The sequence below is a fragment of the Chenopodium quinoa genome, unplaced genomic scaffold (genome assembly GCF_001683475.1).
Source record: "Chenopodium quinoa cultivar QQ74 unplaced genomic scaffold, ASM168347v1, whole genome shotgun sequence".
In the NCBI taxonomy this organism is placed as follows: Eukaryota; Viridiplantae; Streptophyta; class Magnoliopsida; order Caryophyllales; family Amaranthaceae; genus Chenopodium; species Chenopodium quinoa.
The window spans coordinates 12,148,989-12,221,077 of record NW_018742204.1 but is presented as its reverse complement, the minus strand read 5'-3'; the positions used below and the strand labels follow the sequence as shown (position 1 = coordinate 12,221,077).

At 35.9% G+C, this 72,089-nt stretch overlaps 3 protein-coding genes and 2 long non-coding RNA genes across 9 annotated transcripts; 1 reads left to right on the top strand and 4 right to left on the bottom strand.

Annotated features, from left to right (window-relative positions):
• Positions 1-14,566: 14,566 nt before the first annotated feature.
• LOC110718648 lies at positions 14,567-22,977 on the bottom strand. Of its 5 annotated transcripts, XR_002510943.1 has the most exons (9): positions 22,400-22,977; positions 22,162-22,211; positions 21,466-21,546; positions 20,482-20,715; positions 19,912-20,045; positions 18,889-19,836; positions 17,004-17,524; positions 16,809-16,906; positions 14,567-16,128 (listed from the first exon to the last, which is right to left on the bottom strand). It is a non-coding gene; the product is annotated as an uncharacterized LOC110718648 (long non-coding RNA). The 5 variants fall into 5 exon arrangements; XR_002510939.1 differs by having other exon boundaries at positions 17,004-19,836; XR_002510945.1 differs by having other exon boundaries at positions 17,438-19,836.
• Positions 22,978-57,710: 34,733 nt separating this feature from the next.
• LOC110726983 (protein FAR1-RELATED SEQUENCE 5-like) lies at positions 57,711-58,511 on the top strand. The gene has a single exon (XM_021906545.1). The coding sequence runs from the start codon at positions 57,711-57,713 to the stop codon at positions 58,509-58,511; it is 801 nt and encodes a 266-aa protein (XP_021762237.1).
• A 3,460-nt stretch (positions 58,512-61,971) lies between these two features.
• Positions 61,972-62,582, bottom strand: LOC110692939. Its single transcript, XR_002505546.1, has 3 exons — positions 62,569-62,582; positions 62,119-62,391; positions 61,972-61,998 (listed from the first exon to the last, which is right to left on the bottom strand). It is a non-coding gene; the product is annotated as an uncharacterized LOC110692939 (long non-coding RNA).
• Positions 62,583-62,832: 250 nt separating this feature from the next.
• Positions 62,833-64,037, bottom strand: LOC110726900. Its single transcript, XM_021906462.1, has 3 exons — positions 63,481-64,037; positions 63,074-63,100; positions 62,833-62,992 (listed from the first exon to the last, which is right to left on the bottom strand). The coding sequence occupies exons 1-3, from the start codon at positions 63,681-63,683 to the stop codon at positions 62,833-62,835; spliced, it is 390 nt and encodes a 129-aa protein (XP_021762154.1). The 5' UTR covers positions 63,684-64,037.
• A 993-nt stretch (positions 64,038-65,030) lies between these two features.
• Positions 65,031-67,355, bottom strand: LOC110692843 (protein MNN4-like). Its single transcript, XM_021869956.1, has 3 exons — positions 67,256-67,355; positions 66,297-66,612; positions 65,031-65,112 (listed from the first exon to the last, which is right to left on the bottom strand). The coding sequence occupies exons 1-3, from the start codon at positions 67,343-67,345 to the stop codon at positions 65,099-65,101; spliced, it is 420 nt and encodes a 139-aa protein (XP_021725648.1). The 5' UTR covers positions 67,346-67,355; the 3' UTR covers positions 65,031-65,098.
• Between the last annotated feature and the right edge of the window lie 4,734 nt (positions 67,356-72,089).

Below are 72,089 nucleotides of genomic sequence, written 5' to 3'. Positions count from 1 at the left end.
GGGTCTGATGTTTTCGTGGGTTTGGGTGGGAATTTTGGGATTTTCTTTTTTCTTTTCATTTTCTTTTATTTTATTTGATTGTAGTTTTGTTTTTATTGGTTTTTAGTTTAGTTAATTTATTTGTTTTATTTTGTTTTATTTCTTTTTAGTTTCTTTCTTTTATTTTATTTTTTATTTAACTTGTATTATAAATACCCCTTGGGGTTGTTTTCTCTTAACTTTCAATCAACATTTTATTTTAGGGAGATTATATTAGTTTAGCTTTTATTTTCTCTCTCTTAGGGTTAGTTTTAGGAGTAGTGTAGAGAGAGAAAGCTTGGATTTCCATGGAGTTTTTGGGGGGTTGAAGAAGCAACTTTGTGGAACTTCTTCTCATCTATTCAATGAGCATTTTCTAAATTTCTCTCATCTTTATTTCTTTGCTTAAATTCTTAGTTTTTGCTTTTTTTTGTTGATTTGAGTAGATTAATTAGTTTATTTATTTAATCTTGTTTTTATTCTTATTTAATCTTGTTTTCCATGTCTTTCTTCATTATGTTAGCTTATATTTTGTTCTAGGGAAATGGATGAAGGTTATGTTAATAAATTGAATGATTGATTGTGATTAGTATGGAATTTTTTCTTGATTATTGTGTATGGATGATGCTTTTATGGATTAGAATCTTTCTAGCTAATTGATTCTATGTTCTTAATTGTGCTTTCAATCGATTGTGCGAGAGTGAGTTGGTTGAGAGCCCTAATTTCTTCCATACCTTTGCTAGGCTAGTTGCACGAGAGTGAATTAGTTTAGTAGGATAATTAACATGCTTAATTGTGCGAGAGTGAGTTAAATGTGTTGATTGTTCCTAATCAAGGTCATTTTCATCTAATTGTATGATGTTATTGAATGTATTGATGTAATTGGATTCCACTTTTCCTAGTTTTAGTTATTTGTTCTTAGTTGTGTTTAGTTGAACCTCTCTCTATCTCACAAGCTTTCCTAGTAGTCTAATTAGCACAAATTGATACGCTTAGTCCTTTTGGGTTCGACCCTTTACTTGCCACTAACTAGTTTAGTGTAAGTTTAGGTTTTATAAATTGTTAATTTGATTAGGGGAGTAGTTTAACGACCTATCCTATCCGGATCAAATTTTGAATAGTGGCATTTATGCCACTCTTTTATCCTTTTTCTCTAAGGATTCTCCCCTCATTTGCGCTTGTTTGACCCTTTTTCTAAGCATTTTTACTTAGTTTTGCTTCCTCTTTCTTTTTCTCCCTTATCTTCTCTTCTCTTAGTCTTCTCGCTTTGTTTTTATTTTGATTTCCATGCTTTGGTTTTGTAGGTATTGTGTGTCGAAAGAAAGAGGATATCAAGAAGCCAAGCTGACTGTTGTGCGCGGGGTACTGTGTGGCTTCTGTGCGGGCGCGCAACCCTGTCAGAACTCGCACAGCCAGACTGAAGAAACAGAGCCTAACCAGAGAGTTTGCGCGACCTTACGCGCGACTTGTGTGCGGGCACACACACCTGATGCGCGGGCGCGCAGGACTAATGTGCGGGCGCGCTCATTTTCCCTGTACCCTCAAAGTTGCGGCTGCGCACTACGCTGAGAGGGCGCACAAACATTATGTACGGGCGCGCAGCTCATCTGTGCGGGCGCGCACGGCTGGGTTTTCGATTTGTTTGCGCCTTGTTGTCCAAGTCTCTTTCTTTTCGGGGGAGCCACATATATATGGACGGGACTCTTTGTAATAGAAAACACTTAGTACTAATTCCATAGAACATTAGCCTAATCTAGAGAGAGAAAATAGATTGTTATTCAAGCTTCCTTTATTGTATTCAACTTTGCTCAAGCTTTAATCTTCCATCAATCAAGCAAGTATCCAAGTTTTCATCTTTCTTCAATCCTTTCTTTAGTAATCTCTTCTCCTTTCCTTTAATATTATTTATTTGTTCTATTGTTACTTATTTTTGTCTATCTTATTAGTTTATCTAGTTATTATTGATTTCATATATTTCAATCATGTTTTATTTTGAGTTTCTTGTGTTTATTTCTAGTTTTGATATTATGTTTAATCTCCCTTCTCTAGGCTAAACTCTTAGCTGGGGGAAGGGGGTGGAAGATATGCATTGAATGGTGGATGAATGATGATAGTTGGATTGATTACATGCCTTAAATTGATGAAAGACATGATTTTTAATGGCTTGAGATTATTGTTGCACTTTATTTGATTGCCTTCTAGTTTAAATGCATGAAAATGATTTGAACTAGATTAAGATCACCTCTATTTTAATGATTGCATGAGAATGAGTTGTTAAAATGGAGTTTCATGTATTGTGCTTCTTTATTCTCTTGATTTTCTTGTGTCTAATAGGATGTATGAGAATGATCCTAATTAGCATAGACTTCTTTCATTGATTTTCCTAGACTATTGCATGAGAATGAATTGTTTAGGTAGAATCTTGTGTTCTTTGGCATGTTCATCATGATAACTATCATTGTTCCCCTCTTTCTAATCATGTTTGAAACCCCCGAATCCCTAGCGTCATTTTCTATTGATTTTAATCATCATTTTCTTGCTTACTTGTAGTTTTAGTGTTCTACTCAACAAAACCAACAAAACAATCCCCTTTTCACTCTTGCATTAGTGATATTTGATGTTGAATTAGCGTGCTTCCCTAGTGGTTCGACCCTTTACTTGCCACTAACTAGTTTAGTGTAGGTTTAGGCTTTATAAATGATTAATTTGGTTAGGGTGGTAGCTTAACGACCTATCTAATCCCTATCAATGTTCAAAAGCAAAATATCAAATATTCAGATATATAACAAAAATGTTCAAACATATAACACAACAACAAAAGTCATAAGCATTGTATCCCATGTTCAGATATATAACACAATTGTTTAAAATTCAAAAATATGTGTCAATAATAAATATCCAACTTATAAAAAAGAGCACAATATATGTACATTCATAAGGAATACTGTACATTTGTTCATATTTCAAAGGAAAATTTTTAAATTACCACCCAAAAATGTATCCATTTTCAAAATGTCTCAATTTAAATTACCACCCAAAAATGTATCCACTTTCAAAATTTTCCTATTTCAAATAATTTTCATAATTACTATATGTTTATAACTTAGGTTCATATAACTAAGAACAATGTTCAGAATAAATATAAAGGATGTTCAGTTATTTAACTTAAAATATTTATAATACTTAAAAATGTTAAATTTGAATTAAATAATAAGTAATTACATATTACAATATTATGGACAAAAAGATAAGAATCATTATAAAACTTAATATTATGATTCTAATTTTTTTATAGGGAAATATTTCATAATATTAAAAATACGTTCATTAAATAATTATAGGTTCATTTAACATATATGTAGTTAAAATATTCATAATAAAAAGAGAAAATAATCCTATACGTATGAACTAAATAAAGTAGGTTTCAAGTTTTCAACTATCTATACCAATATATTAAAAGGCGAATCTAAGAACGTCTATGTGTCAAATAAACCCCTCATTATGCCACGTCATACACTAAATTCCTCATTAAGCCACGTTATACACTCAATTTCTTAATACACCACGTCACCCACACAACCAACAATACTTTATATTATCTCAATTAAATAAAAATTTTTTTATGGACGATGAGGTTTGAACAACCTCTTAGAAGAAATATCATTGTTAAACCATCTTGGTTAGTTGTCATTTATGTTTTAACTAGTATAGATCCCGTACATGCACAATTTGTATTTAACTTATTAATTCAAAGATTATCATGATTAAAATTTAATAAAATTAATTGACACATTAATATGTCTCTCCTTTTGAATTTAACAGTACATGTACAACTATGATGGTGGAGGACGCAACTGTGAAGGAACGTTGAATGTATCAAAGAACTGCACAGTCTGTGGAGTCAAACCCTCACCAGCCTCAAGGTCACTAATGGTAGGGAGCGAAAGAGTAGGGCCGGTCCATCTCGCCTCACCCTTCTGCACTCCCGGCTGCCGAGGCTGCTGCGAGGACGAGCCAACCTCGTACGTCCCACCACCCACTAAAGAAGCCGATGTCACGCCTCCTTGGCCAGTCTGCCTCCTTGATGCACCCTTGTAAGAAGATCCGGAACCCTCCAGTACTGCAGTGTGGTCCGACTGCGCTTTACCACTTTGGCTCTTGGCTGAAGTACGACGACGTCTTGAGCCAGATCCGGATCTCTCCCTTCGATACTCAGGTCTCGTACGAGTACGTGTCGGAGGAACGTGTTGAAATAGGAAAACAAATCAAGTCAAGCATGGGAAAATAAGCAAATAGAGTAAGATAAAAGTCAAGAGAAACACCTCCATGCCATTGTCACAACGACGACAGGTAGCTCGGTGACCCAATCTCACCAGCTGGTAACGAAAGGCGTCCATGCCTCTCGCCATTCTCGTCATCACCTCGCGAGAAAACTGTCGAGCAATAAAGTCAGAAACAATAAAAAATGAACATGCAAATAAGGCAATAACAGATGATTTACCCAAGACTGATGTCGGGCTATCGACCTCTTTATCAAACGCCATGGCTCAAGGGCCATAGGAATCATCTCCTCGACCGGGCCAAAGGATCCCTGATAGGTAATGGACACCGGTGGAGGCACAAACTCCGCAGCCGCTGTCGCAACCTGTCAAAATAAAATCTAGGTGATTAAAATTTGCTAGAGGGCTATTAAGGGAATAAATCAAAAGGCACAAAATGTACCTCCGCCTCCTCAGACAGGCAAGGTGATTTACCCATATGGACTCTCATGCCCGTCTGTCCCAACATGTGCCGTGGAGGACGAGCAGGAACAACAAGGGACTCTGAAGATGAGTGCTGAATCGCAAATCTCTCACCCAGATATACCATAGCATGATATGTCCCCTTGAAAATAGCGACGTTGAGCTGTATACTAATGGACAACCTGTGCAGGAAGATCGAAATCGGCGCATGGCCGAAATTGGACCTCAAGCCCCTACAAAACAAACATCCATGTGATAAGATCCTACTAAGGAGCAAAAAACAAAAGTGTTAAGCAAAGCATACCGAGAGAAGCAACTCTCGAACATGGGCGGCAGTAGTCTGATCATTGTAACGACCTCCCAAGTGGCAGCAATGGGGAGCCCTCAAGACGAAAGCCTTGCCAGTGAAAGAGACGGAAAGTACTCATAGAACCAGACCTATAATAACAGAAAGCGTCAGCAAGTGCTAGCACACATCTAAAATAAACTTTAGTAAAGAGGAACAAAGTGTACCTCTACGACCCACCAGAAACTAGAAAGTGTGACTTCCTTATCAAAGTTGTGATGGCAACAAGTGAGTCGCAATCCAAGCAGGAATTCAGCATAATCCATGCTGGCCCAATCATATGTCTCGACCATATGAAGGTCACAAAGAGCAGACATGTAGTATAGTAGCACTCGGCTACCCTTGTCAAGGGAGAAAGTCCCTTATAGAAGGATTTAGGCAAAGATGCACCTGTTGCTCCGGGGTGGTCGCATCATGTACTACCCAGTATTTTTAATGTATTTATAAATTTTTTTTTAATTATAAAATATATTTTGGGTCAAACTATTTTAATTATTGGATTATAAATAAAGCAAGTATTTATATTTAGGTCAATAAGTATTTAATCCAAATGTAGCTCTTCTTAATAAACCAAGTCATCCTACTTTTGGATTTGGGTTAACTATTTTATCATGTAAGTCCATGACTTTATAAAACCCAAACCTACTCTAATTACCCTACACTATATATATCTACTATATCCCCAAACAGTGGCAGATCCAGGATTTTATGGGTGTTGGATCACCGACTCACTGTCACCAATCGACCGCATACAAATCAATAATTAATGCATATATATTCTAAAATTAAAGCTAATAAAAAATAAATCACTCCAAAAGCATCAAATATCTTGTGGGAAAGGAGTAAGATTTGTGACGGGTAATGACAAATCACCGATAAAATTACCAAAATTAACAAAGAAAGATAAAACAACAAAAATATAATGAAATTGCTGCTCATGGGTATTGAACTCGTGACCTCCTTACAAAATTGTTAGGTCTTAACCACTAGGCTATTAAGCACTTATGGTTATTTACTGTATTGTTTAATATTTATAACTCTGTTTCTTTTTGTCAAAAAAAAAAACTATTTATTTTTGCTGGGTCACGTGACCCACCGTGCCCAAGGGTAGCTCCGCCACTGTCCCCAAAATTCCCCTCACAAAAAGTCAAATGGTCAAAGTGGACTCTTTTTCCTTTTCTTTCTTCTTCCCTTTTACTAATTCTCACATGGGATTACACTAGGGGTGTTAAAAAATACCCAACCCGGTTGACCCGACCCGCTGACCCGTCGACCCGGTAATTTTAAGCGGGTAATTTTTCTAATTTTTTCAAATTTGCGGGTTGGGTACCCGACCCGGTAAAAAAGAAGCCTAGCGGGTTGGGTCATGGGCCGCCCTTTTGGTTAGGCGGGTACCCGCTAACCCGCTAAGCTGCTGCTTTTTTTGTTTTTTTTTTTAATTTTTATAATTAATATACTAAATAGCCGTCATATTCACTCTCTCTCCTTCATTCACAGACCCACCTTCTCACATGAACACCCACCTCCTTTCTCTCCCGGTCCCCCTTACCACAAATACTCACCCTTGTATTGCAAAAAAGCAATTTCATATCAAATATCAAGAGCAAGCTGCAAGCCTTCATCAATTCATTGAATTGAACGCCGCAAGAGGTATTTGGTCCAAAGAACGAAACCCCTGTTCGAATACAGCAACTCCGTCGCCGAAGATAAGTTTGCCGCCGCCGAAAACCACTACATGCTCATATGATTGTGTTCGGATTTGAATTTAAAAGATGTGTTGCTCATTTATGAATGTAAATGGTGTTTTGTTTATGTTTTTCTATCTTTGATATTTTGTATACTTCTTATTAATGACAGAAAAAATGTTTCAGCAAGAAAAACGGCTATACTTGCAGAGGATCATTCCCATATTTTAGGGTATTTCTTCCATTCATTCGGTCTTCCTTACAAGGCAGCTTTCCAATATATATGGACACACCGTCCTTACAAAACATGACATCTGTCCACTAAATCATCCTAGGAAAATACCAAACAGAAAATTCTATCACAAGACAGCTAGCAGAGCAAAAAGACAAAAAACAGGAAAGTAGCAGGAAATTAAAATAACAACAGCATACAGAGCATCAGCAGCAGCACACACATGCACCAACTTCTTTTCAACACTCCCCCTCAAGCGAAGAGGAAAGGGACTGAACTCCCAGCTTGCTTAGTAATTGTTGTTGTTGAGCTACAGGCAGAACCTTAGTAAATATATCAGCAATTTGGTCCTTCCCTGGAACATAGGTTGGCTTATCAGAACCATCTTTGACCTTCTCACGAATGAAATGACAGTTAATCTCCACATGTTTAGTTCTCTCATGTTGGACAGGATTGGCAGCAATAAACAGTGCAGCTTGATTATCACAATAAATAGGAATTCCTTCTCCCACTTGGATACCAAGATCCTTAAATAGTTGTTTTATCCATAATACTTCACAGATCGTCAATGACATAGACCTGTATTCTGCTTCTGCAGTTGATTTTGCCACAACACTTTGCTTCTTAGCTTTCCAAGACATAGGGGAGTCACCCAAGAGAATACAGAAGCCTGAGGTAGATCTCCTGGTAATTGGACATCCTGCCCAATCTCTGTCACAGTATGCTTTTAATTCTGCACCTTTATTAGAAGCAAGCAGAATTCCTTGATCACAAGAACCAGAGAGATATCTTAATACTCTCTTTGCAGCTTGAAAGTGAGTAGAGGTAGGAGAATGCATAAATTGACTCAGATTATGCACTGTAAAAGCAATGTCTGGCCTTGTTATAGTGAGGTAAATGAGTTTCCCAACCAGCCTTTGATACACCTCTGGATGCTCTTGGGGAGTTCCATTTAAGTGAGTTAACTTGACATGACAGTCCATAGGTAGCCTGAGAGGTTTGCAGTCACTCAGGTTGTACTCACTGAGTATGTCCTTGACATATTTCTTCTGAGACAAAAATATTCCTCTTTCAGTTCTGTCTACTTCAATTCCCAAGAAATACTTCAATTCTCCCATATCCTTCATATGAAACTGAGTGTCAAGATACTTCTTTGCCTGAATGATTAACTCCAAGTTGGTCCCAGTAACTATAAGATCATCCACATAGACTAGGATTGCTACAAATCCTTTTTCACTCTGATGAGTAAAGAGAGTATGGTCTGTTTTTGACTGTCTGTATCCATAGCTTATGAGAGCAGAGCTAAGTTTGGCATACCATTGCCTAGGAGCCTGCTTGAGACCATAGAGTGATTTGTTCAATCTGCACACTCTATTACCATTTTGAGTTTCATCTTTGCCATGAAACTCTGCCCCAAATCTGAATCCCTTTCCAAGATATCCTGGTGGAAGCTTCATATAGACTGTTTCTGCTAATTCTCCATGAAGAAAAGCATTTTTTACATCCATTTGATGTATGTCCCATCCTTGATTTGCAGCAACAACTAGAAGAGACCTTACTGTAGTCATTTTAGCCACTGGTGCAAATGTCTCTTTGTAATCCAATCCATACTTCTGATTATTTCCCAACACAACAAGTCTGGACTTGTGTCTTTCAATTTTCCCAGTTTTTGGATTGTATTTGGTTGTATACAACCATTTACATCCAATAGCATGCTTTCCCTTGGGCAGGTAAGTGATATCCCAAGTATTACTGTCTTCAAGTGCCTTGAGCTCTTCATTCATTGCCTGTTGCCAATGTGTGTGTCTTACAGCATCCTTGAAGTAAACTGGATCAGCTTCCTTTACTTGAGATGCCATCATACAGAAAAATTTAGATGTGACAGGAGTTTCTGCCACTCCTTTCACAGCTTCAGCATAAGACACACTCCCCATTTTGTAGTCTTTGTGCCACACAGGTGGTCTACTCTGTCTTCCAGATTTCCTTATAGGCATAGTATTGTTCTGAGATTCACTCTCAGCCTCACTGGTTTGTTCATTTGTAGGTTCAGGTTCAGTGTTTGAGTTGGGTTGAGATTCTAGCTCATTTTGTGTGGTGTTAGTGTTTGGGCTTGGGTTCTCTCTCAGGTTCTCTGCTCCTTCATTACAGTCATCTATCCATGGTTTCTGCATAGATTTTTCACTCTCAGAGACTTGTTCTCTTGATATCACACTTTGAAGCAAGTGATATGGATAGATATTCTCATAGAATTTCACATCCCTTGACACAAACATCTTTTCATTCATCAAATTCATGAGCTTGTATCCCTTCTGATTTTGAGGATATCCAAGAAATAAGCATGGCAACCCCCTGGCATCAAATTTATCACCTTTCTTATCTGGATTATATGCCATTGCAAGACACCCAAATGCTCTCATCTGCTCATAGTGAGGTTGCTTGCTGTGTAGAACTTCATAAGGAGTTTTATCTTTCAGAATTACACTAGGTAATCTATTAGTTATATAAACTGCAGCATGAGCACAATCAACCCAGAATTTCAATGGAAGACCAGCTTGAAATCTCAGTGCTCTTGCCATCTCAAGTATGTTTCTGTGCTTTCTCTCTGCCCTTCCATTCTGCTCAGGCCTGTCAACACATGATGTTTGGTGTGCAATCCCAAATCTGTCAAAGAAGGGTCTACACTTTTGATCATCAAACTCAGGTGCATTATCACTCCTTATAGTCTTCACCTTCATGTTATGATGAGTTTTTGCCATATTGACAAAGCTCTCTATCACCTTGAATGCATCTGACTTGTGAACAATCAGATTTATCCAAGTTACTCTTGAGTAATCATCTACCAAGGTTAAAAAATACTTGTATTTTCCCTTAGTAGGAACTCTATATGGTCCCCATGTGTCTAAGTGTACAAGTTCAAATGGCTCTTTTTCCCTTGAAACACTTAGATTATATGGAAGTTTAGTAAACTTTGCCAGAGGACATGTCAAACACACATCTGAGCTGCTTGATTTCACACCCTTCAGATTATGAATCTTCTCAATCCTGGTAAATGGAGCATGCCCTAGTCTATGATGCCACAATGTTCTGCTACTCAAGACAGGAGCATTTTTCACCATGCTTGGAACATTGCTGTAAGTGTTGGTGGTCATTGCACTCTTCTCACCATTTTTGATTCCATTTTTACTCATGATCTCCTTTTTCATTTCTTGTATCACACTCTCTATTTGCTCACTTTTAAGATAGTATAGCCCATTTTTTATCACTCCAATTCCCTTTACAACACTTGACTGTAATTCTTCAATAATACAATATTCAGCATAGAATTGTACTCTACACTTTGAATCTTGCAAAAGTTTTTTCACAGACAGCAAATTATGTTTAAATGATGGAACATACAACACATTCTTAAGAGACAGACCATTCTCAAGCCTAACATTCCCAATATGACTTATACTTGCAGTATGACCAGTTGGCATGTTAATTTTGGGTTCATTTATACTTTTAACAACATTCAGCATGTTATCTAAATTTCCAGTCATATGGTCTGATGCACCAGAATCAATAATCCAGCCATTTGTAATAGATTCAGCAAAATAACAGGACACCATACCTGCATATGAGATTTCTAACTCATCATCATTATTAGGGGCAGCTTGCCTTGATGCTGTGGGCATCATTCTGAGCATAGCTTTTATTTGCTGCATAGTAAATTGGTTGCCTGAGCTAGTACTGCTGAATCCAGAATCACTCTGATTGCTGCTCTGCACAATTGCAGCAGATTTGCTTCCTCCTTTCTTGCTTTTGTTCCATTTGGAACTTGCATTACCACTCTTCCCTCTGTCTTTCTGTGGATGTGACTTAGCTTTAGGGTGACCAGATGGGTACCCAATCACTTCTCAGCATTTAACATTTGAGTGTCCCTTTTTTCCACATACAGTGCATGCTCCCCCTATCCCTTTACTAAACATAGCAAGAGATTCAGGTTCTTCTTTAGGCTGAGTGAGAATCATTCTCTGTTATTCTTCCTGTTCCAGAAAACTACATGCTGTTTCAACAGATGGAGAGTTCTCATCATCAAGATTTGACTTCTTTGAGGCCCGTAAGCATCATCCAGTCCATTGAGAAACTGGAAGAGTTTATGTTCTTCATTCTGCTTTCCCAATGCTTTGAGAAAGGCTGCGACTTCAGCATTAACTTCTCCAATAGCTGGAAGAACATTTAATGACTCCAATTCCTCCCATATTGTCTTCATTTGAGTGTAATACTCACTGATTGAAATGCTTTGCTGCTTAGTTTCATACAACTCCTTATTGAGTTTGTATTTTCTTGAACCATTCACAAGAGAGAACCTTTTCTCCAGTTGGTTCCAGATTTGTTGAGCATTGCTCACATACAGAATGGACTTTCGAATTGATTCTGAGACAGACCCCCAAAATCCATGAGATTATCATGTTATTACATGTATCCCATGCCTCAGCATTCACAGCATCTGAGCTATCCTTCACCAAAGTTCCAGTCACAAACCCCAACTTTCTCCTAGATGCCAGAGCTATCTCCATAGACCTCTTCCATGACCTGAAGTTGGAGGATCCTTGAAGCTTCTCTATGGACTGGAAATTGTTTCCATCTGAGGGATGTAAGTATAGTGGACTGGTAGCATCTATGGTTGTTACCATTTTCTTCAAAGATTAAAGCTTTCTTAAATCTAATAACAGATTCTTCTAGATCTGATATGGAAAATAAAGAAAGATTGGATTTTTAGGCAAAATTGAGCCTATGGCTCTGATACCATAATGACAGAAAAAATGTTTCAACAAGAAAAACGGCTATACTTGCAGAGGATCATTCCCATATTTTAGGGTATTTCTTTCATTCATTATGTCTTCCTTACAAGGCAGCTTTCCAATATATATGGACACACCGTCCTTACAAAACATGACATCTGTCCACTAAATCATCCTATAAAAATACCAAACAGAAAATGCTATCACAAGACAGCTAGCAGAGCAAAAAGACAAAAAACAGGAAAGTAGCAGGAAATTAAAATAACAACAGCATACAGAGCATCAGCAGCAGCACACACATGCACCAACTTCTTTTCAACACTTATATTTGTGGTTGCAACTTGCAACTGATTTTTATTTTCTCACTTTATTCTAATTACCCTTAGTTGAATTTTAATTATGTATTTTTTTTTTATGCTTTCAAATGCAAGAATTAAACTTTATCGATTTTCATTTTTTTTTCGGGTACCCTCTGACTCGACCCGGGAATTTTGGGTACCCGATATCCGGGTACCTGGATTTCGCGGGTTGGGTCATAGGCCGAGTACTTGACTACCCGAAAACTCGGGTAACTGCGTTCTCGAGTACCCGAAATCCCGGGTACCCGGATTTGAACACCCCTAGATTACACCATGGGTTCCAAGTGCTGCACCTCCACACCCCACGCTGCTGCCGCCGCCAAGAACGGTCAGCTGGCTGGTCGGCCACTTGCCGGCGACCCCAGCCAGCCACGGCCTTCCCCTCTCATCTTCCTTCTTTTTTTCTCTTTCCTCTTTATTCCTTGCGTGAGACCACCTCACATGGTGCTCAGGACTGTGTGGCTGCTCTTCTACCCGCCGGAAATCGGCACCGCCACCCCTCACCACAGTCATCATTATCATCATCTCATCACACCTTTCTCATCTCTCTCCTCTTTTGGTTTAACTAGTTGAGCCATCGCGCGCGATGCGCGCGATAGCCCAATAAACACGAATAGAGTGTTATTAATTTTAGTTTATAATAAATGTGTTACTAATTCGATTCATTTGTAGGTTGGGTTTTAGGATTAGTTTTGAGAATTGATATTAAACTCTTTATGCGCGCGATAGCCCAATAAAGTAGAACCGAGTGTTGATAATTTGTAGTATAAGCAAACGTGTAATAGTAATTGCTATAGTTATTGTTAAAAATTATTGCTATTGTAATAAAGCAGAAAAAATTATTGCTATGGTTTATAAACAAATGTGTAAAAGTAATGCCGCGATAGCCCAATTCACAAAAACTGGATGTAGATAAATGCTTAATCCTATAAAGTATACAAAAAAATTGGTTGCGAATGTTAGTATCTAAGAGTTGTGTTGTTATCGAATGCAAGTATTTTGAATTTTAAGTACATTTGGTACATTCGTTTTATGTAACTAATAATTTTGTTTTATAATTTGATTTTCTATTGAATATGGATATGAGCTCAATATTTGAGCTTCTTTATTTTTTAAAAATTAAAAATGAGTGATAATAAGTTTTTGTATATAAAATTAAACATAATGTATTAAAGGATACTATCACGTTATCTAATTTTCAATAAAAACGGAACACAATCGTATGAAAAATAATTAACCTATGTTCATTTAAAATGATTTACAAATAATTTGTTTTAAAATGACGTTTAAGCCAAAAAACGATTAGCAGAAATCAGAAATCGTTTCAACACACGTGTATATAAATACCATGCATAATAGGAAAAGATACTTTCTATTTCTAGATTTTTAAAATGTAATTTTATTTATGCAAATATGGGAGAACCCGTACACAATAACAACTAAGATACAACCATTCATGGCAAGGCCACTCCTACGATATCCTCATGGAGTAGGTGCTTTATTTTCGATGGCGGAACATCGAAATAAATCACACAATCCGATTGGATGACACCTAAGTTAGCCAAACTATCGACCACTTCACCTAAGTTAGCCAAACTATCAGCCACTTTATTCCCTTCCCGATTACAAAGAAAAACAAAAACAGACCAACCCTCCCAATTTAATAACCTGTGACAATTATTTAACATATGACAGCACTCCCCTCTTTGGGTAACTGGATTCTTAGAGCCTCCACGCAAGCTTGATTATCCAACTGTAAGTGTAGCTTCTGTATGCCCATTACCTTTGCCATCTCAAGGCCAATCTCAACAACAGCTAATTCTGCCTCGAATGCAGAGCATAACCCAAGAGGAGCAGCAAATCCCTTGATGAAGATCCCACGATTATCTCTGATTACAGCCCCTGCTCCTACCAGTCCTAGTGTACCATTTGAAGCCCCATCTATATTGAGAACAAAGAAGTCCATAGGAGGTGCTGACCATCCAATGAATGCTTCCTTCCTGTCCTTTTGATCAAGAAAGCTCCTTCCAGAAGAACCACTTTCATACATTGCGGCCTATGTTACATCAACACAGTTTCTGATAAAGTTACCAGGGTTGATAGGGATTTCAACATTCCTTCCAAAACAAACACAATTTCTCCACTTCCAATTCCAACACAAGGCAAGAGAGAAGCAAGTTGGCCATTTTTCTGAATATATCAAACCATCGCTTTGAGATTCTTGCTAACCCATTCCTTTAGATTATTATTCCAAAAGGAAGGGTAATTGGCAGATGCATCTATGCTATGCCAAATTGCACGGGCTGCTGGACAGTCACTATAGCAAAACACTATATATTGAATTGAAGAATTTCTAAAGTTGTACTATAATGACCAGAAATCACAATTAAACACATTTAGTTTTTTTTTTTTTTTTTGGTAGGAGAAATTACTAATAAATTTTATAAAACCTTAAGTAAACACCACCTAATTTTCTATTTCAAATTGGAAAGATCTTAATTCATATACAAAACCGATGAATGATCCCTATCAAATTTGAAATTATCGTTTGCAACCATGAATCTTTATATAAATAAATAATGCGGTCTTTATAGTTTTTATATAAAGAATATTTTTTTCATATAAAAAAAAATAAATAAATACAGACTGCATTATTTATTTTTTATATATATAAAACTATTCGTTATATAAATAAATCGATCAAGCCACAAACCATGAACTCGTACCACGTACCGAATTGAAACATGAATCTGGTAATACTACTCCTGATTTATTTTCTCTCTCAACCCCCTCTCTCTATCCCAGCCCTTCTCTAACTTGGGTTCTTCTTTCTCGATGCATCCCTCTATCCATGCTCCTCTGTCGCTCTTTCCCATGTCCCTTTTTTTTCTCTCTTTCGCACACCTTCTCCCTTCCCCCCATCTCTCTCCCTCTTCTCCCAACTCATTCCCATACCTTCTTTTTCTCTCATTTTGTCTCCTGCCTCCCTCTCTCTCGGCCCCTTTCCTTTTCCGGTATGCCCTTTTCTCTCCTGGCATGCCCTCTCTTGACTCCCCAATATATAGATAATTTGGTGTCACATTTATCCATCATCCTTTATATTTTAATACTTGACTTATAAGGTTTTACAAACTTATTTAAAATCTTTTTCAAAAGTATTGTTTACCAACTCCAAGTTTACATACTAAAGATGATCCTCTAAACAGTTTACATACTAAATAAATCGTGCATAAGGTGTTGAACCCACATCTTATTCACGATAGCATAATGCTTCACCAATTAAGCTAATAGCCTTCATATACACACAAATTGCTATGATACAATCTTAAATACCCAAATTGCCTCAAATTAAACTACACACATCTGACATCTTAAAGCATGTTAATTGTAAAGGTTAAAGAATAAAGCAAATCAATCCATAATCTCTTTTTAGTCAAAATGTTATGAACTAAAAGACTCATAACTTCAACTTAAAGCACAAGATGAACAAAGGACAAAATAAATTTGATTCATGAGTACCACTTCCAAGGTTTGGGCGACTAAAATGGAGGCATTCACATTTAAAAAAAAAATAGTAGTAGTAATTAAGTATTAGTTCTTTAAATTACACCTGGTATTCACTTTCTTTTGTTATAGTAGTTAATACATTTACATAAAAAAGACTTAATAGGCAGCATAGACACATTACAGCAAGGCCCAAAGAAATAGAAGTAGGCAATATTATTGTAATTAACTATGGGATTTTCAAACATATTAGAGTAGTTGCATGAGTTCAATTGATTAAGAAATATTTACAAACAAAATGTAGCATACCTCTTTGACAAACTCAATAGGACGATGTTGAAATCGCATATCATACCTATAAAGAGCTTCCGAAGAGAACTGTTGTTTGTCGAGCCACCATAGCAAGGGGATCAAGTGCTTACTTGGTCACATGATAGATCAGCTGAACAAAGTCCATCCTGCAAAATTTCAGCCCAAACAATCACTAATTAGAAGCATGTAACTTCTTACACCTCCCTTTTAGTATATAGACCATAGTCAGATTTTGGAGCAAGTTAAGACCATTAATTTGAAGAAAACCAAACAGAAGCAATTGTCAACTAAAATCAGAGAATAGAGCCTATCAGAGTGCCACTTTATTTAATAATTTAACAGGAACATTGCAGATTAAGCAAATTAACCTGACACTTACTTGGATTAACGGAAAAGACTGGACATGAAGCATGCTAGTTTCAAACTCCAAGAGAGCAATAGCGAAAATAGATAATCAGCGCAGTACAGCTAAACTAACTTTCTAAGCCCAATAATAAAAGGAGTAAATAAATGACATAGCCCCTTACAAATTATAGGGACAGAGATAGAATCAAAGAGGGTAAAAACTCAGAATTTCAAATCAAAAACCCATATTCAAAAAGAAAAGAAAAATTGGAAACAAGCCTTTCAATTTCGAGAGTAGACTAAAATATTGATTCCGAAAAAGATGATGAAAAAAAACAGAAAAAATTATAACAATCTTCTTAAAAAAAAATCATACAAACATAAATTACTCATAGATTTCAATTATTCAATTTATTTAATTTTTCATAGGCTGAATCTCTTGTCAATGTTTAATCAAGGAAATGAAATAGGTGTGATCTACCTGAGTGCTCAAAATGAAGGGCCAGGACTAACTGCAGAAGATACCACTGTAGTCCATCATCATCAATTCTTTCAAAAACTCAACGCATTAGCACAAACCTGTAAAAAGACATCAAGTCACTTGATTTAGCTAAAAAAAACAGTCAAGAATATGAACCACAACTGTTGGTGATATGATGATATGTAGTTTAAATACCTGTTTCACCCTAACAAAAGATGTTGATGATCAACTTTGTCATTCTAAAAGTGGCTTCAATGTTAAAGACAGGTCATATTTTAAATCCGTTGCAATATACAACTTTGAATTCTGGACAACTAAGCTGCCACGTTCAAAACTTCAAATGATCTTCCTTGCCTACTTCATAAGTTCAAGTGACATATCTAGCATCATTAGGTCTTCATCATACATTTATTGCTTTGAAAGTCACTAAATCTTTCATGAATAGATATTATTTATCAGAGGAATTTTCTCTCATCCCTTAATCTTAATTCACATTTATCAACAATAAAGTCCATTATAGGTCAATTATCAAATTTAACACCCTGTCACAATTAATCAAATAGCAACAACATAATTGAACGTTACCCAACATAAAAGAAATTAAACGAAACAAAACTTGACAAACTCACCATACCGCCTTCAGCATCCTGTTCCCTAGCAAGTTCTTGTAGGAACCAAACAACACTACCTTCTTGATTAGGGTTAGCAAACGCTTCCTATACACACAAAAACAAAAACCACATTGACCCTTCCATTAATTAGTAATTACCCACAAAACCCATCATTACAAATAATTTACAACCTCTTAAAAAAAAAAAAAATTCAACGTGATGATCAGGGACTTCCCGTACATTGCTCAAATCCTATAAATATAATTAAAATTTGCACATAAAACAAAAATTCAAAATATTGTTAATTTCCCACAAATATAACTTAAATAAAAAGCAAGAAATTGGGAAATTTGGCATGTAAAATCAAGAATCTATCAGGAAAGGTCATTGATATTGCCCCACCAAATAATGGGTGCTCAGTACATGCATTATCCACCATATTTTAAGAAAAAAAACTGCATTTCAAGCAAAAAGAAAACACAAAAATCAACCAATTTAAAGAGAAGACGATGAATTAAACTACGAATATAGTAATGAGAAATTGACAAAACCCAAAACATTCATACCTATCATACCAGAAAGTTGTTTTGCCACTTTTCATACCAGAAAGTTGTTCTAATAAAACTATTTGCTATGGTGTCTGCAGCGTATAAGAGGCAAATAGCAGCAGATAAGCCCGACCTTAGACAGAGTGAAGAAAAACAGTCTTTTTTGACATGGCACGTGCAAATTTGAAATCACAAAGCTAAAAAAATAGAAGCAAGAATAAGCTATTTATACTGAATAAATTTAACCTTAATAACGCATAAATTTAAAACTACACATTTGTATAAAAGAGGTGATGTCAATAATGTAACAAAAACTGCAGCTAGAAAGGTGCAAGCCAGATTGCCGATTCACGAGTCATTATGCTCTTCAAAAGATGATACCAGATTGTAAGCATTGATGTTGGTCTTATTAGTTACGAGTACCCTGTAATGCTAACATAAATATCTAGATAATCAAACATCAACATAAATATCAAGATAATCAAACATCACAGTGCACTTGAGCTATAAGAGAGTAATTTCATAGCACCGATGATATGTCATTGAGATTCTATGGCATCACAAGGAAAATGCATAAGCAGGTGCACACTTGCCTAATTATATCAATCCTATTCACTTTATAATACTCCTTATTTATCAGAACATATCAAACATCCAATCATATCTACTATGGAGTATAATTCAGCAGATCACACTACTAAGTTGCAGTCTCACACCACATTACACCATTGAAACAAAAGTTATCGACTTCCTTGTCAATCAACTGCAGTAAGCACAAGATAAACAACACCAACGCATACAAACTCAGAAAAACATATTACAGATAACAGAGATTTGCCAATGCCGATGATAATACATCGAAATTCTCCGAACCAAAGACTAAAACTACATAATTGGAAAATTTTACAGAACAGAAAATACCTCAAAATTCTGAAACAACCCAACAACATACATACTGTATTTCTTAGCAAATGCCTCAGCTTCAGCAACTGAATTCAATCTAACAATAGGCTCACCCGTCTTCTTCCTTGCCCAAGTCAGTATCTCCTCCCTAATCCAAAACCACATCTTACAAATTTCCGAAAAAAATCCAAATTAAATATACCCTTCAAATTCAAATTTAACAAAACATAAAATTAAAATCTTATGCAAAAAATCCACCAGTATAGTGCTGAGAAGTGCCATTGATGAAAAGAAGTGCCAATTAGTTGCTGGTGACCAGCCCACCTCCCCCACCCCGAGCTTACCTACTCGCTAACCCCCAAATCCTCGACCCTACTCTTCTCCACGATCCTAATGCTCCGTCCTTAAACAATTTTTGTTCTTTTGTCTCTCCTTCCCCAAACACCACCACTGCTCCACCCCTCTCTCAATCCCCACCACCACTATACCACTCCAGTCCCATCCCACCACCAGAACCGCCCCTCCCCTTCTTGACTATTGCTGCCAACCTCCCCCTCACCCAACAGGCCAAACCTCCCACACAACCCACCAACCAGTCTCTATTCCACCCCTACCCTTCTACAGCCCTGATTCCACCAATTTCCGACCACCGTAACCAATCCTCACCACCAAAAACTTCCGCACCCACACACCCCACCAACGAGCCAGAATCCTCCACCTCACCCAACCACAACTCCCTTCTCCCTCACAAACAGCAGCCACCAGCAACCTTGGTGCCCTGCTGCTGCTCCATCTCCTTGCACCAAACAGAACAACCCCACATCACCAATTCTTCAATTGCGCACCAAATCACAGCCAACGCCCACCAATTACCGCCAATCATCAATTCTATACCGTTTTCAACAATTTCTCCCTCCACCGTTGATTTTATTGAGATTCGGGATTGATGATGATGGTGAGCATGGCCTACCGTTGGTTTGGTATCTTCAGTACTAATATTTTAAATAAATTTACCCCAGTATAAGTATTAAATAAATTTACCTAAAAAATTGAATTTGTATCTTCTCGAGATCATCTCAAAGTTCTTCATTTCCAGTGAGCTTCTCTCATATTCAACCTTTACAATCCCCTGACCTACAGATCTTGGATCTGACGGAAAATTACTTGACCTTCCTCTGTAAAAGCAATAAGATGTTCAGTAAAAATCAAAGTAAAATCAAACCAACAGGCCTAACTTCTACCACAGCATTATTCATGAGAAGAGGATCAAAATTTAAAATTTATATTTTTAACTTCTTTTTATAACTTGTGCTTCTTAATTACACTCAAACTTGTTATACAAGTTCCAAATTCAAGATACACTCCAAATCCAAAACCCTAGATTCGTACAGTTCATGACTTTCCTAATCTTGCTATCTATGCCCCTAATGTATACCAAATTAACCAAAACCCTAAAGGACTTGTTTACCATCTACTCATAAGGACTTGAAAATTGTCTATCATGAGGTATAAAATTTCATACTTTATGGGGCAAACAAATATAAATAAAAAAAATTTAATAACCCTTGAAAGCTAAAGCATATCATAGATTAGAAAAATTTAGAAATTTACCCATAAGATTAACACGAAGATGACTGCTAAGCTCCACAAAAAGCTCAAACATCGGACCTAAATCGCCGACACTGCCATGATGATAAAGCAAAGTAGATGAGGCTTTAGCGTTTACATACATAGCTACAGCTCGTTCCCCCTTTGAATTTGGAGCTTTAAAACATCAATGCCAGGAATTGACAATAATTTCTCGCCACCAGAATTTCATCAGAGATCACCGTGTATACATTAGAGCTGACAGAAAAAAAATGAAAATTTAGCAGCAATTGATGAATTCACTCCCCCACCCCCGTTCTTTTTCTCTCTCAACAGATATTCCTGTTTCAAAAACCTTTTCCCCAAACATCTCCTCTTTTATGAAAACCTAAAAAATTTCCAGCTTAAAATCGATAATCCGGAAAAATTCAAGCCCAAAATTGACAACCTTGATAAAACTAAGCTATATTAAGACTCAGAGACCACCAAGACAAAATCCAAGTAAAAATTAGCAACCTAGAAAAATCTAAGCAAAAAATGCGATGACCCAGTTACACAGACCAAAATTATTGAATTGAAAATCGATCACCCAACAAAAAAAATGAGCTGAAAATTGAATACCTAAAAAAAAATTTAAGGTCATAAATCATAATCAACAACCTAAAAAAATTAAAGTTTGTATAAAGATGACCCTTTAAAGCTCAATCAAACCATGTAAAAGTAGGGGCGAAAGTTGAAAATAACGTAAGTTCTAATATTTTAAGGTACCCTAATATAAAATTGAATTTAACAATAATCACAATAGCTAGATTAACCATAGACTAATTTAGGAAAATTATGAACAACATATCAGAGTAATTGATTTCAATAGGAGTAGTATTTTTTTCAATCCCAAGAATCTCTTTTTTTAGCCATGAAAAATAACCTAGTTCATCCCACACATATAACCCAATGAATCTCACATTATATCCCAAATTATAGGGGGGAAAAAAAGCAAAAAAATTGTACCTTAATCGAGTGAACAGAAGGCTACGATTCTCCATAAGCTTTTCCAATCCACCCCTCTGATTTCAACACAGTTATTCTAACCTAACAAAGGTATGAATAACCGACATCAGAGTAAAAACAAATAGCATTATTTTATGTAGAAAGATACAAGGATATAATTTTCTACCTTTAATTGAATGCATAAGGATCATCTGATCATATTTATAAACAAGCATATGGATTCAGAATTTCGGAGACCCACTACCCTAACTCTCTGCATTATGAGACTATATCATCAATTATTTTGTCCTCTAATTTATTGGTGACTTTCAAAAGCAGCAACCAAGCATATTAAAAAAAAGTCTAAACCATGAGTAGAAAAAGCAATCACTAGTGTAGGAAAATTTATGAACCTAAGCAAGATAAAAGAACTCATCTCTAATTATTGTGATAAAACTCAGCATACCTACAAACAGAACAAGAGAAAATGATAGCTTTCATTACAGGATAAAATCTAATCAGATTAAATTATATATCAATGGTAATCAAAGCATGTATGCCATCATTTGTGTTTCTACCTATACAATCCAGAAATGTTTAATTATCTGAATCCTAAAATTGAATCAGCGTAACATGTAAAACGACATACTCTGATTGAAGAAAAAATATTCAAATGATTTTATGTAGAAAGATACAAGGATATAATTTTTTTTTTACCTTTAATCAAATGCAGAACGATCGTCTTCATTAATAGATCCTTGAGCTCCCTTTAAATCCAAAAAAATAAAAAAAGAATCATCAGCTTTTAACGAATGTAAGCTAAAACGTAAAAACATATAAAATCAAATAAATTTCATTAGATCTTGATAAATGTAATAAAAAAAAAAAACCCTTCACAAATCCTGAAAGTAAGCTAAAAACTTTATAATTCAACAAAATAATTAAAGAACCATACCTTCATTAGAAGCCGCTACAATGGAGAGTCGAAGAGTTTGTGAAAAATGGAAATAAAATAGGATGAACCGATCCTAACTACATAAAAGAAGAAATTGGGAATTGCTAAGAAATTAATCTAAGAGTATATGATTGAAGGATCCATTAGATGAAATTGGGCATTGCCCTGAATCCTAATTCATTATAACAAATAATTAGGGATCCCAAAGAATAACAACATTTTATTTGATGACGTAACTGCAACTGAGTTATTTGACATTAACCATTCAAAAGCTTTTTCCATGAATGCTTGATCAAACTCCACCGCACCATTGAAGTGAGGTCGGCGGCGAAGAGTGGAGATAAAATATGACGGTAGTTGTGATGATGGTGGTGGTGGAGTGATATTGAAATCTCTATGCTTGGTGATGAGGTCTTTCATGTTGAAGCAAAGAGAGAGAAAATAAAGTGAGAAAGGAAAAATGTACTCCATCTAATGGAGTGATATTGAGAAAGACTGGTTCAAAGGAGAGAGAAAGCAAATCGAAGAATTGAATGGTGGAGCATGAAAAGGGGATAAAGCAAGACTGAAACAAGACTAAGGAGACAAAGTGCTGAAGTCAAGCATGAAGGGCAATTTCGAAAGTAAAAAAATAGCTTGAGGGTATAAACGGAAGCACACTGTAGATTTCAAATAGTAACACAACTTCTGGTTTTTATAAGGGTAAAGATTTCTTTAATTTGTAAAATTATATATATTAGTAGTGGTTTTGGATTTTTATTATTGAAACTTATTTAATTAGTATCAAATTATGTTTTTAATGATTCAAAACTAATTTTTAGATTATAATTGGTTTTAAAATTTCAGATTTTGGGTTAAGGTGTCATACATTGGGGTTTTAATTCATCAAGAATGTGATTTTAGGGTTCTATGATAGATTGAATTGGGGGTTTTTATGTGTTTCATGTTTCCAATCATTATTGGGCATAAATTGTATAATTTAATGGAGTTAAAGAGGTTTTTGTTTAGTATTAGTGCTAGAAATCGACCCTAGTGTTGGTTTTGATGATTTTATAAAAAAGGGTTTAATCACCCATTAAAAGAGAAGTTACTTAGGGGTTTTTAAATAATTTTCAGATTATTATTAGTTGTTTAAAGTGATTTTAAGTTGCTTGAAACTGTGTATACAAGGAGAAGTAATATAGTGTTATTGTCCCTTTATGTAGGAGACTTGGTTATGGAATTTATTGTTGTGTCTTCAGCTACTTTAAGAGCTTATTTGAGGTACTTACACGTACTCATAAATTTATTAAGCGTGTAGTAGAAACATGATTTACTTAATTGATTCCAAGTTAGTGTCATGCTAGGAATTAATTGGAATGGTTGAATTGAAATGAGATTTGGTGATTTGAATTGGATTGATCAAATTGAGAATGGTTTTGGTGAATTATTTGTAGAGCATTATTGGTTGAAATAAATTATTTATTGGAATTGGTGATATTGGAATATTGTCATTGAACTATATTTTTATTATTGGCACGTTTGAAGGTTTATTTAATTAAACTAAATGTTTAATTTGGCTTGGGTTAAAAAGTAATTTTATTATGGTTTATATAATTTTTATTGATGCTATAAGCATAAGGAAGGAGCTATTTAAGTGTTATTGTACACGAGGAATAAATTATATTTTGGTGCCTTAGTGCACTTAAGGTGTTACTAACACCGAGGGATAGGATTTGTGGCGCATTATGCGTTTAAGGTGTCTTTGACACCGAGATAGATTTAAAAGGGTTCAACATTGAATATTATGTGGTCACTAATTATTCAAGAATAAAATGGATATGTTTAATTGTTTGAATTATTATTATGATTGAATGATTATTGTTTGAGAGTCATCACCAAGTCTAATAATATGTAAATAACATAAAGTGAAAGAGATTACGTACCAAAACTCTTGGAATGTATATACCTTGAGTATGAACATATGGGGGGAGTTATGGGGTTTTATATTTAACCATGACTTCTAATGGGGTATAGGAAGCTGTACTTTCCATTTTATTATACGCAGGAATTTTGCCACTTACATATGGTTCTTTTATACTGGCACGGTTAGCTCCCGTGTTAGTACCCCTTTATTAGGGCAGGTTAGGGGGGAAACCCGTTCGATGTGTAATTAAGCTAAATAAATAAATTAGTTATTTATTAAATGGTTATGTCGTATGTTGTGTGTTTGTAAACAGATGCAACAAGGTAAGTTGTGTGATGATAGAGTGAAAGCATGTTAGTGTGTTTTATTTACGCTTATGTACTTAGCATTGCTGATTGTGTGTTTGTATGTTTGTTTGGCCTTATCTTTACTTTGGCCCTACAAAGACTCATTTCTAATGGAGAATAGTACTGGGGACAAGTAAAGAGGAACTTTTCAGGTGATGGAAGCATTTTCATGATGGGCATGAGTGAAGAGCGAAGCATGCTTAGTTTTCATAGGAATATGATGTGTTTTATTGCTTTGAATATTGTTTATGTATTATATTATATTATGCTAGTGAGACTAACGCAAAGGTTTTAAGTTTTATTTTACAGGCCTACAATGGTTCCAAGTTGTAGGTTGACTTCGTTTGACTTTGGTTTGACTTTACTTTTGTTGGGTTTACTTTCTAAGTTAACTTGTTTTGAATGATTTTAAAGATAGTCTTCTGCTATGTGTCTTTGATAATTTCCTTAGCCGTTTTCACGGTGGCGGTAACATCTTAGATTTTCTTATTTTGAGTTTTTTTAAAAAAGAGCAAAAAAAGGTATTTAAAAAAGGAAAGAAATTTCTAGGGTGTTACACATCATCTCGAAAAGCCTCTATAAGCATAGTCCGACGAATATATCGGTTACAAATCTGTAACGGCTTAGCCTCACCGCAACCTTGAACAACGATATGACCAATTAACTCCTCTACCTCGGGAGAGAAAAAAGTGATATCGCTGCCCAATGGAACTTCAGCTGATCGGAACTCTAGTCCGGTGATGATAGAAAAGTTAACGGGAATGAAAATCATCTCATTTCAAGGAAAGTGAAAAGTGTTGGTGGTGTCCCAAAAGAACTCCACCAAGGCTCGAACTAGGAAACGACTCGAGGTCAAAGAATAGAGAGCCCGAGTGGCCTGCAACAATGGATTCAAACCACAAAACTCCCATAGCCCGTGCAACTCCTCGTTGTTGTGATAATAAGAATCATACAGCTGCCCGATGGTTTTGTTTCCCGAACCATGGCAACAAACTCGCTCGTCGGTCATCCCGAGCCAAACCCGCTCTAAGATGTGAAACGGGGGCACAAAGTACAGGGTACACCCATCCCACTCAAGGAACTCCCCAAGACTAGTAGAAGTACCCTCGCCGGCGTCAATAGGCTCGTCCTTTCGATGAGCCCTACGAGAGCGTGAGCCGAAACCGCGTCGTCGAGACATGCTAATTATGCAAGCAAACTTTGAATCAAAGGTTTCATAGTATTTAAAGTTTGCCTAACCGCATGATACTGTGTTTGTCAAAACAGAGTATGTAATTTTAAAACAGAGCATGTTTTTTTCAAGCAAAAATATCATTTTCAAGCAATCACACATTTTCTTGCAATACTAGGAAAAATATTGTGACAAATTGAGCATGAATAGCTAGCAAAAACATAAAGAACGAGCCACATTATTCTCACAAACTCAAAGAGCCTAACAAACATTCTTTCTTCACCAAATTGAGTTAAACAAGTCTCAAACCACTCCTAAGCTGATATACAAGCATAAACAAACAATTTCATGGCATAAAGTTCAATAAACAAAGCAAACAAAGCAAGAACGTTCTCGTTTTTTTCGAAAAATCGTGAGTAAACATGAGTAAAAATCGTCAAATTCGAGTTGAATTTGAGCAAATCTTACATTGATTGGCAAACTAGAGATAAAGAGCTTTGATTTGCAAGAATTTTGAGCGAATTTTGTTGAGAAATGAGCAAAAACGGACGATTTGAAGCTTAGAGCGAACGCCGAATGGAAATTGAGCAGCAGAAAAATGAGGAGGGAGAAGGAGTTTAAATCCGGAAAACTCGACTTCGTCGCACCACGACAGGGGGGCGATAGATCAGTCGTGTTACGACAAGCCTGGCGCGCCGTGACAATACATAGCATCGTGAGCTGGCTCCCTTTCTTCAGCGACACAATTTGTGGCCCCATATTGGTTTAAGTGGACCTTGTTTAGAAATTTTGGGTTCCTTGGTAATCAAGTTAAGCCCTATAAGAAAATTGACATGACTAGTAGTAGGCTCGATTACAATCGCAAGAAGTGATAGACCTGATGATTATCGTCTCACTTAGCTTAAGCGTCTAAACATTGGCTCATCGCAAGCACCAAGATATTGGTTCATAAAGAAAGCACAAACATCAAACGCCTAGCAAATTACAAGCAAAAACATAGCAAAAATTCCAGCAAAGCACCAGCAAACTGAGGATTAACCGGTGATCTTCGATAATTTTCCTAGGATGATTGTCACAAAAAAGCAGGAGATTGCTATAAGCGGAGTGATCTTCGACGATGTTCCCTAGGATGTGGAATATTTTCAAAAATCGGGAGATGACAACAAGCGGAGTTGTCTTCGATCGTGTTCCCTAGGATGTGGAAGATGGTCACAAAATGGCAGAAGATTGCTACAAGCGGAGCAATCTTTGATGATGTTCCCTAAGATTTGGAGGACTATCATAACAGAAATGGAAGGCTGATACAAGCGGATCAGTCTTCAGGCAATGTCCCCTATCTTGTGGAGGTCATCAAACAAAAACGGTTACCCAGAGACGTGTACTTGACGGTGCAAGATACGCGTTTCTTAACTCTTTTATCTGTTTAACTAACGCTAGGTTGTAGGTATCGGCGTTACAAGAATGATTTAGGATCGCAGAACGTTCTGAATCATTCTCCATCCCTATCGCTACTTTGACTTTTGTTTTCAAAACAGGCGTTTCTCCAAACTCAGTCAATGTGGGGGCAACTGTAGACACCTAATTGTGTTTCCCTAAAAACCAAATCTCTAGGAAAAGTATTCCAAACATCTCAAGTAGCAAAGAAACTTGAATACTTTCAAGGCCGTTTATGACATTGGAATTAATATTGAAGACGACCTTGCAAAGGAAAAAGCTTCTAACACTAACTCCAACAGTGGCTAGAAAGGAAAGAAGAACGACAACCCTTTTTCTTCCAAAACCAACCACTCAAATAATGTTAGCACCTTTAATTTGAATGAAGTCCTCTCCATGAACAATAAAGGACAAAAGAAACTATTTAGGAGAAACTTTACTCCTATTGGTATGAGTTATGACACCGCATTTAACTGTCTTCATGTAAAAGGTCTTATAACTCCTATTGGACCATTCAAGGATCCACCAGTCGAAAGGAGAACGACTAATTGGAAACCCAATGCACAATGAAAATACCATCAAGGTAGGGGCCATCTTACTGAGAATTGCTGGAAACTCAAGGAAGCTATCTAAGACTTGATTGATAGCAATAAACTCCCAGTGCCTCCTGCAAGCAAGAAGCCAAGTATCAACAGTACACCACTTTCTGACTTCTTGGCTATTTCTGATGAGGAAAATTGTGTTGATCACTCATCTTTAATCAAACCAGCCAAAGAAACTCATGCCCTTGAAGAAGAAGAGGAAATATTTTTTAATGCCATGAGTGATTGGGCCCCAATTCAACAACCGGCCACTAAAGAAGACATTTTGCTCATCATATATATACAATGGGGAAAACAATAGACATGTGTAGAAAAGTTCTTGAACGCACAAAGTTAGAACAATGTAAGCATGTCAATAAAGAGGTAATAACACCTATAGAGACTACTAAGAGGAAGCCATTTTCTCTCTAAGTAGTTGAAACGCCCAAAAGGATTAATAAGTCCTACACTCCAATTGGGACCACATATGCAAATATGTTCAAAATGCTCTCCGAGAGTGGTAAGACCAAACCTCTCAAACCGAGACCATTTGAATCACTAAAAAGGACATACATATTCTAATGTCCATATCATCAATTAGGAGGACACACAATAGAACATTGTATTAAATTCAAGAATTTAATTCAAAAACTGATTAATAATAAAAAATTTAGTCCAAATTCCACAAGAGAAAGATGCTACCATCAATGGAGTTTGGGACAGTGATGATAAGGACGTCTACCTCAAGGATATGGAGAAAACCCCACTATCCACGATATATCTAGTGGACGACATTTGAGATGAAGAAGATTCACCCATAGACGTTCTCACAAGATCCAGGAGAATGCAACCTCCCATTACCGTGCAACAACTTATTCCTACTACCCAGCAAGTTCCCATAATCATCATAGAAGACAATGATGTTGTCAAACAACTAAAGAAGACTAAGGTTGAGATGAATGTACGGAAACTTTTAGCTACATCCCATCAACATAGGGTGGCAGTGATGAATGCTTTAGATAAAATAGGGATAGATTCCGAAACCACTCCCGAGGGGTTGGCTAAATTTCTCACGAGTTATCTTCCCAGTCCCATCAACTTGATCACCTTTTCTGACAAAGATCCACCTCCAGAGGGTAACAAACACAACAAAGCCTTGAATCTCATAGTAATCTGCAAGAGGATGAATGTCCCAACAACTCTTGTAGATAATGGATCAGCAATTAATGTTTGTCCACATCGAACTGCGAGAATGTTGGGAATAAGGGATGAAGACTTGTCTCCATCTACACAGGGAATAAGATCCTATGACAACACTCGCCGCCAAGCTTTTGGAACTATCACCATGAATGTAACTGCTGGAGTCATAGAACATGCTACTACTTTTCAAGTAGTAGACATTAAAGCATCTTTGAACTTATTGTTGGGACACCCTTGGCTTCATTACCTAAAGGTCGTCCCTTCATCCCTTCATCAACAAGTGAGGGCTATAGTTGGAGGAATCCCTATTACAATCGATGCTTCACCAATGAGAATCAAGGCCATTGAGAATCCAATCATAATGTGGAGCACGATGAAGATGACGAAGATTTGTTTGGCTTTAACGAAAAGGTCTCCTTAATCGAGGAGGATGAAAGGACCCCTTTTCACTACGACCTCCACTCTAACATGACAGTAAATGCTATCCTCAGAAAATAGGGACACTTTCCTGGAATGACTCTCAGAAAAAGAAAGGGATACCAAAGCAAATGGGACTACCTGGCCTCCCTAAATTGGACACTTTTGGACTTGGTTTCTTTAAGGAGGGTGATCCCATCTTAAGGGGGTCCTTCCTTTGATGTCCATGGAAATTTAAAAGCCTAATACTTTACACTTGTTAAGGTGTAGTAGGATTTGAATTCCCGACTGTTTTGGGGAACCTTGAATTAGAATTGATTTTATCATTATGCTTTTTTATAAGAAACAAGTAGGAGTCGCCAATGAGAATTAGGAAAACTCATAAACCTCGTTCATGCCTTTCTTCCATGTGGAGTTCATGGAATAATTAGCACAAATCGTAAGTTTACCCATGCCCAAATTGGTCTACATAAATCAGAAATGAGTTCGGGAGTGAGGGTACTAAAATAACGTTCCCTTTAGTGGGGAATCGCTATCCTAGCCCTAGTGCAGCCTCTACTAGCTCTTCCTTTTTTACAATTTCATCACCAAATAATATATGCAATGCGATACCTAAAACTAAGTTAGTTGATTTTATTTATACACATCAATTCACGTAGGAATTACATTGCAAAGACGTTATTCTTTATTTAATCAAATTCGTGAATAGGACAAGAAAAAACAATGTTCGCCTTGGCTTAAGTGATCAACCAACAATTAATTATTCAATTCTAATCTTGTTTAACTCAAGATACTATGTGGAATTGATTAATTAAAACTTTTAAAGTGATCAAGCAACACTAATTAATTAATTTAAAGTTCTTTTAAACAAGAAAATAAAAGTGATTTATGTAAGTGCTCGGGAATTTACCACTTCTCTTTGCTAGATCTCCGTTTAGAATACTTATGGACTCCTTGTTGTTTGGTAACCTCCACCGTAGTAACAAAATATCAAAATGGGTGAGTGTTTATGACAAGAGGGGTTATGTAGCACAAGTTCACAAATTTTCCGCCAGAGTTTAGGGTTAACTTTCTGTCTGTTTAAGCCTCGGATTAAGCCACTATTTATAGGGAATAGGAAGGTTTAGGGTTTTGAACATTCTGCTGCAGTAGGTGTCGTACGCAACTGGATGAGTTGCGCGGCGGCCACCTAGCGCAAGGGATTGAGCTGCGCTGCTATAGGCAACGCAACTGTTTTTCTTGCGCGCGGCTTTATGGCAAGATTCGATTTTCCAATTTTTTGAAATTCTAAATCTTTCACGAGCGCAACTCTGGCAGTTGCGCCGAGTGTCATGCGCAACTGAATTAGTTGTGTACGCCAGCCCAGCGCAACTCCTTAAGATACACGCGTTATTTTCTGCGGCAGCGCTTATTTTAACCTAGGCGCTCCTAAATCCGTCATTATTGGGTTTTAAGTACGGGCTTAAGCCTAATTATGATCGGATTTAGTTAATTGGACTTTGTTTGGCTTTGTTTCTTGGTTTGGGCTAGTCTTTTGTGTTTTGTTGTTTAACTAGTTATCCATAAGCATTCTTCACTTCGATCCAACACGAAGATGGTTTTATTTATCGTCATTTCACTTCCTGTCGGGACAGGAGGCCAAAAGTAGATGTCTACAGTTAGCCCCCACTTTGATCGAGTTTAGAATAGACGAGGATCAAAGTAGTCAAGGAAATAGTTCCGAGACTCATTCTGCAGAGTTCTCAAAGAGTAGAGAATCTTTCAGGAATATTAAGGGTGTAAAAACGATCCTTGATTCGCTAAGTGTACAAAACAAGTAGCTATTAAGGCTAGAAAAAGTTATTTATAGCCTTAACTCGCTAAAGAATCTAGATTGATCCTTTGCTTTTGTAGAACGCTTTTACAAGTAAAGGTGTTCTGGGTGATGTCAAATCATTAGAAGAGATCGGTTTAAAAAAAGTAGTAAAGGGGATGATTTCCTCTCAATCATGTCATCATTGGTCTAAAGATCCTCGATATGTCATTGAAACATTAGCCTGACTTTAACAAAGTAAAAATATGAAAAAGGTGTTTTCGACATTCGAGCCTAAACGTTTTGGCATTCGAGCCCAAAAGTTTCAGCATTCGAGCCTAAATGTTTCGGTATTCGAACCGGATGTCCACAAGATAGAAATACATGTCTCAGGACTGGAGGCACATATCCAAATCCAGTGAGAGAGTAGAAAGTCAGCAACTCTCTCAGCAGTTTTGTCCACAAGATGAGTACACGTGTCTTAGGACTGGGGGCACGAGATTACATAGGTGCGACATCGTCTCGTCGCTCTTTATACAGGGGGTGGACGGACACTCTAACTGTCCGGCAAGCCAGTAAGCTCACTAACTACCGTATTTGCTTCCAATCAAGAAGTGTATGTTCTTGATGTTGGGGTTTGGTAAGTCCAACTTACCGCGGAAACGACCCCGACCCAAAGAACCACTCGAATTAATAAAACAATAAAGTATAACAAATAAACATAAAAGGATAAAATAGGAATTTACCTTTGACGCGTGCTTCGCCCTCAAAGTCGGGATCTTACTTGAAAGCTTTAGCTCTTAAAATACCGAGCCTCCAACGGTATCAACCCACAAAGGACGAACACCGACTTTTTAGGTCCGTTACCTTGGAGTTAGCAACGGTATCAAAACCCAAGTGTTAATGGATTTTAAGAGTTTTTGCTAAAATGCAATGCTCTTTCTAACTCCCACTCAAGCACTTTTCTCCAAATCCCATGATGGGTATTTATAGAGAAAAGTGGGAGTGAGAATTTCAATCCCATCAATGTGGGATCATGAAATTCCACAATTTAATTTAAAGCTAAAATAAATTAAATGGGCAAGCAAGTAATAAATCAACAAGAGTCCTTGTTGTGTGTAAAGAAAAGTGAGGACCACTTAGAGAGGAGGGGACCATACTTGCTCCCTACTCATTCCTCTCCTTGTGCCACTTGTCCCTCACACCAACACACTCCTTCACATGCATCCCTAATGACACGACTCTAGCTACCCGGCCCAGCCTAGCCCCGCACACACGGGCTGCTAGCTGCTGCCTTCTCGGTCCAGCACGCCCACGCACATATGTGCGGGCTGCTGCTGCCGATAGGCGCTGCTAGCAAGCCACGCACATGTGCGGGCTGCTAGCAGTAGCGCACACCAGCAAGCCACGCAATGCTTGCGGGTTGCTGGTCGTAGCTTGCTAGCAAGCCTCACACATGGTGCGGGCTGCTAGCTTGCCTAATCCCCTAGCACTCGGGATTCCGATGCTAGGGGTATTTTAGTCATTGTTGATTTATTACTAATTTTGTCGTCTCGTCTTTTACTATTTTTGACTCGGCTTCCGATGCTTGGTTTCGACGCTCCGAGCTCGAATTTCCGACATCTAAATATTTAACACTCGGGCGGCGAATTAATTTCTTATGAATTAATTCGTCGAGTCGGTTCGTATATTTGCTTGGGTGTGACCCGAAGGATTCAGCCAAGATTAAGCTGTAATATTAATTATACATTAATATTACTGATCGGAAGCGGCCTCCACCCAGGCATTCTGATCACTTGACCTTACTGAATATATTAGCTTTTTAATAATTCTGAACCCGCTATCAGAGTAATACACTTGTTCGAAGGACACCATTCCTTTCACTTGATGGTTCGGCGCGCCTGTCGACCCGTGAGCTAACGCCTAAAGTAATCCTCTACCTTTTTGTTCCGAGAGGTAGATATCGCAAAGCTTGGGCTGAAGTGAAATTTTACGCAACACTTACGCCATACAATTTTTCGATGTACGATACGTCTTGCATTTTTACGCTGCATGATGACACATTCCTTTTTTCTTTGGACGTGAAAAAGAAGAAAAGACGGACATTTATAACGTCAGTATAGTAAAATGACAAACCTGTCTATGGGAGCTTTTACATAAAGCACCACTACGAAACGTCTAAAGACACATTTACGAAAAACATTCAAAACGTATGCTGAGGAAGGCACAAAGCACACTGCGCATGCAAAATGATGCAAAAAACTAACAAAGAAGAAAATAAACTACAAATGCAAAGCAGTTAAAAGATTTTGATAATTTGCGCGCCATTACGTCTAATAACGAGCAAAAACCATTGAAAAATGATCAAACAGATCAAAATCTTGATACCTGTTATTTTGGTGATCAGTGTCCACGCGCAAATCAGTAGGTCGCGTGGCCAGGTGCGCGCATAAATCTGAGTTGCGCTGGTGTGTCACGCGCAACAGATTCGGTTGCGTGCTACATTTAAATCAGCAAAAAGAAATCGCTGAACGTGATTTCAGTTCGCATTTTCTCTCTTTTTCCTTAACCATTTTTTACCATTTCTCTCTCTAGAAAGCTCAGGTTTTCTAATTTTTCGAAGCTAAAGGAAGTATATCTTGTCCCTTATTCATATTTTCCATAATCCAATGTAAGTTTTTTACTAAATTTTGTTCGTCTTTGGCTGAATTTGGGCGATTCTCGAATCGTTAAACCCCAAATTTCTAATTTGGGGTTTTTAATTCGGTCCATCATTCTTGAAATTTTTTGTTCCATGTTGTTATGCTATGTTTAAAGAGTGTTTTGCCACAAATTTCATGAAAAATGGTTAAGTATTGAACCTTGTATGAGCATTTCTTTGTTTAAGTTCATTCTTGCTTTTTTTTTCTTCGAATTTTGCTTGAATCTATTGCTTTTTCTTGCTCATTTTGGTTGAATTTGCTGATTATGAAGTAGATTATAGTAATCAAACTATTATTACTTTCATAATTCACATTTTGCAAATTTTGAAATTGAAAAATGGCAAGAAGTATACTCTTAGCTCGTTTTTTTCCATGTTTAAACCTCAGAATTGTTTGGTAGACGATAATTATGTTTGTATTACTGTTATTCGTCTAAGAGTAGTTGATTCTTTGAGATTTTGAAATACAATCCCTTGAATGCTTAGTTGAAACTAGTATAGGATAGCTTTTGTGGGTGTTAGAATCCCCCATTTACTGAGTTTAACTGCAGGTATCGTAGCCCCCAAGTATGGGTGGCATTTGATTTTTAAGTTTTGCCCTATCGGCAGCTGTTATGCCGCCAAAATGGGTCTAGAACACGTATATTAGCTTAGTTTTAGAAAGAAAATAAACTAATAAAGAAACCTTATCCAATCATAGCATGGACTCGCCTCCATTCGTTGATGCTGAGGAGATATCTAGAAGGTCCCGACGAGGCGGTCCGCCCTCGAAAGAGGGTGACCCGTCCTTGTGAGGAGGTTCGGGAGCAACGCATCGCAGCCGATCGACGTCGCCAGGAGGATGTGGTTTGGGAGGATCCTCCCAACTGGGACTCTAGGGTCCTTAAGTGGGATCTAGACCATTATGTCTCGATCAGAGGGTGGCGCGGCATCGTGTGTTCTTTGCGCCTTCGTTTTTCTTTTTTTGTTTTTTCTCCTTTTCAAACCATAACCATTTTTTTCTTTAATCTTTTTACTTTTCCTTAGAGTGAGCCTACCATGCGTCTATACGGCTCTGGTGACCAGCGAGCCCGTTTTGAGAGTTTGCCCGAGGTGTCAAAGGAGGTTGTGGAGCTTTCGGGGATCAACCCCAGCTGGCGGCTCTTCGAGATTTATCGAGTCAGCCTGCGTCGTCAGCTTTTCTCCATGGACTACTGTTGTTTTGATGGGAATCCACCAACACTTTCCACTTTCCATGGGGAGAGATGACGATTACTGTAGGGAATAATTTCAAGCCTTTAAAATCCCACTAGCTCGAACCCCACTGTGATGAAGGTTACACCCCTTAACGATCCAAGAGATCGTCAACTCCATAAGGTCATGAACCAAATAAGGGTTCGGGGATGAAGGTACAAATCCAACCTAAAAGAGATTGAACCTGCCCTAATAATAGGCCTCTACTTTATTCTGCTCGTATTCATGTGCACTTTCTGATTAACATGCAATCAATAGGATTAACCCTAAACCTGTTTATCTATGTTGGTTGAATATAATGCACAAATAAACTATTATTGGCGATCACTTGAATTATAATCATAATTAACCTAACAAGATTATTAATTATCTTATTAAGCGTGATTACAAGTACAAATTCCCTTTAACATGCATCAAAGGTGTGATCAAGCAATAAAGAATAAATAATGTATCAAGCAACATAATTAATAAAATCATAACAATAATTATAATTATATCATAATAATAATAATAATAATCATAAATAAAATAATCATCATCAAAATAATAATAAATTATAACAATTATAATCATAATCATGCTCGTGTTAATATTAAAGCATAATAAAAATAGCAAGATCCTAGGCATGATACTAACAAGATTAATAACAAACCCTAGCATGTCACTAAGCAATAACAATCAAATCTTTAACCCTAACATGATACTAACATGAATAAATATTAGGAAGAGAATAGGAAGCATCGTAACAATCATATTTAATATTAAAATTACCCTAGACATGATAATAGGAATCATAATAACAATCTAAACATGATTTCTACATCATAACATCAATTAAAACCCTTGAAGTACTTACTTGGATGCTTCGTACCTCTTTCTAATAACAAAATACACACGTTAGTAACTTCAAGGAAAATAATAATCAAACAATTAAATTAAATAATTGAAATAGAGATTTGGGACCAAACCCTCAGAAATTAAAACCTTTCACGTCTAGGGCGAAGGCAACTTCGAATATGGCTAGGTGTTTCTAGATCTTGTGAATGCAGAATTTTGTATGAAAAAGCAAGAAAGAATTGAATGAAAGAAAAGAATTCTAAAGAATTAATATTATTGAAAATTGATGAGAGAAAGAGAATGAATGAAGAGAGTTGATGAATATTGGTGATTATGATGATTGAAAACAGAGTTTCTGGTACGATATTTATAGAGAAAATCAGCCAAAAAAGATAACTTAACAAAACAGAGTCTGAAGATCGCAAAACAGCATTGGCGCCAACCCTGGCTAGCTGGCGCCAGGCACCAGTGGCTAGCGCCAGGCGCCAAGCCTGGTTCCAGGCGCCAAGGCCTGGGGTTGGACGCCAGTCTTAATTCCAACGCGTTTTCGAAAATCTGATAAGTTTACCGTACTGGAAGATAAAATAATATAATTTGTTCGAAAATGCTATTTGATCTTGATTAAAATTCTAAAAAGAGTCCTAATTGAATTAGGAATGAAAAGAACCTTCTAGAATATTTTAGAAGACCAAAACCATTCCTTATTGCATTAGGAATGATAAATCATATTAGGCCCTCCCCTAGATCATTGGGCCGTACATAAAGCTCAAACCGGGCCCAGTTTAGTAAATTGGCCATAACTTCCTCAATATTCATCGGAATTGGGCTTATAATATATCGCTGGAAAGGTCTTTGCAAGCCCCATCCAACTACACCACTATTGGACCCATATCACGGACCAACCAAACTGGATTGGCTGTTTTCTTAAAATAAAGTTTTCAAAATCAGGGAGAAGAGAAAAGAAATAAAAATTTCCGCAACACTAGACCTTTCCACACTTCGTTTCATTCGATTATGATTCGACGTGAAAGGCACTCATCACCGGGTTTGGTTTTGGGGAGACACAAATGGGTGTCTACAATTACCCCTTTTGATTTTTATATGATTACGGGATTTCCTTTTGGAGGCGAGCCCGTAGCCAAAGATATCGTTAAGGGGTTAGACGAGAGACTGCATAACCTTGTGGGGGACCGTCTTGAGGCGGCCCTTCACGTGTACGCGCAGTCTTGTCCGTACTCGGTTCTTGTCGATGAGTTGTCGCCTAACGAGGTTGATCGGCAGTGTACACCTGAGTAGCTGGCTCGGATATACATTGCTCGCGTTTTTTCCGTCACTATCTTGAGTGATCTGGGAGAACATTTCGCTATCCGGTTACTTATTTGCCTTAGTTATTTGGAGAGAGTAGGTAACCTGAGCTGGGCAAAGGTGTCGTATGCCCGTATGCTTACAGCTATGGGCAAGGCGAACCGAGTGATGGATTCCGCGCCAACTACTGAGGTGCCTCGAATCTCCCTTACGTGGCACAGTCGTATCCTTGAGGTACGTACTTTAAGTTTCTTTCAATCATTATTTTTTGCTTTTCCCTTTAAGCTTATCATTTTTCGGTTTTCTTTTAGGCTAGGGGATACTCGTACATGCATTTCTTAGCCCCTAGGATGCTTGGGGCTGCTCGTTTTCCTATCAGCCATCGACTGGTCACGATTAAGAAGAGATGAGCCAATTCAGGCGGCGACTTTCACTAGAGGATCCTTTCGGCGACTCGTGCGTCGGTGATTATTTCATCCACATGTGCATCTTTTAATTTTTCGTTTATTTTCTGATGATTTTTCATGTGGCTGTGTTTATAGATCGACCTTCATCCTTGGAATTTGATTGTCGGAGTCCTTGAGGTTGTCTAGTCTGGCATGATTCGTTGCCGTTTTCGGGCCCTTTATCAGGGAATTCTAGTCCTCAAACGCTTAGTTTTCAAGCGAGCGTGTTCTCTGACAGTCTGTATTCGAGGAGATTAGGGTTCCTTCGGATCCTCCGAACCGGATGTTACGCCCGGATATGCTGCCTACTGAGGATCGATCTCAAGCGATCCTTGGTTATCCAGCGGGGCTCCTGGTGATGTCGGATGCATCTTATCCAACTTTCATTGCATCCAGGCTGACTCCTTTCCCGGATTTTATTCCTGTTAGTACTTTAATTCTCTCTTGTTATTTATATTTATTATTTCGGAACCTTGACCCTTTTATTGTTTTTTTAGCGGGTCGAGCTAGGTGGTTGGGTGCGTCCTACGGCGGAGATCACGTATACCGATGCTGTTGGGTCGATAATTCGTGAGATCCTTCCAGCAGCGGAGAATGAGGGGGGGATACCGTTTGATCCTGAGACGGTTGAGTCGGTATGTTCCTTTTGTATATGTATTTATATGTTTTTTTATATACATTTGTTTGCTAACTGTCCTTGTATTTGGAACAGGTTTCGCGAGAGACCGTGAACGGCATGGTGAGGACTTTGCGCGCTTTCCGAGATGCTTATCGGAGAGCCCTCATCACTTTGTCATGCCGTGATCATCGGATGTCATACCAAGAGGATCATCTCTCGGACATGGGCAATAGTCGCCTGATCACTAATGCGCCCTCCCCAACAGGCGCCAATAGGGAGCTCACGAGGAGATGGTCTCGCTGGCGCTAGCGGCGTAAAGTACTCGTAGAACCAAATCTGTGAACAAAGACAGAAGAAGAATAGCGAATACTAGTAAGAATCTAGAGCAAACTTTAAAAAGGGATAAAGTATACCTTTACAATCCTCCAAAAGCTGGAGAGTGCGATATTTCATGTGAAAGCTCTGTGACGACAGGAGCCTCGCAAGCCCCGTAAGAAATCAGCATAGGCCAAGCTAGCCCAATCATAGGTCCCAACCAGCTGAAGGTCGTGGAGAGCAGGAAGGTAGTAGAGAAATACCCAGCTACCTTTGTCAGCGGAAAAAGTCCCTGAAACCAAGATAAGAATGAAGATGCGCACCCGGTGCTCACTGGTGGTCGCATCATCCTCGAAAGCCATTGCCAGAGTAAACCGGCGGATGCACCGAGCGCTAAGTCGTGACGACTCAACCTCGGCAAGGGCTCGAATGGTAATCGGACCTAACAGCTCCTCGACTATCGGAGAAAAGACAGAAATTGTACTGTCAAATGGCAGTGCAGTCGAGCGAAACTCCAGTTCCGAGATAAGACTGAAGTTGGCAGGGGTGACAGTGATCTCGCCCTAGGGAAAGTGAAAGGTGTTGGTGGTGTCCCGAAAGAACTCCACCAAAGCTCGAACCACGTGGTGGCTCGCGTCAAAAGAGTACATGGCCTGAGTGGCCCGAAACAAGGCAGTCAGCCCACAAGACTCCCAAAGCCGTCGCAATCCCTTGTCGTTGGGAAAATACTTTTCGTACAAATAGCCAATGGACTCGTTGCCAGAGCCGTGGCTACGCGTCCTCCCGCTAACGATCCCGCGCCACACCCGCTCTGGAATGTGGTGCTCGGTAGAGAAAAATAGAGTCCGCTCATCCCACTCTGGGAAGAGACCAAGAGAGGTGGATGGCTCCTCGTCGTCACCCATGGGCTCGTGCCCCCGTCGAGTATCTCGAGACCGAGAACTAGAACCATGTTGTCTAGCCATACTACATTATGCAAATTAACAAATTAAGGCTCTATAGTGTTTAAGGTTCGCCTAACCGCATGATACCATGTTCACAAAAAAAAAAAAAAAAGAGTACGTAGTACTAAAACAGAGCATAAATTCAATTCAAGCATATATGGCATTTTCAAGCAATTAAAATTTTTTTCAATACTCTGACAATTATTGTGACAAATTGTACAAGAATAGCTAGCAAAAAGGCAAAGAACAAGCCGCATTGTTCTCACGACCTCGAGGGGTTCAACAATGGTGAATTGTTTGTTTCTCCACCAAATTGAGTCAAACAAGTCTCAAAATACTCCCAATGCAATATACAAACATAATCAAGCAATTTCATGGCATAAAATTCGACAAACAAAGCAAATTAAGAAAAATAAATTTCAAATTTTCAGAAAATTCGTGAATAAACATTCAAAAATTCAGCAAAATTTGAGTGAGTTTGAAGAAAACTTACATAGATCAGCAAAGTAGATGAACTAAGCTTTGATTTGCAAAAAATTTGAGCGAATTTGGTTGAGAAATGAGCGAGAACGAGTGCTTTGAAGCTTGAGGCGATTCGCGAGCAAACAACAGCTGAAGACACAGAAATGAAGAAGAAAGGGGATCTATTCGGAAATCCCGAGTGCAGCGTCGGACGACAACTCTGTCGCCTGGCGACAAGGTCTGTTGTCTGACGACAGGAAGAATTTACGGCGACAGCACCTTCCAGCAGCCGCTGGTGCGGCGACAGAATGTGAGGCCTTGTAGAATGGTTATGTGGATCTTGTGCAGCAGTTTAGGCTCCTTGGTACGCCAGTTAGCCCCTCTAAACAATTTGACATGATTTAGTAATTGGCTCAATTACAATCACATTAAGTGATCGACCTGATAAATGATCGTGTCACTTAGCTTAAAGCGCCTAAACATTGACTCATTACAAAGGCACCGACATAATGGTTCATAAAACAACAAAAGCACCGACATAATGATTCACAAGCAGCAAAAGTGCCGACATTTTTTGCGAGCTTTAAAGGATCGAGAAGCGTTAGTCTTCGGTGATATTCTTCTGAGTATTATCGCAACAAATGAGGATGACTTCAAGCGAATACCTTGCGTTTTTCTGTTTTTGAAACTTGCGTTTCTCTAAATTCAGTCAAAGTGGGGGCTTCTGTAGACACCCATTTGTGTCTCCCCAAAACCAAATCTAGTGATGAATACCTTTTGCGTCGAATCAGGAGAAAAAGTCATGGAAATGAGAATCAAAATGAAGATCCGCACTCGCTGCTCAGGTTATGTCTCATCCATGTCAAAGCCACGGGCCAGAACAGAAGCCAACTCTGATCTCCCACTCTTAGAACCACCTTGAGGCACCGGCTGAGTCTTGATGTGCTGAACGATCGGACCTAACAAATCGGCTACCTCAGCCGCCCCCCAACAAAGATCAGACATCTGCTGTACGACCCGGTCGGTGAAGCGTAGTCCACTGATCATGCTAAAATCCAGAGGGGTCACTGCCATCTCCCCCCAATCAAAGTGAAAAGTGTTGGTAGTATCCCAAAAATACTCTAACAACATGCAAACGACTGTCGGGACACAACCCCGGGGGCTGCAAAATCCTACGACCGCCGAATAAAAATCTACTAAACCAGCAGATTCCCACAAGGCGTTCGTAACAGGATCCCTCATGATAATCCCATAAAGTCGAGGAATCAAATCTCCAGCTCCGGAACCATGATGGCGAAGCGTGCCATTGACTATGTCGGCAAGTGGGTGGTGAGAAACGTGGTTCTCACGGCAGAAAACCAACTCATCTGACGACCACGGAGGAGGAACCCACCTACCCCTACTTAAAGAAGGGCGAGGCTTGGTCTCTAGGGCATCGTAGTCCATGCCCTCATGAATTGTGTGTAGGAGTTTATAGGTACTACGCAGCGGAATTACATGAATCATATTCATACAGTACCTAATCCCAAGATCTAATTCATAACACATAAAGAACATATAATCATACCTTTGAAGCGTGATTCCACGTGCGATCGAGTAAGAACAATGGGAGATAAAGAACCCCAAGCGTGATTCCTCTACTTAGTCCACGAGCATGGATTAAACCTCCACTAATGCTAGTTAGTTGTGACTGAACACTTCAATCAACCTTCAACGGAGATTTGAGCCACGAACGCACCACAACACCACCCACGCACCACCACACGCGCCACCCAAGGAGGAGGGCCGTACGGACAGGGAGGAGAGAGAGAGGGCCGAGTAGAGATAGAGAGAGTTAGGGTTTTTGGAAAAACTGGTTGCTTGTATGACAATTCACTGTATGTCAATTGTTATATCATGCAACCCTAGGCATGGTTTGTATTTATAGATCATATCTAGAAATAAAACCATGTCAAGTCCAAAACCCATTAGACTCTTCTAATTATCCAAGCCCAAATATCAATGTGGTATGTCATGAACTCATGAGGCCCAATAATGGGCCTGTAACTTGTTTAACCCAGTACTCTTATGTGTGAACTTGTAGGATCAATTATATAACGCTTTGGGCCATTAAGCTAGCCCAAAGATCAATTGTCATATCTAGCACCAAACATTGACGACCCTATAGAATGAACTTATTATCTCCATAATAGTGATCCTTGATATATCTAGTAATTGCACTTATCGAAGACATAACTCCTTCAATCTCCCACTTGTCTGAGACAAGTGCGTAATATTCAAATTCCTTAAGTCAATGGGTGTCGATTTGATAATATGAATGCAACTCATGTCGTGATCATATTAGTCTACAAATCTTTTCTTGAAAAACTGAGTGAGATTCCCAGAACAAATGATTACTATGTAATGCATTTGAGAATGGCCATGCATTTTCTGAATTCTCCCTCTTCAAGGGGCCAAGACACATTCCTAATTAAATAGGTAGACTCAATCCAATCTTGTGGCAACCAAAGCTCCCACTCAACTCATGAAGCAACCGGGAAACACCCTTTATAATCCCCAGTTACGGCTGGACGTTTGAGTGTACCACAGTTAAATCAATCATTGAATGGAATCAGTGTTCCACTCATGTCAAAGGAATCCACTAATACATCCAGAAGTTCTATACTTGAACTTCAAAGTAGGTCTATAGTTCGATCATGCATCATTCATGCATATCCATGTGATTGACCGAGCCTCACTATGCTCCTATAGCCCATGAAACTGCGCTATCCAATCAATCTTACATGCTAGTCCATTATTAGAAATCATTTATGTCCAATTTAATGATTCCGAACTAGGAACTTAAATAATGTATGAATTTAGTTCACCTGTGGGGTTTCATTCAACAAGTCATCAACCTGATGAGCCCATCAATTCATAATTATTTTGGACATTTTATTTAATCTTGAAACCACGATTAAATAAGATTGAAACTTTATTTCAATTGATAAACATAATTCTGCAAATGAATGTATTACACATGTAACTTGTTTTTCCCCAAAAACAAATACAACTTCTAATTACATCATTTGCCACTGTCCAATTTCACTAGCATGTTTCTCATGCTTTGGAAATGGAAGGGGTTTACTAAGTAGAGTTCATGAGACATTCTCATAAACATGAATATGGCAATTTCTAAATCTTATAATCATTTTCATCTCCATACACTAAGAATTTTCCTTCGTCCTTTTGCAAGGAACTTTGGAATTTCTAATTTGTATTCCAACGTTATATTGGATTTTGATTGAAATCTATCATCACTTGTTCTAGAACACGTGAATCAAATAGATGAGTATAGTCCATGGCATGCATGATGCATCCTTTGCGAATTGCATAAGGATCAGCACTCAAAACCTTAGTTTCATCAACCTTTCTCAAAGTATTGAATCATTTAGCAATGTGCCATGTTACATGGGATTGAAACTCCTTTCAATATAATGTTGAACCTTATAAGAATCTTATAAATATAATATTCTTAACCAAACTCAAGCATCCATCAAAATCTATCTCTATAGATTTTGAATCCCAAATGTACTCATCATTCTCTTCAAGGTTTTTTTATACAAAATGCATCAGCCATTACTTGACTCTTCAAGCAATGAATAATTTCTACTCTTTATACTAGACCAAGAAGAATTCATATCTCCCACTAAACATCTTGTACACACAAGAAATTTTCTTCATTTTTCGAGAACATCAAACGATTTGATTTACTCACAAAATTAAGAACACTAACTCCATGATGCTATGCATCCCTAGGATTATTGGATCTTCAAACTTTTGATTGTATCATATACAAATATTCTTTCATGAACAATTTCAATAAAGTGTTTTGAAGTCCATCTACCAAATCTTATAAGGTAGTAATCACTAAAATATCTTTAATAGATCTTTGCAACATGACTAATGTAAAGTTTTCGTCGTAGTCATAGTCATACTATGAATTAGTTGAATCCTTTAACAAGTCTTTGCTTACTTAGAAAACATTTTTCTTTCTTATCTGTTTTGCTTATAATGGGTCTCACCCAATTAGGCAAATTATTCAAGTGTCATACACTTGCTTACAGACTTAGAATCTATTTCATATTTCCTGGTTTTAAACCACTTGGAGTCATTACTTGTCAAATCATCTTTGTTACTTGCATAATCATCATGTTCCAAAATGAATGTTTTTAGAACTCTTAATCAATATGAAATCATATTTCTTTGATTAAGTTTTACATATGCTAGTCATCGTTGTGGGTTTGATGCAACAATTAAAACTCATACAACAACTTTGTTTAGTTTTCAATGAGAAACGACAATAGAGGATGTGCACTTGGAATGTACTACCGTCAACACATGGTTATTATTCCCATTACACTTAATGAGACCATGCGTTGTCACTTGTAACATGAGGTGAATCATGCTCATATTGTTGCTTTGATTCGATTACTTCTCAAATTTCTTCAAGATTTTCGAAATCACTTTTCTTGAACTCTTTCAAGGCTCTTGAACTTTTCGAGATTCTTATACTCCCACTTGCCTTTTTGAGGAGGCACATTTAGAATAGGGTGAACCAACCATGGTTTGAGCCATGTTTGTTTGTTGCTTTTCTCGAACTCTTTCGAGATTTATAATACTCCCATTTGACCTTTTGGAACAATTTCCATAAGGGCACCTACTTGAGCAACAAACATTTTGTGCTAAGTATGATTTTTGTAGTAGTACCCCGTGCCCTGTATAGGAATTGATCGTGCATTAAACGATTTAATACAACTTTTATTCCTTTCTTTGTAGAAAGACTTTATAAGAACTCTTCTTATCCATATCACATATGAAACCTTTGCTACAATTTGATTTGACCTATGTTTCTTTGTTTAGTTTTGTAGCTTATATTAAAAGTATATCCCCTGAATAATGGTTGGAAGATAGGTAATTTTATCCATTATCAAAATATATCTCTTATATATTGATAGCTCCCTTCATAAACACTTCACAAGGTTTTCTTTCGAAGTTTGTCGTAAAACGATTTCACAACTCTTGGATGTTCATCAAGGTCTTGGCTTAAATTTTCATTATTACGATCATATCGCAATATTTTGAATGTGTTGCCAAGTAAATGTCTTGACTCAAATTTTCGCAATTACAATCATATTGTAATGCAATTATTATCTTGTCAAGTTGATACTGAACTTCATACTGAACATTTTGAACTTTTCAAAATTTTCACTCTTATGCTTCAACTAAGCACAAGTAGTGATCATATCACAAATGAAGTTTTATTGTGCGTCTCTAGTCTTTGAACCTTTTGTTTTCTTACATCAATATGTATTCGACCTTGAGTTCACATCATCATTTCTCTAAATGGTGATTTTGTCAAAATTTCAAATTAGAATGATAATTACATATATCAATGGATTCATAATCTAATGATATTGAAAGTCCATCCCTTTGGATCTTTCACATGCAATGTTCATTTTTTCGAATTATTTGACATTTTAGAGACAATTCATTTATAGAAATGGTTCAATTATTTCTATCATATAGAACTTTGAACCTATTTAGCAACTCAAAACACATTATGATTCAATGAAGCATAGAATAACATTTATTCCACGTTTTTGAATCTTTGATGCGTAGTCATTACTAACATTGAATGGTGTTTTGATAATGGCAAGAATGAATAACATTTATTTAATTCTAGCCAATAACAAGGTAAGGTGAAATATAGGTTCTACTTGTAAAGTTGCAACTTTTGCTTCCAGACTCGTAGATTCTACTTGTGAAGTAGCAACATTTGCTTCTAAACTTGTAGATTTATTTCTCCTTTAGCCATACTTCTTCATTTAGTTCAACCTCATTCTCAATGAGAGAGAACTAAACAAGACATCACATGTCCAAGAAGTAGCAATGTGCTAAATCAATTTCTATAATATACTTCTTAAATTGGAACATTTCCATTCTTTTACCTTCCAACTATATGAGGTAGTTTCTAATCAATTGGAATTGGTCCATTTAATTGAAACATTTGTTGTTCATAACAACTTTTAGCATATAAGTAGTTCTTGGTTTGAGAAGTAGCAGCTTGTTTGCATTTCTTGGCCCATAACTTCTTAATGCAGTCCTCATATATTCCTAAACCTTTCCCATTTGAGCCACTTAGAACACTTCTCTTAGGTTCAAAATGATGCTTTGCTTAACTACTTTAAACACTTTTCATGATTTTGCTAAGTCTATTCAATCATTATTTATAATAGAGTTTAATCAACTATTTAACTCATATATAAAGTGGATGAAGAATAGCGTCATTTGATCAACTTTTGATCATAGAGATTTCCAATCACTTTCTTATATTCAATCATATTGAAGATAAGAGATTTTATTGGACTTTTATACTTGTCTTTTAGAGGGTTTGTACCTCCCATCTCATTATATCCCTTGAAACACTTTTCAAAATGAAGATGTGTTGGTAATTTACTCAAACATTTTGAATAAAGCCAACTTCAGACATATGACATGGGTTTCTAAAACTTGCTTTTTAGATCCATCTTAGAAAAATTGGAATATAGGTTTATGGATTATCTTTTAACCTTTTGAGAACGTTTCTCAACTTTATTTTCAATCGAGGAGATTATATATAATAATAAAATTAGAACGACATGTTACTTAAAAGTAAACGCAAAATTCAATTATGTTTAATAAAAAATTTAAAGTACCATAAGCGATTATAAAACTGGTAACTTTAAAACATTCATTCAATTTAATTGATCCCTATTGAATAGAATGATTCCAAGATCCTTTATTTGTGCAATAATTGACCGAACTTTGGCCCTACCATCAACTATTACATTTTCAAGGTGAGTAAACTCTTTACTGATTACAACTCTTTGTAGTTCTTGGTTGAATAATTATCCATCACATGTTTAATTATTACCCTTAGCTTCAAGGTTCTAAACTCTTTAGGTAACCTTGTTGAGTATAACCAATCAAAAGTGTAAAATTTGTTTTACCCCCACTCCCCTATGATATAATATGACACCCTGCTTTGGCATGACCCATCATAAATATCGAAGGTTTCATCGGGTTTTTGATTGGAAAAGCTACCTCAATATTTCTGGGACCTAGATTCATTATGTTGTGATTATTTAGTGAACTCTAGCGCATCATCAAACAACATAACTAAAATCTAACACGCATAATCTATTAATGCATAAATAAAACATAGCATGGCCCCTAATCCTAAGAAACTAATAAAGCAAAAAAAAAAAAAAAAAAACTCCCACTTGAACCTTCATGGATCTCATCCACCTTGCTCCTTTGGGCCTTCACTTCATGGGCTTCTTGGATTAAATGCAACCTGTAATTTTACTCTATTCTATCTGCTACTTAAATAAGATGAAATAAAATTACAAAAATACTTTATTGGTACATAGACCGTACTAAGATTACAAAAATACATCACGATGCGTAGATCGTATTTAGTAATCTATTGGGCCATACTAGTCATTATATAACAATAAATAACATCATATATTATAAAATTGCCTCATAATAAATCACTCATCATGCTTTCCTAAACTACAACATCGAATGTTCACAATTAAGGAGACATGACACCAAAATATCTCATATTTTAATTAATGTAATTAGATAATATCATATATTATTCATGACCATCAATAAAATATCATATATTCTAAATTAGTCATGAGATAGAATCAAATCTTATTTTAATCTTAAAAGATAAATCATATTTATCCTCAAAGATTATCCTAACAATGTTAGGAAATTCTATCCTAATTACTAGCCAATCACAAAATATTAAATCAATTATTATCCAAAAAAAAATATGGGATAATCACATTATTTAAATCAATTATTATCCTTTTGGAATATGCTCAGAATATCCTAACAAATCTTATCCAAAATTAACCACTTTAATTATGGATAATTACCAATTTAACAACTTTAAATATGGATAATATCAAATATAACAACTTTTGAATATTTGATTTTATCCTAAAATAAAAGATTTTATCCAAATAAAATTGATTTTATCTTTCAAAATAAAAGATCATATTTTCAAAATATTTTATCTCATCTAAAATAAATCATATTTATCTTGAAATATTTTTAAAATAAAATAATTTTTTTTTGAAAACCGTGCACCAGTTACCGTGGTGTAGCCAGCCGAAGCCGGCCACGGTGGCCGTACACTGAGGTGTACGCTGCTCTGCAGCGGTGCACAACAACAGTAGTATTGCTGTGCAACTGTTGCACGGTGCTATTGTTGCTGAACCCCTGACCCGACCTGCTGCCCTGCCCCGCCCTTCCCTTCGGACCACCTGCAGCGGCAGCCGCCGTGGCTGCGCCACCCAGCCGCGGTTGTCGCTGCTAAAAACTTTTTTTTATTTTTAATTTAAATAAAACAAAACATATTTTGTAAAATTAAATTAATGTTAGTGTGGTCCAATTAATTTCAAAATTAAATCACATTCAATCTTGAAATTAGGGTTCTTCGTGAAATTAATCCCCAATTTAATTTAACACTTAAATTAAATAATTTGATCCTGAAAAATTCATAATTTATCATGAAATCAAATAGATTAAAATCATTAATTACATAGTAAATGAATTAAATCAAAACCAAAACACAAAATTCATAATTTAGGGTTAGGGTTTCGAAATTTTCGGAAAATATAGGGTGGGGTTTCGAAATATTCGAGTAATCTAGGGCAAAATTCGGATCTCTTCATGGCTATTTTGAGCATTATTAAATCACATTTAATCAATTCCAAGAGTTAAATCACATTTAATATAATAATTGACCCATAATTAAATTATTCTCCCTCCTAATTGAATTAAAATTATGGACTATCAAAAAATTATAGTCAATATGCGTAAATGCGATAGGCTAACTGATACCACTGTAGGAGTTTATAGGTACTACGCAGCAGAATTACATGAATCATATTCATACAGTACCTAATGCATAACACATAAAGAACATATAATCGTACCTTTGAAGCGTGATTCCACGTGCGATCGAGCAAGAACAATGGGAGACAAAAAACCCCAAGCGTGATTCCTCTACTTAGTCCACGAGCATGGATTAAACCTCCACTAATGCTAGTTAGTTGTGACTGAACACTTCAATCAACCTTCAACGGAGATTTGAGCCACGAACACGCCACAACACCACCCACGCACCACCACACGCGCCACCCAAGGAGGAGGGCCGTACGGACAGGGAGGAGAGAGAGAGGGCCGAGTAGAGATAGAGAGAGTTAGGGTTTTGGGAAAAACTGGTTGCTTGTATGACAATTCACTGTATGTCAATTGTTTTATCATGCAACCCTAGGCATGGTTTATATTTATAGATTATATCTAGAAATAAAACCATGTCAAGTCCAAAACCCATTAGACTCTTCTAATTATCCAAGCCCAAATATCAATGTGGTATGTCATGAACTCATGATGCCCAATAATGGGCCTCAAACTTGTTTAACCCAGTACTCTTATGTGTGACCTTGTAGGATCCATTCTATAAGGCTTTGGGCCATTAAGCTAGCCCAAAGATCAATTGTCATATCTAGCACCAAACATTGACGACCCTATAGAATGAACTTATTATCTCTATAATAGTGATCCTTGATATATCTAGTAATTGCACTTATCGAAGACATAACTCCTTCACTGTGGGAGTGTCCTCCCGAAAAGCCTGACCCCGGCCACGGGTAGAAAGTTCGCGATCCCGTTGTCTAGGCATGCTATTACAAAAATAAAAATCTAAATGCTTAGCATCATTTCCTAAGTTATTTAGTTATTTATTCAAAAGCGACTTAACAAATGGAATTTTCTATTATACGCAAAATTTTTACCTCAAGGTTAAAAATTAGCAAAATAATGGAATTATTTCTAGTGTTTAGCTTCTCCATGACGAACTAATACTATGTTCTCCTAATTGCATGATACTATGTTCTCCATGACAATGTAGTACATACACAAAACAAAACATGTTTTCAAATTGCACAAGAACAATAAATTGGCACATCATGGCATATTTTACAAAATATACAACCAATATACATCATTTCAAGTGCAAAAGAACAACATGAATAACAAGAACACCATTTCGCACAAGTAGTACAAAAAATGGTGATTTGCTCAATTTCTTACCAAAATACACAAACTTAGTCTCAAATTGCTCAAAAACACAAATACATCCATATACAAGTCAATTCATAAGAAGAATTTTGACATAAAACCTCAAAATCAAAAATCCCCAAATTGATTTTTTGAGGATTTCAAGCAAAAATGGCATTCATGAAAAAAAGCAAAGGAAACTTACATGGATTTTGTAAGGAATCAAAAATGAAGAAAATGCAAAAATTCGAGAGAGCTTGGTGAAGAAATGAACTCGAAAAGCTCGGGAAAGGTTGCGAAACATAGCAACTCCACACCCGCGGCACGAGGCTACTAGCCGTGACACGGTATTCGTGCGCGTGTCGCGATTTTTTCCTGATAAACGCGACGAGCCCGAGCTCAACAACCGACCCACCGCGTCACGGTTATATGCACCGTGACACATTATCAAATACCGTGTCGCGTGGTTACTCAGACAGCAGTAAACAATTTTGTGGCGAATAGAAAGAAAAACAAAAAGGGGAGAGAAGCAACAACAGAAGCAGATCGCCGCGACACGGTGGTTAAAATCGTGTTGCGGTGGACTGAGGAAGACAAAAATAAAATGAAGAAGAAAGAAGATGAAGAGAGAGCAAAAGAAAAGTGAGAAAATTAAAATGGCCAAAAGCAAAAGCTCGAATTTAAAGGAATAAAAAATAAAACCGTGACACGTTTCCCGTTGCCCGTGTCACGGTGACCGTTGCTGAGTACCGGCTCTATTCTGACATGGCGCGGTAATTATTGCAAGTCAAAATACGTGTTTTTGACCAGTTCAGCAAGGAACAATATCCTGTGTCACGGGCTCAGCTGCCGCGTGATGGACTAGCTGCCGTGTCACGTCATTATGCCACGTGACACGGTGGCCTTGCTGTGTGACCTGCATGATTTTTAATGCAGTCATCGAATATTCTTGCCATCTTTTGACCAGTTCAAATTATTTTCCGCAACTTTTTGACAATTAGTTTCCCATTAAAATTACGTGTCAAAATTACCGTTTTACACCTAGCAAGCGTCAAAGTCAATTTGTCGACATATTAAACACCTAATATGGTCGGATAGTCAACTTAAAGGTGTGAATCATCTACGGCCCACGTTCGGGGACAATCGAACCACTATCATTTTAGCGTAAGGTTCTCAATACACAGAGACTTGTAATTTAAGTAGACAAATTTTTCCTCAAACATGGAAAATTGTCGGTCGTTGTCACCTCTCAGCACGAAGAAGTCAACGATTATATCATTTCTCGACTTTCCTCAAGCATGGAAAGTATTCATCTTTCGACTTTCCTCAAGCATGGAAAATATTCATCTGTCGACTTTCCTCAAGAATGGAATGTATTCATCTGTCGGCTTTCCTCAAACATGGAAAGTATTCATCTGTCGGTTTTCCTCAAGCATGGAACGCATTATCTGTGGAATTCTTCAAGCATAGAATGACACCAAAATCATACGACGACTTTCCTCAGGCATGGAAAGTATCATCCGGTAGGTTTCTTCAGGCTTAAAAAGCTACCAAATTCATCAGTCGGCTTTCCTCAGGCATGGAAAGCGTTTCAACGAACGTCATCCGGTGGATTCCTTCAAGCATAGGAAGCTGCCAAACTCATTTGTCACCGATACAATGGTGCCAGATATGTATTCTATCCCTTTACTCTTTTATCTTTGGAACTAACATTTTCCTGCAGGTATCGGTGTATACAGAGTGATTTAGGATCGCAGAACATCTTAAGTCATTCTCCGTCCCTATCGACTACTTTGACTATCGTTTTCGAAACTGACGTTTCTACAAACTCAATCAAAGTGGGGGCTTCTGTAGACATCTAAAAATGTCTCCCCAAAACCAAACTCGATGATGAACAACCTTTCACCGCCACTATTGGTCGGGTTCAGTATTTAATCCCGAGAGTGCTTAAAATATCTTATTTAATTAAATTCATTTTTTTGAATAGTCCATGGATCAGTCTTGATGTTTAGCCAAAGCATAGTTTTTTAATTTCAGCCAAACCTTTTTTATTTTATTTTATTGTTTTATTATTCAATTTAGCCCAAACCTTTTATTTATTTTATTTATTTATTTTAGCCCAATTAATAATAATAAATCAGAAATAGCCTGAAATTATCAATCGGCACTTAAAAATGCTGAACAAAATTAGGGTTAAAATGAATTTAGACGGAAAAATGGACTGCAGGATCCCGCGTCATGGTAAAGTCCATCGTGTCACGGGAATGTTCCCCGTCTGATGGTGGGATTCCCCGTGACACGGTGCACCTGTTGTGACACGGGGATTTTCTTGCCCTTTCCACGTAAACCCTTCACGCGTTTTGTTCCCTGTACCCTAAATATTTCCCGTGTCACACAGCTGTCCACCGTGTCATGGGAATGTTCCCCGTCTGATGGTGGGTTTCTCCGTGTCACGGTGCCCTCTTCCATGGCGGTGCAATTTTTTAGGGTTTTTATTTTTTTAGGGTTTTGTGTGTTCCTTCGGCACTTTTTTTCCATAAATACCCCTCATTTCTGATGTACGGGGCATGAATTAATTTTCTATTTTTCTCTCTTCTGCCTACCCTTCTTCTTTCAAAATTCCTTCTTCAAGAACTAATAAGATAATTGAAAATCACGCCTAATTAGATAATTTGAACGACCGATTTAGGTTCCTTTTTAATCTTGTTATTAAATCAAGTGATCACTAATATTTTGAAATTATATGTTGCATAAATATTAAACCAATTTAGCTTAATAATAGTTTGGAGCAAATTGAATATTTTGTTTGTATGCCTTTGAGATCGCAGGAATCACTTTTCGCTATAAGAATCGAGTAGAGGCCAATACGGGCGAATGTGACTCCATGACTCAATTCGTACCATCATTCACGATCCTCCTTTTGTGGTTCCGAACCATATGGAGTTAGTAATCTCATGGGTTATGAATGGGGTGTAACCTTCACGGGCCAATCGTTGTTGCTTATCGTTGTCCCTTTCTCATGGTTGCCTTTTATGATTTGTGAACGGTTTACAAGTTCCTTAATAACTTTTTGGCGGCTCCCTACTTTCCTTGTGCCTAATCATATATGTTAATTCCCACTTCCTATGAGTGCCAAGCATATTCACCACATGCTTAACGTAGCTTTGATTATAATGGCATAAAGTGATCGACCTGATAAATGATCGTCTCACTTAGCTTAAAACGCCTAAGCATTAGCTCATCAAAGGCACCGACATAATGGTTCATATATCAAAAGCACCGACATAATGGTTCATAAACAGAAGAGGCATTGACATACTGGTTCGCAATTCAAAGCAGAAAAAGCGCCGACGTACAGGCATAGCAAAGCAACGGATCGACAGGCGTTGGTCTTCGGTAATTTTCCTCAGAATATTATCGCAAAAAATGAGGATAGATTCAAGAGAGTATATCTTCGACGGCTTTCCCTAGCTTGTGGAGAGTTGTCACAAACAACTAGAGATGATTTCAGGCGAAGTTATCTTCGATCGTGTTCCCTGGCTTGCGGAAGATGGTCACAAAGTGCTAAAAGGTCGTTTTAGGCGAAGCAATCTTTGATGGGGTTCTCTAGCTTGTAGAAGTCTATCACGGAAAAATTGGAGGCAGTTACAGGTGTAGCAGTCTTCAGGCGGTATTCTCTAGCTTGTAGAAGATCGTCAAAACAAATAGCAGGATGGCGTTCCCTAGCTTGCGGAAGGTTGTCACAACAACAACGAATGCAACAAATCGGTTACTCTTAGTGACGTGTGCTCGACGGTGCAAGATACGCATTTCTTAACTCTTTTATCTATTTAACTAACGCTAGTTTTACAAGTATCGGCATTACAAGAGTGATTTTGGATTGCAGAACGTTCTGAATCATTCTTTGTCCCTATTGATACTTTGACTTTTGTTTTCGAAACTTGCATTTGTCCAAACTCAGTCAAAGTGGGGGCTTCTGTAGACACCCATTTGTGTCTCCCCAAAACCAAACCCAATGATGAGTACCTTTCAAGTCGAATCATAATCTAATGATGTGAAAGTGTGGAAAGTCTAGTGTTGCGATTAGTTTTTAATTCTTTTCTTTCTCTCTATTTTTGAAACCTATTTTAGAAAACAGCCAATCCAGTTTGGTTTGGTCCATGGCAAGGGTCCAATAATAGTGTAGTTTGTTCGGGTCGAAAAGAGCTTTCCAACGATATATTATAAGCCCAATTCCGATGAATAATGAGGAAGTTATGGCTAAATTACTAAACTGGGCTCGGTTTGATCTTTATACGCGGCCCAATGATCTAGAGGAGGGCCTAATATTGATTTATCATTCCTAATGCAATTATAATTGATTATAGTTTTCTAGATTCTTCTAGAAGATTCTTTTCATTCCTAATTTAATTAGCATTGATAAATTAACTTTAGTTGACTTTTTAGAGTTTTAATGAGTTTAAAAGAAGTGTTTTTACAGAAAATACGATTTTGCCCTTCCGTACGGCTAAATTTTATCAAAATTAAGAAAACTTGTGAAAACTGTTTCTAGCGCCTGACGACACGGTTAGCGCTTGGCGCTAAGTCTTGGTGTCTGACGCTAAGTCGTTTTATTCTCTTCGAAACTCTGATTCATTTTTCTATTCTTCCGGCTGATATTATCTATAAATATCCTTGTAAACATCCGTTTTCAATCATTAACAACAATAAATTTTCTAATTCTCTCTAGTTTTCAAGAATCCATTGATCTCCCTCATGCTTTCTCTACAAAATTCCGCATTTGCGAGATCTAGAAACACCTAACCAAGTTCGAAGTTGCATTCGCCCTAGACGTGAAAAGTTTTAATTTCTGAGGGTTTGGTCCCAAATCTCTCTTTCAATTATTATTTAATTGTTTTGTTTATATTTTCCTTTAAATTACTAACGCGTGTATTTTGTTATTAGAAAGAGATACGAGGCATCCAAGTAAGTGCTTTAATTGTTTGCATTGATATTATGATATAGAAATCATGTTTAGATTGTTATTATGATTCCTAGTATCATGTTAGGATACTTGATGTTTTGAATGACAACAGTGATTCCTAGTATTATGTTTAGGGAAAAAGTTATAATATTAAATATGCTTATTGTGATTCCTGTGATGCATCCTATTCTCTTCCTAATGTTCATGTTAGTATCATGTTAAGGTTAAAGCTTTGATTTTTATTGCTTAGTGACATGCTAGAGTTTGTTATTAATCTTGTTAGTATTATGACTAGGATCTTGCTATTATTATGCTTTAACCTGATTATTATTGTTATGATTATTATTGTTGCTTGATTATTTTTATGGTTATTGCTTGATCACACCTTTTATGCATGTTTAAAGAGAATTTTTACTTGTAATCACGCTTAATAAGATAATTAATAATCTTGTTTAGGGTTAATTTGATTATAATTCAAGTGATCGCCAATAATAGTTTTATTTGTGCATAATATTCAACCAACATAGATAAACAGGTTTAGGGTTAAACCTAATGATTGCATGTTAGTCAGAAAGCGCACATGAATACGATCAAAATAAAATAGAGGCTTATTATTAGGGCAGCTTCAATCTTTTTTAGGTTGGATTTGTACCTTCATCCCCGAACTACCAGTCATGGTTCCAAACCTATTAGAGTTGACAATCTCCTGGATCGTTAAGGGGTTTAACCTTCACCTCGTGAACGGTTTACAAGTTCTTAAAACTTGTTGGAGACTCTTTTGCTCTATCTTCTTTCCCGTTGGACGCCACCATGATTAAGTGTATGATCACAGTGGGGTTCAAGTTTTGGGTAATGATTGAAATATTCCCTACTCTATCACAACAAAAATTTGAGGTTGTTACAGGCGTAGCTGTAGACACCCATTTGTGTCTCCCCAAAACCAAACCCGGTGTTGAGTACCTTTCACGTCGAATCATAATAGAATGAGGTTAAAGTGTAGAAAGTCTAGTGTTGCGGATATTTTTAATTTCTTTTCTTTTCTCTCTGTTTTTGAAAACCTATTTTAAGAAAACAGCCAATCCAGTTTGGTTGGTCCATGGTATGGGTCCAATAATAGTGTAGTTGGATGGGGCTTGAAAAGAGCTTTCCAACGATATATTATAAGCCCAATTCTGATGAATAATGACACATATTCTTAGGTGTAACCTCCTACACCTAGAAGTAGTGGCACTCAGCTCAAAACGCAGGAGAACCAATGTGAAACGCAGCACCTATTTAGTGTTCTCTAATGTCTTTCTTCCCGCTCACGTCTCTTAGTTTCCTTTTTAAAAAATTTTGGTTTCTTCTTTTCCAATTCTCGCTCTTCTCCTATATTTCCTAATTCTCATCAAAGTTTTCCATAAAAATTTTCATTACTATAGTTTGTTCTCTGTTTTTTTTTTGGAAAAATTAATCTATGTTTTTTCTCCTTCTTTAATTTCTTTTATCTCTTTTTTTTCTGGAAAAATTATCCTCTGTTTTGCGATTGCATCTGTTTCGATTGGATAAATATGGAATTGGTTGTTCTTGACGAAGACATCGTCAATGCAGGTTAGTTGCTTGATTTTGCGATTTGTAATTAGATTTTTTTTGGTAGTTTCAATTGTAATTGTGTTTTGTATGATTTTAGGTTAGTTGTGATTAGTTTTGATTGATTAGTTATTCAATTTCATCTGATTTTTGGTTATGTTTGATCAATTTGATGTATTATGTATAAATTTCGATTTCTTATGAGCTGATTAATCAATTTTGATTGACTAGGTTTTATACGGTTTTCTTAATTATTATGAATTGAATTTTATGTAATTTTCTGCATTTTTTCAATCAAATTTATGTATATATTTTTATGCTTTATATTAATTTTATAGATTATGTCTTGATTTACTGAAATTGATCATATAATTTTGATGAATGTGATATTTTTGATTAATTAATAATAAAATCAATTGATTTTTGTTCGTATAATTATGTCTTGATTTTGCGCTAATCTTGATTTTTGTATGATTACTGTGATTAATTGTTGCTTATTGCGTGCTGCAATTGTTTGTTGTTATGATTTTCGTAATTTTTAATTTATTCTGAATATTGTCTCTTAACTAATGAACATTACATTTATAATTATGAAACTATGAACATTGTTTATTACACATTAACTTTGATTCTTAAATAATGAACACTACATTTAAAAATTATGAACTTATAAACATTGTTTATTAAATAATGAAAATTGTCTATTATATGATGATAATTGAGTCTTAAATAATGAGCATTACTTTTGATATCGAATATTTTCTTTGTATTCTTTTAGGTGTCTAATGAATATTCTTTACATATTTATGAATTTACTTATTATACATTATGAACATTCAGTGTTATTTATTTCAGATACTCCAGTTGAAACTATATACACATAAGCTAAAGAATCTGAATTAATGAGGAAAACAGTAACTAGTGATGATGAAGCATATAATTTGTACAATGATTATGCTTTTAATATTGGTTTTAGTATAAGGAAGGGAAATATAAGAACAGTTGGTAAGACTTCTGTTTGGCGAAGTAGGAGATATGTATGTTCATGTGCTGGTTTGAAGAATGACTCTAAGAGGCATGTGAGGAAGTTTGAGAAGTTAGATTTTCGTACAAATTGTGGCGCTTTTGTGGAGTTTATTATTGATCCAGGTGTATGGACTGTTGTGGATCATCAGATGGATCATAATCATCCTTTTATACCAATTGACAAAAGACATTTGTTAAGGTCTCAAAGAAATGTGAATAAAGAGCAATTGAAGGTCATAAGTGTAATGAAGGCAAGTGGTGTTAGGGTAACTGATTCACTACGTCTTTTGTCCAAAGAAGTTGGTGGTTTGCCGAATCTTGGGTGTACTCGAAAGGATATATACAATGCTTTGACTACTGAAAAGGCCAATAGACTTGATGGCTCGGATTGTAATCAATTGATCAAGTATTTTGCTCAAAGGCAAGCAAAGGAAGCTGATTTCTATTATGACTTTGAGGTAGATGAAGGAAATTCCCTTACTTGTGTTTTTTGGAGAGATGGAATAATGAAAAGGGATTATGAACACTTTGGTGATTTGATGGTTTTTGACACTACTTATAGAACAAAAAAGTATGGCATGATATGTGCCCCTTTTGTTGGTATGAATCACCATTGTAACAATGTCATGTTTGGGATGGGATTTGTTCTAGATGAGAAAACAAGCAGTTTCATATGATTGTTTGAGTCTTTCATGAGATCAATGGGTGGTGGGCGTCATTCGATTACTATAATGACAGACCAAGCACCTTCTATTGCAGCTGGTATAAGAGAAGTTTTCCCAAATTCTAGACATCGTCTGTGTACATGGCATCTTACGGAGAACTCAAAAACAAATATCGGTAAATTCAGAGTTTTGAAGGGGTTCACTGATCTTTTTTATTATCTGCTCAAGTACTGTGAAACTGCTGCTGAATTCGAACATTATTGGCTAAGGTACTTCATTATGAACTTTCTTTATGAAACAGTGAATTTATTATATTAAAACATGAACCTATGTTTTAATTTAATTATCTTTAATTTTGTTGTTGCTCATTGTTATTTATATGAACATGTTTACTATTATTTATGATCATATTTAGATATTTTATGCATTTATAAGTTTATTTTATGAATTTGTGTTTTTATGAATTTGTTGTTATAGTATGAACCTGTATACTGGTTATTTTGTATGTTGTTATTCTGGCACATCATTATGAACTTTCTATATGAAACATCGAATTTATGATTTAAAATCATGGACATATGTTTTAATATAATTATCTTTAATTTTGTTGTTGCTCATTGTTATTTATATGAACATGTTTATTATTGTTTATGATCATAATTAGATATTTTATGAATTTATAGGTTTATTTTATGAATATGTGTTTTTATGAATTTGTTGGTTTAGTATGAACCTGTATACTGGTTGTTTTGTTTGTTGTTATTCTTATGAACTTCATAAACATTTTTATGAACATATATAAATATATTATGAACATAAATATGTAATATATGAATATAATGTTTATTAAAGTGAACTTTCTTTTGCTAGGATGATGAACAAGTACAATTGTAATGATAATGATTGGTTAAATCATTTGTACTCGATCAAAGAAAGATGGTGTCCAGCCTATTCTAAAGAATATTTTTCCGGAGGAGTTTTGAGTTACCAAAGGAGTGAAACCACAAACCGTTCGATTTCTCATAGATTGAGGAAGACGGATGGGTTGTGTGATTTTTACAAGACTTTTCTTGATGTTATGGCTGAGTGGAGGAGTAAGGAAAGTAAGCAGGACTTTCGGTTTTTGAGAGGTAATCGTCATTTGGCGGTTGCTAATGTAAGTCTTCTTATTCATGCTAGAGAGGTTTATACAATTTCGGTTTATATTGTCTTTGAAGATCAATTTGCAAAAGCTATTTCTTGTTCTCTAGAGAGAAAGTATGAAAATGATGAGACAATTAGTTACTTGGTATGGAGGCCTAATAAGAATATTATTAGGCATGAGGTTGTTTTAAATAAATTCACTAGGGTAATCAATTATACATGTAAGTATTGGAGTGAAATGGGTTTATTGTGTTCACATTCCCTTCATATTTACAACATTCATTGTGTTCAAAGGATACCCGAAGAATACATAGTTAAGAGATGGACCAAAACCGCGATGTGTAGTCATGTGGTTGATGAAGATGTTGTTCAAGAGAATGTGATTTCTTCTTCTATTTAGAGAGCTCATATGTTAAGAAATTTTGTTCAACTTGTTACATCTTGCCAAGATCACCTTGCAGCACGAGCTGAAATTGAATATACATTCGAAATGTTAAGGGAGAAGGTTGAGAGTCTTAGGGGGCCAATTGATTTTGATGAGGAAGAAGAGGTTCAAGAGGTTGAAAAGGATGCACAACCTATTCAAAATCCGAAAGTAATTAGGAAAAAGGGTGAAAGGAATGATAGGCCAAAGAGCACTATTGAAAAAGCTTGTAATAAGGCCAAGGGGTGGAAGAAAAAAGTAGATAAATACAAGGGTGAAGTTAAAGCTACTGCTCAAAAGGTTTTTCAGGTACTTTTATGAATTTTTTGTGTAGTTAAGTGAATATTTTTGTATGGGATATGAACATACCTATATTTGTGTTTTATATTGGAAGTTTTAGATGATGATGGTGATCCTTTGACTTATTCACACCCAACAACAAAAGATTCAAGTCTTAATGTCCTTCCGAAACAGATGAATGGACAATCATCAATGGTAATTTTTAAAATACTTTCAATTATAATAGTATTCTGTTATTTTTGTTTTTGAAAGAATAGTATTCTATTATTAATGTTTTATAATATTTTTAGGGTGTTCAAGGTGCTAGTAAAAAGAGAAAAGTACCAGCAAATGATGCTCAAACTTCATCAAGGGAAAATACTTACAATTCACATGTAATCATTTATTTGAATTTTATGCTTAATTATATGAACTTTATGCTACAGAACCTGAACATTTATTTTACAGCGTATTAGACAACAATCTTCAAAGAATAACACTAATACCTCAACTAATGCTTCTCAGACTTCATTCTTAAAATTAATTATTTATGTGAACTTAAAGTTTATTAATATGAATTTTATGCAATACCATCTGATCATTTTTTTAATTTACAGGGTAATGGATGACAACCCTCTAAGAAAAACACTAATACGAGTAAACCTCCTTCATCAAGTCAATTTGGATATCAAGCTAAAAAAGGAAGTTTTCATTATGAGTACAACAAATGGTATCAGGTAAATCTGAACAACCTAGTTACGTTTATGAACATTTTCTTTTTATTTTTGAACTTAAGTGTTTTTGTAATTCTTTTTTATTTTATCTCGTTTTTTTAGTATTTTGATGCTGGGCGCAATGCTACAAATGAAGGGAGTGAAGTTGGTGGATCTTCAAATGTTTCACAATATAATGAAATGTTATCCATGTTTGATAAGACAATCAATGTTTAGATTTTTTAATAATTGACAATTTATTCAATTGCCTAAAAGTTGTAACAAACCAAATTATTACTTATTTTCATTTTATAAATGTTTTTGATGTCCAAGAATTAATTTACTGACTTTTTCAGAGAAAGATGATCAATTAGCATTATATAAGTGATCTACCAATATATAATAATGAGAGAAATTTCAAATTTAAATGCAAAATATCATGCGAATTGATGTTTCAAGTCATAAAAGGAATCCACAGCTATTAAAGTAAGTTGTCTTTGCAAAGTTATTAACTATAAAAATTAAGTTGATTCTTCCATCCTTCGTCTTGCAGCCATCTTTATTCTGTATGCTTCTCTGTTGGTATTGCTTAGTAATATCTCAGCACAATACTTCACTCTTAGCTTTCTGATTTGATCAATTTGGAAAAACGTATGAACATAGATATTTAAAATATGAACAAACACTCTATATAAATGAACATAGTTGTAAATTGAATTTTAAAGGAGTTGAAACCTTACATTATCAGCTTTCAGATCACAAACCCATTCTACTGAAGGTTCTGATGTGTATGTTTCCATATGCTTCAACAAATAAACACCACAATTCTTATGGTCCCAATTGCTCCTCCAATTCATTTTTATCAAGTTAGGCTTGAAAGCTTTTATTTCATCCAATTGTTTTTCATTGTAAGTTTGGCTTTTCAAAAACCCTATAAAAGCTTCAAGCTAATTTTTAAAATACACATTCAATAGTTAGTTATAAGGAAATGAACATTAGAAATAAATTAGTGAAATTCACATAAAGTTCAAATGAAAAAAGATGAGTATTTAATATTTACCATTTTTATGGGAGAGGTACCGTATTTGTCTTTTGCTTTCATATTCATGGGAAGCTTTCTGTTATCAATCATATCAACAGTGGCATTATACATGTTGAAGCAAACTAAGTAGAAGTGGTTAAATGCTGACACTGGGAAAAAGAATTGTTTGACTTCTTTTATTTTTTTGATACCGCTGTTTTTCATTTCAATTTGAAGTCTGGAAATGAATTTTGAAATTCTTTTTTTCATGTCACCCTCTTTCTGAACAATGTGGTCTGTGCACACTATCACCTGCATATAAATAAAAAAACATATATAAATAAGTACCGATATATGAACTTTTAATAAAATATTAATGAACTTCTAGTTTTAATATATAAACTTATAATAAAATATTAAAGAACATCAAATATATATGAACGATTAATAAAATATTAATGAACTTCTAGTTCTAAAATATGAACTTACATAAGGAATTGTGCTGAAGTTAATGCTGTTTTTTCGACACTTGTAATTTAAAATTGTAGCCCAAGCATCAATAATGGAATTGTCAATTTCTTCATCTGTGCCTAGTGTCTTCATTTGAGATCTGTTAATACTAATTTGTCCATCAAAGTACATCACCTCACTTCACACGCAATAAACAAACAAAACAATCCATTTTAAAAAAATGAACAATAAAAATGAACAAAACATATTATTTTAGGAACAAGTAATATAATAATGAGCAACTTACTCCTTAGGACCATCATTGAATGCATAGTCAGAAATTGTTGCATTCATTGCATTCACATCCTTGAATAAATCTTTGTATTTTACCATGAATGGTGATTTGAGACAAGCAGGCAAATTGTGAACTTGTCTTATAGGTCGTTTGCCAATTTCAATTTCACTACATAAAATAACATTGTTAGTTTATAAAAGGTCAAAATTATGTAAATGGGGGGTTTTTTTTTTAATTTTTTTTATTCACCTTGCTGTTTTGTCCTTTGACACATTTCTGCAAAACATGAATAATAAGTAAAAGTGATCAATATGTGAATATAAATGAACAATTGTTTAATATAAATGAACATAAGTTTTTTCAATTTTTTTACCCTGGATTTTTCGCTTATCCTTTAGATCTGTCAATAGATGAACATAATATAAAACAAAATGAATATCAAACAATAATAGATGAATATATATAGTAAAACAATATTTTCATAATATAATTTATAAGTTTCATAGAATATATAATAATTTTCGATGTCCAAAAAATTTACATTACCTTTTCTAGTTTGTTCATCCAAAAAATTAACATTAGTTTTCTCTTTACATTACATGGACTACCTTAGCTAGTTATGAAAAAATATATATCATAGTTAGGAGTCACATTACCCTGCATATTGAAATTCTGGATTCAATGGGTTGTTCAAAATGTCCTCAAATGTAGGGTCTTGCGTTTTGAACATATGATCAAATTCCGATGCTTCAATCACCGGTTGCTCCTGCTCCACACCTACACTACTTGACCCTCCCATACCTAGCCCGAGGTTCAAATCAATGTTTTGTCCAATTTGTGTCTCAGTTGGATGAACCATCGGACTAGGAGTTTGTTCTTTGTCGATCCCTAAATTCCAAGCATTTTGTGGATCGAATGACTCTCTTACTTTTCTTCTTCCCCTTTGCCTCTTCTTTTTCTCTTGCTTTCTTTTCAGCTTGTACCTTCTCCAAATACTCCTTTTCAACCTTATCTAAAGCATTCAAGAAAGAATCTGTTCCAAATAATTCTTCATCTTGACTCAAAATTGAAGGATTTGAAGGATCCTTAAATTTCTTTTGCATATAATCTCCCACTGTTTTGTAAAGAAGATTGTTTGGGAAAAGCTCTTCAGCATGTTTTATCATTTCACACAGTTTTTCACAATTCCCACCCATAGTTCTGACCACATTAATAAACTCTTTCTTAAATTCCTCCTACAGAATGAACATACATAACAGACATTATGAATACAATGCCTTCAAATATGAAAATAAAATATAAAGAAATAAAAGATAATATCATTATGAAATATAAGCATTAAAAAGTGAATATACAAATAAAATTAAAGTGAACATAATCATGCAAAGTATGAACATATGCATAAGTTCCCTAAAGTGAATAAAAGATTTTCAGAAAGTAAACATAGGTATGAAAATATGAACATAAGCAATTCTAAATGTGATCATATGCATTTCAAAATATGAACACAACCATCGTTTTCTTTAGTGAATGTGAACATTTTAGAAAAGAAATTCCTACCATTAACCAATAGAATGCAGGTCACAAATCACTACACAAGTAGGATGCTCTTTTCCTAACTTTCTACCATTAAGATGAACAAAACCTGAAATAGACAAAGCTACAGGCTACAAGAACTTGAACAAACCAAAGAGACTTGTTTCATCATTATCATAGAAGAAAGCGAGACTGAAGATAGACCATATCTTGCATCCATTTCCTCCGATTAGAAAAGAAGGCTGAAGTTCATAACACCAACAATACTAATGTCTACTAGCATCAAACAAATAGATGGCAACAAGTGCTTAGAAAAATGAAATATTTGTAACTAATACCAAACTAGATTAAAAATAAGCATTCAAAAACAGATCAATGAAGATAGACCAAAACATATCAATGAAGATAGAAGAAACAGATCAATGACTAAATCAGCCAAAGCCAAGGAAATAGGTCTGTAAAACTATACATAACTTAGATCAAACCAGATATGAACATTATAAATAAAAATAATAAACATGCAATAATATAGGTATATTTTCTAATCAAACCTTGGCCGTTGGTATATTAGTAGATTCTTCTTGTGTTGTTTTCCTTTTGATTTCAACTCTAAGCAAAATATTACACAATCCAACTCCATGGCTCTCTAACTTCATCCTTTCGGCCACCATATCCTTTGTCCATACAGATATGATAGGAGGAGTTCTTGGTGGCATGATGCTTTTCTTTTGAATGCGATCAAAGTAAAACAACTGAAAAAAAAATACAGAAAAAAAATCATCAATTAGCATATATAATAGAATGAATGTAAAGTTAAAAAAATGAATATATAAATTACATAAAGTGAACATATGCATATAGAAAGTGAAAATAAGTTGTATTGAATTTATAGGCTCATGTTTATATGCATTACTTGTATACAAAATCTGAACATACCAATCAATGAACATACCAAAATATGAACATGAATATACGCATGAACATATCCATTCCAAATATGAATATATGTATACAAAATATGAACATGAATATTCTCCATGAACGTGAACATACAAAATATGAACATACCTATCAATGAACATGAACATAACCATTAATGAATATACGCATAAAAAATAACGAATATACGCATAAAAATAATGAATATAATAAAAATATGAACATAGTATATATGAAAATGAAAATAATGGCGTATACCAGAAGAAAATGAAAATAATGGCATATACCAGTAGAAAAGGCAGAGGTCCTTTGTAAAACCCTTTTGGATTCAATTTCCAAGAACTGCTTGTATCCATTAAGCTATCAAGGACATACTTGCACCAATTGTATTCCTTGATTTCAAACACATTCTTAATTGAGAACAGAAACTTGTAGTGCAAGTGTATGCTTTGGCTGCTTTTCATGAAGTAATTTACAGCCAACACAATGAAATCGATAATGAAGATTTCATCAACTTCACCATTGTTCACTTTTGCAGGTTCTGTGTTCATTTCCAGTTTCCTTTTGTTCATCTTTCCTTTCATGATTTCCATCTTTTTCTCTTTTTCTTCCTCATACTCATATTTCTTCAGAACAATGTGTGTTTTAGGGCTACCAGACATAAAACCCCAATATTTCCTCCATCTAGTCAAAGGAGTCTCTTCTTGTTCCTCATCTTCTACCTCCTTCACTTCTTTCTCCCCTCTCGGGATTCCATACACAACTTCAACATCTTCTTCACAAACAACAATAGATTTGTTGTACGGAATATAAAGTGTGCGGCTATTCTCTTTGGAACAATGCATAAGCCAAGCATAAAATGATTGGTCATTTTGTGGAAGATTTACATCGAGTAAAGCTCCAAATCCCATGTCAATAATTGCTTGCTTTTGAGAAGGGCTCAAATTTGATGCAAATGTCATGAATTTGAAATGCCCAACCCTCACTTGTAACTTACCATAATCATCCAAATCTTCAGCATCATCAAGATTTACCACCTCATGTACATCTTCATTTGCATCTCTCTTTCTTTTTTTATGTGCTTTCTCATTTTTTACACCATCAACTTTCTCACTTTGTTTCCCCTTCACCACCTTAACTTTTTCAGTTTTCAGAGTTTCCTTTTCTTTCACACCTCCATCTTTCTCATTGTTTTTTTTTTGTGTTTTTGAGTTTTGCTTGTTCTGTTGATCTTTAGCTTGTGTACTCTTGCTTGAGGAGGCTTCCGAACAGTTGTTTGATGATTTCTTTTTTGTTGCAATATGCTTCACCCTAATAGAATAAATGTAAAGTTTAAAAAAATTAGTATATAAATTACATAAAGTGAACATATGCATATAGAAAGTAAAAATAAGTTGTATTGAAATTATAGGCTCATGTTTATATGCATTACTTGCAAGGTGAACATATGCTATTTCAAATGTGAACATAAACATTCAAAATATGAACATACCAATCAATGAACATGAACATAACCACTCAAAAAATGAATATAAGTATACAAATAATGAATATATGCATATAAATAATGAATATAAGCATTGCTTCTTTCGGATTATGCATTTTAAAATGTGAACATGCAACATACTATGAATATATATAGTGTTCTCAAACATGAACATGAAACATGCTGTGAATAAGTTGCTGCCCTTTTTCCCGTTCTTTTATCCTACACCCCACAACTCCTAATCCCACACCACTCCACTAACTCACCAACACTCCCCTGTTCCATACTTCAAAAAAAGAATATATGTATAAAACTAATGAATATACGCATAAAAATAATGAATATCCCTTTAACATAGCTGAATATGAATATATGCATTGTTTGTTTAAGATTATAGATTTTAAAATGTGAAGTTAAGAATGTAAACATGAATATATATATTTACAATGTGAACATAAGCATTTCATACCTTTTTTTTGGTAACTCTGTTGCTTTTGATTGAACCTTTTGTGTTTCTTTAGAAGGTTTTTCTGGTTGTTTTTCCCCTTCTTTTCTTTCATCTTTTGATCGCTCTTGTGGTTGTATTTCCCTTTCTTTTGGTGGTTCGACTTCATTGTCAACTCTGAGTAAAAAGTTGTGTAAAACAGTGAGCTTTATGAGGTAACTTCATTTCTATAAATCTATCAAATTCATTTGATGAAGGGTCGACATGCATTTGAATCTTAACCTACCAGTCTTTGTGGAGAGGTTATACATAATTTCTAGTAAAAATATAAAACAAGGAGTGATCACATAACCACTAAAACATGCAACAAACAAATCTAGTCTCATAGAAATTATCTTTTACATTAAGACTTGACCAAATAGATTGCTTTGCATAGCTTCAAATCACAAAGACTTGACCAACAATAAGGTTCAACGAAATTCAGTATAAGGAAATAAAATCAATAATGTGAAAGTATAACCATGAAAATTAAGACTGAAAGTGCAGTTACTCAAATGTTAATGTTGACCTCTAGGTTACTAACCTTAACATTAAGAACTCCAGAAAAGGAATTGTACCTCTGGAATATCAGAATTGAAATGTAAACAAAAAAAATTTCAAAATTGTTGTACTCAGCATTACATACATGACGGGAGATCTTCATGTTGCTCCTAAGAAATCAGTTTTCTATGTAAAAAGATTGAATGACTAGATCTCAGCTAAAAATTTGTTAAGGATGCTGCTAAATTATGCAATGGACAATGAAAATGTTCAAGGACAGCATCAGATTAGATTATAATGTCAGGTTCAATAAGTTGCAACATCTGCTAGTTAGGAAATTGGTATGAAGCAAACCCTATTTGCTCCTAGATCAAAGGGTCAATTCAAGAAATCATTGTACATGGAATTTGGCTGAGTTATTATATGAGTAACTTGTTCTTAATCTTTCCGATTCTGACATGTCCTATAATGTGCCTTTAGTTCATATATTATGAATGCATAATAAGAAGCAATTACATGGAGTTATAATTCAGTGCATATTTTGTGAATATAGTGTGCCTTTAGTTCATATATTATGAATATTGTGAATATAGTGTTCTCAAACATGAACATCACTATTCCAAATATATTATTCATTGCATATTTTGCTACCCTTTTTCCCGCTCTTTTATCCTACACCCCACAACTCCTAATCCTACACCACTCCAACCACTCACCAACACTCCCCTATTCCATACTTCATCTCCCTCCTCAAGAAATCAACAAAAAATACCAACATAAATTCAAATTCACTAAAATATACAAACATTGTTTTGATTTTTAATTTTCGTACAAAATTTCAGACATAATTCACTAAAAGATTCACCAAAAAATATAAACATTTGCACTGAATTTCAGTCAAAATTCCCTAAAAATACAAACATTTGCACTGAATTTCGGACAAAATTCACCATAAAATTCACCGAACAACAACAAACATGAAAATTAGGATCAAAACATGAAAATTCACTAAAATAAAAAAATGAATGTACATGTTGTTTTGATTTTCCTCTTCTTCAACAACTTGTTTCGAAATCTCATTGAGTAATTTTGGATCTACAGTATGACTCTTTGCCAGTTTCTTCTTTTTGGTGCCAAACATTTTATTTAGCGGCCTATTCAAGAAAATTAGGGTTTCTATCAACAATTTATATATTAATAATTACAATTTAACACCACAATGAAATTTTAATTTATAGAAATAGCAATCAAAAAATAAACATCTAAACTTACATATCTTCTTGATTTCCAGTAGATTTTGAAGTATTTTTTGTTTTTCTACAAAAACAATTGAATTACATGCGTTAGTTTATGAATTCACCCACAAACAACAATTAATCTAAACAATTTTTTACAAAGAAAAGAGAAAAAAAATGTAACAAACTAATCTAAATTTTTTTTCATATAATGTAACACAAATTTCATAGTTTCGAAAAATTGAATTTCGAAAAACAGAGTTTCGAATGTTTCAGATGAAAATTCACTAAAAAAATGTAAATTTCGGGCAAAATTCAGTGCAAATATACCTCTTCTTTGGATGATCCTTCTGATTTTGCATTTCATCTCTTATGTCCATTGTGATTTTTCCACATTTTTAGTGAGAGAATATGAACTAGAGGAGAGAGAAAATAAGAGAGTAGAAGAAAGTTTTGAATAGAAGTGACATTACTTCAATGTGGGTGGGGGTACTGAATTTTCCGTGTTTTAGGGTCCTTTTTTAATTTGGGCGTGTGTAAGTGGGCTTTGGGCTGCTGTTACACCTATGTTAGGTGCACAAGGTTGTACCTTAGACCAATTGGAATAATGAGGAAGTTATGGCTAAATTACTAAACTAGGCCCGGTTTGAGCCTTATATGCGGCCCAATGATCTAGAGGAGGGCCTAATATGGATTTATCATTCCTAATGCAATTAGGGTTGGTTTTAGTCTTCTAGCTAGATTCTTCTAGAAGGCTCTTTTCATTCCTAATTCAATTAGTATTGATAAATTGACTTTTGTTGACTTTTTTGAGTTTTAATCAGAATAAAAGAGTGTTTTTAAGGAAAATACGACTTTTCCCTTCTGTACGGCTAAATTTTATCTGAATTTAGAAAACGCGTGAAAAAATAAATTAGCGCCTGACGACATACACTAGCACCTGGCGCTAATGCCTGGCGCTAGCCTTAGCGCCTAGCGCTAACTTCTGTTTTTATCGCCGAAACTCTGATTTGTTTTTCTATCCTTTTGGCTGATTTTCTCTATAATAGCCCCTTAAAATCTCCGTTTTTCATCACCAATTCTCAACAACTCTCTAATTCTCTTCTCCCTTGAAGCTTATTCTTATTCTTTCTCTCTCTTTTCTAAACCAACCCTTTTACAAACAAAATTCCGCATTCACAAGACTAAGAAACACATAGCATTGTTCGAAGTAACCTTCGCCCTAGACGTGAAAGGTTTTAATATTTGTGAGGGTTTGGTCCCAAAATCTCTAATTCAATTATTTAATTCAATTATTTGATTTTATATTTTCCTTGAAATTACTAGTGCGTGTATTTTGTTATTAGAAAGAGATACGAGGCATCCAAGTAAGTGCTTTAATTGATTTATTGATATTATGATATAGAAATCATGCTTAGGTTGTTATTATGATTCCAAGCATCATGTTAGGGTATTTTGATCTTCCTAGTATCATGTTTAGGGTAACAACTAAAAATTCCTAATGTCAAGTATGATTAAAAGTATGATGCCTTTTATGTTCTTTCCTAATATTCATTTTAGTATCATGTTAGGGTTAAAACTTTGATTTTTATTTGTTAGTGACATACTAGGGTTTGTTATTAATCTTGTTAGTATCATGCCTAGGATCTTGCTATTATTATGCTTTGACATGTTATGTTAATTATGATTAATTTTATTATTATGATGATTATTATTATGATGATTATTATTTATTATGTTGCTTGATTATATTTATTGTTATTTCTTGATCACACCTTTTATGCATGTTTAAAGGGAATTGGTACTTGTAATCACGCTTAATAAGATAATTAATAATCTTGTTTAGGGTTAATTTGATTATAATTCAAGTGATCGCCAATAATAGGTTAGTTTGTGCATTAATATTCAACCAACATAGATAAACATGTTTAGGGTTAATCCTATAGATTGCATGTTAGTCAGAAAGCGCACATGAATACGATAAGAATAAAGTATGGGCCTATTATTAGGGCAGGTTAAAACTCTTTTAGGTTGGATTTGTACCTTCATCCCCGAACTACCAGTCATGGTTCCAAACCTATTGGAGTTGACGATCTCTTGGATCGTTAAGGGGTGTAACCTTCACCCTCTGAACGGTTTACAAGTTCCTAAAACTTGTTGGCGACTCTTTTGCTCTATTTTCTTTCCCTTTGGACGCCACCGTACTTTAGTGTATGATCATAGTGGGGTTCAAGCTAGGGATTACGCTTGAAATATTCCCTACAGTTTTTTGGCGACTCCACAGGGGAGGATTTCTATTTTAATTCCTGAAATTTATTTTGGCAATGATTTAGAATGAGTGGATGAGACTCAAAAAGTTCTAAGTATTTCATGAGCGTAGTTTTGATTAACAATATTGTCATATGCATAAAAAAGATCTCATTGGAAAGACCATCCGTAATAAGTTAAAACATAGGATTTTTACACATAGGAAATTTGAGGAATATCTTTCACAACTAGGATTGAAATAATGCTGAGCGAAACTGGAAAAATTTTTCGAGCATAGAAAGCTGCTGAGGCAGGTAGGAACTAGCATCAGGGAACAAAATCTAGTGCCAATAATTTGACGTTAGCGCCAGGCGACATCTTCTGTCGCCAGACGCTAAACTAAATTGTGGCGCTGGACTCTGTTTGCTGGCGCCAAGTTCTTACAATACCGAGCCAGAAATATGCGTTTTAATTTCGACCTATTTTTAGCACTGTTTGCTCGATCCTACTTCTTGATTGAGTTTTTTTTTTCACTTTTCTGAAACCCATATGTGTTCTACATATGGACATAACCCTCTGGGAATTCATGCTCCATCTACCTGATTGAACGCTCTGAGCAACAAAGGGTACATCCGAGAATGTTGAATTCACCAAACCATGGAAGTGAGTTTTTCTTAACTCGCGGTGTCTCATCCACTCGTGCCAACCCTTCACGGTTAGGGTTCCGCGCGGTGCATCCGGAAAATTAACCATGGACCCTCTTTGACTAACCCATATCCCGAACTTTAGAGAACTAGAGCCATGGTTAGGTTGCAAACTCATTGCATCATGTTGTGC

Excerpts from the sequence above, each read along its gene's own strand:
- LOC110726983 (XM_021906545.1), top strand. The coding sequence starts at position 57,711 with ATGAGGAAAACAGTAACTAGTGATGATGAAGCATATAATTTGTACAAT.
- LOC110692843 (XM_021869956.1), bottom strand. The coding sequence starts at position 67,345 with ATGAAAGAAAAGAAGGGGAAAAACAACCAGAAAAACCTTCTAAAGAAA. Across the intron at positions 66,613-67,255 it reads AACAGAGTTACCAAAAAAAA|AGGGTGAAGCATATTGCAAC; the intron begins GGTATGAAATGC and ends ATTTATTCTATT.
- LOC110726900 (XM_021906462.1), bottom strand. The coding sequence starts at position 63,683 with ATGGTTCATCCAACTGAGACACAAATTGGACAAAACATTGATTTGAAC. Across the intron at positions 63,101-63,480 it reads CCAGAATTTCAATATGCAGG|AAATGTGTCAAAGGACAAAA; the intron begins GTAATGTGACTC and ends CATGTTTTGCAG. Across the intron at positions 62,993-63,073 it reads TCAAAGGACAAAACAGCAAG|TGAAATTGAAATTGGCAAAC; the intron begins GTGAATAAAAAA and ends TATTTTATGTAG.